Source organism: Physcomitrium patens, chromosome 6 (genome assembly GCF_059467195.1).
Source record: "Physcomitrium patens ecotype Gransden chromosome 6, ASM5946719v1, whole genome shotgun sequence".
Lineage (NCBI taxonomy): Eukaryota > Viridiplantae > Streptophyta > Bryopsida > Funariales > Funariaceae > Physcomitrium > Physcomitrium patens.
In genome coordinates, this window is record NC_143415.1 from 10529563 (window position 1) to 10601651 (window position 72089).

The 72089-nt window shown below is 30.2% G+C and overlaps 2 protein-coding genes across 2 annotated transcripts; one reads left to right on the forward strand and one right to left on the reverse strand.

Annotated features, from left to right (window-relative positions):
- Positions 1-29603: 29603 nt before the first annotated feature.
- On the reverse strand, positions 29604-31745 carry LOC112283297 (uncharacterized). The gene is made up of 3 exons (XM_024521833.3): positions 31384-31745; positions 30976-31205; positions 29604-30854 (listed from the first exon to the last, which is right to left on the reverse strand). The coding sequence occupies exons 1-3, from the start codon at positions 31707-31709 to the stop codon at positions 30169-30171; spliced, it is 1242 nt and encodes a 413-aa protein (XP_024377601.1). The 5' UTR covers positions 31710-31745; the 3' UTR covers positions 29604-30168.
- Positions 31746-33311: 1566 nt separating this feature from the next.
- Positions 33312-35683, forward strand: LOC112283330 (uncharacterized). Its single transcript, XM_024521897.3, has 3 exons — positions 33312-33672; positions 33851-34080; positions 34202-35683. The coding sequence occupies exons 1-3, from the start codon at positions 33347-33349 to the stop codon at positions 34885-34887; spliced, it is 1242 nt and encodes a 413-aa protein (XP_024377665.1). The 5' UTR covers positions 33312-33346; the 3' UTR covers positions 34888-35683.
- Positions 35684-72089: the final 36406 nt, after the last annotated feature.

Sequence of the window (72089 nt, forward strand, 5' to 3'; positions counted from 1 at the left end):
GAAAATTTTAGGCATTATAAACACCCTTGGAGGGACATACATACACAATCTCTCTCTCTTTTTTGTTTGAAATTCAAACATTTGATAGTTTGTATTATAAACATGGTGTGTTAGTTTTTCAAGTTTTATAAGCATTTTGGCTAGACAAAACTATGTATTATTTTTGCTTGAATAAAAAAATTTAAAAAATTAATTGTACTAAGATTAATGTAATTGCAAGTATTGTGGTGTTTGCGTTGTCGTGATGTAACACGATTAATAGGTGAAAGAGTGTTGAGATTATTATAATTTAAGAGATCTTAGTTCAAAGTATTAGAACAAATTGTCTTAGAAATATAGTTAATAGCCAAAGGGGTAGAAAAATTAAAAGGTATCAATGCTGCCTTTTAAAAAGGTGACTTCTACTTACTTTGTACTACCATAAGTAAGGCAAATCAAAGTAGATTGGGAAAATAAATGATATAGGAATCTTTAGAAGAAAGTTAAGAGTAAATTCTAAAAAAAAAAAATTACTTAGAAAAACTAGATATTGATACCCGGAAAGGGCCGGTTATGAACCAGGGTCGAAATCAGACCCTGAGGCTCAAAACCGAGTCTCGACGACGACTCCGAGACTCTTTGGCAGATCGGAGAGAGGGATTGGAGAGAAGGTTGGATAAGGTTTCTATGGACATTGATTTTGGGTGATTTGGAGTTGATATGAATTTTTAAGAGCTTTGCAAAGTTGAGTTTTTTTTTTAGATGACTTGGGTTTTATGAAATATAATAGGGTTTATGTTTTGAGTGATTTCGAGAGTTTTGTTGTAGATCTATAAGTGAATTATTTTGGGTTCATGGTTATAGTTGTGTTGAATACATGTTGTGAATTTTAGCTTGATCTAACGGTTGAACTGAGAGATATTGAGGTTTAAGTGAGTCAAGGTCTCAGAAAGTAGAACTTTAGGTCCAGTGAGAGTTTTTAAGATTTCATGCAATCTATTGGTTGGATTGGAGTAAAACTTATGTGAGAGGATATTAGACTTGTTTTCTTATGTCTATGAGAAATTTGAAATCAATCGAACGGCGCAAAGAAGAGAAATTGGCTCTGGAAGGTTGGCAACAAGATTGGAGAAGGAGGCCGGCTAACACCCAAACATATTTTTGAGGTTTTCGTCAATTTGGTAACTCCGATCCTTTTCAAAATTTTTTTTCTTGTTTTAAACTTGATTTTTAAGAAGTGTGCAAATTTTGAATTGAGATCAACGGTTTATTAATTAGATATTGAGGTTTAAATCTGTCATAGGAATTACTAGGATTTGGATTAGGGTTTGGCTAGGGTTCGGTTTAGGATTTGGATTAGGGTTTGGATTAGGGTTTGGATTAGGGTTTAGGGTTTGGATTAGGATTTAGGATTTGGTTAGGGTTTGATTTAGGATTTGGATCAGGATTTGGATTAGGATTTGGTTAGGGTTTGATTTAAGGTTTGGTTTAGGGTTTAGGATTTGGATTAGAGTTTAGGGTTGGATTAGGGTTTGAATTAGGGTTTTGATTAGGATTTAGGGTTTGGTTAGGATTTGATTTAGGATTTGGATTAGGATTTTGATTAGGATCTAGGGTTTGGTTAGAGTTTGATTTAGGGTTTGGATTAGAGTTTGGACTAGGATTTGGTTAGGATTTGATTTAAGGTTTGGTTTAGGGTTTAGGATTTGGATTAGAATTTAGGGTTGGATTAGGATTTGGATTAGGGTTTGGATTAGGATTTAGGGTTTGGTTAGGGTTGGATTTAGGATTTGGATTAGGATTTGGTTAGGATTTGATTTAAGATTTGATTTAGGATTTAGGGTTGATTTAGGGTTTGGTTTAGGGTTTGATTTAGGATTTGGTTTAGGATTTAGGGTTTGGAATAGGGTTTAATTTAAGATTTGTTTAGGATTTGACTTAGGATTTAGGAATTATTAGGATTTAAGATTTAATTAGGTTTGGTCTAAAGTTGAGTGAAATTCAATAGGGTTTTAACTAGAATTAAATTAAGGTTGAATTGACATATATTTGAGTAAAATTTGTGATCATTCTAATATTTCTTTAAGAATTTTATTATTTGTTTGAAATTTCTTTGAGTTGTTTTGAATTTGATTACGTTTGTTTACCATTATTATAGTCTAATTAGAGCATTGTTAGTATTCTATTTAGAATTTTGTTATCACAATTTCTATTCTTCTTTCTACAGCCAGGTGCCCGGAGCATTCTCAAGCAAGACTTGACACATTACGACAGCGTAGAAGTATTATATCAAAAGAAGTATATATGTCTTAGGTGTATCAATGTCTCACTTCTATTGTTCTATGATGCATTTTTAATTAACACCATCCATGGACAAATTAATTTACTACAATAGATACGATTGATATTAGGCATAGTTATTTGTATAGAAGTACAACTCACCAAATTACTAATACTACAAGGCATGGCTCTAAAAGAATACACTACTACTAGAAAAAGGTAATAAAGCTAAACTACGTCTTGAATATATATAAACATTAAAAAAAACTTAGAAAAAATAGAGGATTTTACTAAAAATCTCTTGAAATAGGTGAAGTATTGAGTTTTGGCCATGAACGCTAAAAAATATAGAAATAGATATAAAGATCTAAGAACTTGTAGTAAGATTATAAACTCAAAATATTATTACAATAAAAAAAACTTCCATGGTTATTATACCACCATCTTTAATGCAATTGACTTTATTAAAAACTCAAGTGCTAATAATTATATCAATTATTACATCAGTTATAGTAGAGACAATAACATTATTTAATAAGTTACAATATGCAGTTTCATATCTCATGTTTCAAAGAAATAACAATTCAAATTAACACATGGAACATTTCAAAAATGTCGCTAGGATCAATCAAGTCATTGACCTAATAGAATTTTATTTTTTATTTTTTATTTTTTATTTAACAACTATAGAAAGAATGGTAGGTGATTGGACCTATGATTTTGAAGAATAAAAACATGTCACATCTTGAAAAGAAATTTAAAAATAAAAAATATATATACAATGATTCAAAAAACTATTTCAATATTGACATATTTTGGAAAGAATGGTGTATTACAGATGAATTATAGTAAATAATGACATATGGTTTGTATAGAAAATAAAATATTCTTTTACAACTATTAAAAGAATTCAAATTGAAAAGAATCCATTAAGTAATTGTGAAACTATGATCAATTCAATTTAGAACTGTACTAAAATAATTTTTTGAATGTAATATCCAATTACATATCAGTATTTTGTAAGACCTCTTTTGGCCTTGATAACTGCTTCCAATCTCCTAGGCATATTTTCTATTAACTTTTGGCACAAAATTGCTTCAATATTATTTCATTTTACAGCTATTCTTTTCCATAATTTCAAATTCTTTTTGGTTTTATCTTTAAGGTATTGAGTTGGTGTTTGAGGTGCTCTCAAAGATATACAATAGGATTAAGATCAGGAAATTGAGTAGGCAAATCCATTATTTTAATTCAATAATGATTAAATCATTTCTATGCTAGTTTTGAATTATGCTTGAGGTCATTATCTTGCTAAAAAGTCACTTCTTCTTTAAAAATGCTAAATTCTTCAATGCTAAGGAATAGATTTTTTTTGAAAAATTTCCACAAATTTCTTGGCATCCATCCTTCCCTCAACCTTTGCCATCCCTTCAATTCCATTCTATGTCATACAATCCTATAGTATTATATTTTTATCTCCATGCTTAACTATTTTTTGGATCTTCTTGTTAAGCGAGGATTGACTCTTTTGTTTCCATACCCATTTTTTTCCATTTGATCCAAAATTTTTGATTTTTGTTTTATTTGATCAAAGAATCCTCTTCTAATCCTCTATAATTTATTTCTTGTAGTTTAGAGCAAAATCCAAGCATTATTTTGAAGGTAGATAGATAGTAGTGGCTTTTTCTCCTTCACCATAACTTTCATATTTTATTTTTTTTAGAACATTTATACTAATTTGAGTTGATACTGAATTATTGATAATATTGTTAAGATTTTTAGCAACCTCAATAGCATTTTTAGCCTTCTCAATATTAATTTGGCAAACAATTGCTCTTTCATCCATAATAGTGAGCTTCTTTGGTTTGCCTAATGTAAGGTTATTTCTATTGAAAGTAATCTTTTTTGCTAGCTTAGAGATAATAGCTTTACTATAGCCAAATTTAAGAGCAATTTGGCCATAAGTTTTTTGAGAATGAAGAAGAGCAGAGATGATGTTGTCTTAGAGAGAGAAGAGAATGGGTCTCATAGCTATTCAAGGAATTGTCAAAGATACAAGAATCTAACAAAGAAATATGTCAAGATTAAAGAAAAGAATGAGATTGATAGCAAAAGTGGTTCCAAAGACTTCTATTTATATTATAATGAAGATTACAAAAATCTATGGTACTTTCTATGAAAAATTTTAGAAGTCTAAAGAGGCTTTTAGAAGCCTATGGAACTTTCTAAAGGATTGTAGAAGATTCTATAAATATCTAAAAGGTTCTAAAAATTTATAGAAGATTCTAAAAGGTCCTAAAATATGGTAATTTGGAATATGTCCATGTCAAAAATTATGATTAAGAATAGTGCTTTTATAGTTGCTAATAAGAATTAATGATGTCATTAGATTAGTAATAATATTGTCATAGTAAATCTGATGATGATAGAATGCTATAATATTGAGTAATTGATAGAATCCAAAAATTAGACACCACACTCAAAAAATTATTTCAATACTAATTCAAATTAGATCGATCGTAGCTTTGCAATTATCTAATGGAATATTTTCAACCTAGACTCATTTGAAAGCTATAAAGAAGTACTTTATTTGCTATATAAATCATGCATGATTATTCACTACAATTCATCTATAATACATCATTCTTTCTAAAATATGTCAATACTAAAATAATTTTTTGAGTCACAGTATATATATTTTTAAAAGTAATAAGAAAGTATTATAAGTTTTAGATGTGATTAGATAATATACAAATAAATTAATAGATATCTTTAATGATTAATTCAAAAAAATAATAGATAAATAAGAAATATTAATTGATGATTTAGTAATGTGTAATTGATTCCACGAGAGTTCATATACGTTGTCGTATTACGTGCTTTCCTGCTCGAGAATGCACCGAGCGTCTGGCTGTAGAAGGTAATATGGAGATTTGCTAATATTCAAGCAATCTATCGATTTTTTGACTATTGGAATATAAACAACTATAAGAATATACCGTAAATCTATACGGATGTCCTTTGACTGCTCCCCGAAATCCTTTTTGTCCCAGCTGGTAGGTCTTTAGATGTTACAGAGAACCCTGAACAATCCAAACTGCTAATCTTTGATACCGCTTTATACTCACAATCTTGTATCTATTGACTGTCTCGTTAGATTAATCCAATAAATTTCATTCACTCCGCATACTCAATCCTATAGACACCCTTTTAATTCTTCATCATAGACGTAACTCGATTTCACAACATAGTCAAGAGTAATCACACCCACTTCATTAAAATCCTGATTCAGTAGTACAACACTGACTTCAGCAATGATTGCCTTAGTTTTCCCAAAATCCTATGAAGAAAAAAAAAACCCCAATTCAATGTCTTTTTTTCCCGCCCCAAAGCATGAAGCTAGCTCTCCGACCCTTCAAAAAAAAACTTCTCTCCCCTTCATTTCTTAACCTATCGTCCCCTCTAACCCTAATTCTCTCCTCTTTCAAACCCTAGCCTCTAAATTTCTTCAATCTTCTGTCTTGGATCTAGAATTGGCTCTGTCGTCAGAGCTTTCTCCTCCATTTTTACCTTTAAGAGATCCTTTTACCGAAAGGACGTTCTCGGAACGGCACAAAGGACGGGATAACCTGAAATGGAATCGGAACCCCTGTAATCGGGACCACATTGAGTCGCCCGACTAATTCAGGTCTCATATTGGCTAAAAGGCCCGTAGTAAGACCTGGATGTTCCTGTAATTGGACCGCATTGGGTTGCCCGACCAAGTCAGGTCTCATATTGGGTAAGAGGCCCGTAATAGGACTTGGATTGGATGTCTTGAAATTGGATCCAATTGGCTCTTTGAACCACGCTCACCCGTCGTTGAATTGGTCCTTTCCCTTCCTGCTGACTCCTGTCATTAGAATCGAATGGAGCATTTCAGTATGCCCCAGCTGACTGTAACGGGGTGACTGAACCTGGCCTCTCAATATTTGCACTGAAATTGGTCGTTGCTCCCAATATTCGAGGTAACTGAATATTAATAAAAGTCCCCTTTCTTTATATTTTCACGGTATACTTGTGTTACAACACGACAACGTCACTTCAACAAAGATCAATTTATATATAGATCACTATATTATGTGAAATAATAGATGTGGCTATACAAATTTTTAAAAGATCAAGTGATATTGATAGCTATAATATACTTTCATCAAGATTTGTACAATAATTACTTATATGCAATATATGTAATTATTAGCATCTATTACGTAATAGATGAAATCTTTAAAATCCAAAAAACCATCTTGTATGAAAAATATTAAACAAAATAACAATATTATATCTAGATAAAGTCCATTCTGATACATTTCAACCAATCAACATTTGGGCTAATCACATTTGTAAGTATCTCTATCTTTTAAAATTAGAAATAATATCATTTATACTTTGTATGGCAAATGATACACTAGAAATTGTATTAAAGATCTTCATTGACATACTAATCTTTATATATGATATAAATATATCAACTACTTTTGTAATTATTGAGATGCCATTTCATAAATATTTTCCTATTATATTAAAACACCAATTTATGCAATATGAGTGTCATTCATGATTGAAGTATGAATCACTTAATATTAATTAAAGGACATAGAAGTATAATAATCTAAATAATTAATTATATTATATGCAAAATATATATATATATATATATATATATATATCAGAATTTTAACTATAGTAGAATGAATATAGGAATTAATAACAGACTAAGAAGTATTTCTATTATATATTGATAAAAATTTAGTATTATTAATATAAATTTAATTAGTAGAATTATTAGCCCAAATCAAGACATGTTTAGATATTTAATTTTATTTTTAAATAAAATCCTTGGCACAATAATATTAAATGAAATCTTAGGCCACCTAGTATTATAAGATGTATCAGTTATAGAGTGGTCATACGGCTTCATTGAGCATGTCCAATTGATCAATTTAAAACCACCAAAGTATCAAAGAATATAAAAATGAATAAAAATTTCTTGGTCTTTTAAAAATCAATGAAATTTTTAACATACAACCATTGCAAGATTATAAAAGGATATAACAATTTTTTAGCATAGCCTACTTCAATTTCAACTACATCAAATATATTGGACATATTACCATATCTATTAATACTCTAGATTTCACAAATTATCACTATGCAACTCACAAGATTGTGGATGTGCAATAAGTTTTTGAAGCCATTAAAAAAGAAATATCAATATACCTATATTATTTTCTTTCAATTAGTCTTTATAATTTTGGATCCATACAAACATGTTTAATATAACAATTGGAGTTATAATTCCCTAGAATTCTACTTATAAGATTAATCAATTGGTAGCCTATACAATCTTATTATTGAATTATTTAATATGCAACTATTCAACTATTAAACAAGAAGCACTGTCATGGATATATTCATGTAAGCTAGTAATTATATATACAAATAGGTGGAAGTAGGGAAAAATAGGTAAAAGTAAGTTAATTCTATAGTATTTAATATAAAAACTTCCTAGAAGCTTCATAGATGCTGCTTTGACTTCATAGGTGTCTTTAATTGACTTTTTGGATTAGAAACGTGATCAACAAGTTGGCCATGTGCCACACATGTTGTTAGCTTGAAGATCAAGCTAACTATGTGGCCCACACGTAGAAAAACTTGTCTTGTAAGTCAAGGCATATGTCCTACAAAGTCAACACATATTAGAGGTCCTATAGAATATCGCCATGTAGCCCCTAGTTAGATTGTATACATAGAAATAATAATGAAGCCCTCTTCACTCTTGTCAACTCTTTTCTTGCTTCTAGTCTAGTTTCAAGGGTCTCAAATTTTCTTATCTTTTGGCAATAGTCATTCCAGTTTCTCTTTCAATATACATACTTGTTTATTTATATTTTGTTACCTTTCTGTGAATGTAGGCTCACTTGTCTGAATTTCTTTTTTATCGAGTTCTTGTCCTTGACAGATTGACAAGAGTACACCTACAATATCAAAGCTTTGTCTAATCTTGATTAAGAATGGATTACCCCTTTTTCTTGATAAGATATAAGCATATTAGAAGTTACGGATTACCCTCTTCTAAATTGATATTGTCTTTAGTATTTTCTTTATTCTCAAGTCCTCTCTTCTATTTGTCTTGAGTGATATTAGATATCTTCTCTTTTCTAAGTATTATCATGGCAGAACTTGTTGAAATGAAGAGTGCAATGGTACAAATATAAGAGCAATTGAGAGAGTTAATGCTTATGAAACATCAATTCAATTTACCACCATAAAGAGCAACAAGATTGGCAGGAAGTGAAGATATAGAAATGGTTGGAGTTGCTTCAATATTTGTACCAAATCATATCCTATCTCCTATGGTGGAACGCCCTTCTAATGTTAGAGAATCAAGAATTACCATACCCAAGAAGTTTGATGGTACCAGATCCAAGTTTCGAGGATTTATCAATCAAGTGTAACTTTTGATTGAACTTCAACTCCAAAGCTATTCAACTCTAGGATCGTAAGTTAGATTCATTGGTATGCTTCTTTCAGATTCAACACTATCGTGGTTTTCATCTTTTCTTGAATGACGAGATCCAATATTAGATAATCTAAAGGATTTTTTGGTGGAGTTTCAATGCATGTATGGAGAACATGATGCAATTCGTGTTACAACCAATAAAATCCGTATATTACGACAAGGCAATCGATCAGTAATATTGTATGCTTCACAATTTTGACAACTTACAATTGATATCAAGTGAAAAGATGGTGCACTTATTAGCCAATTTCTCTACGGATTACAATATGAGGTAAAAACAATTAATGCTCAACTTACCTGATCTTTAAACATTGAGTCAAGCAATTGACTTTGTTGTGAAGTGCAATAATCACCTTTTTGAATTCCGATCTGAGAACTGACCTTAATGTTACTATAATTCAATGGCAATACCAACACCTCTTCAACACATATATTCAGAAGTAGAAGATATGCAAATTGATGTAGTACGTTTCAAACCTCTTACTAAGCAAGAAAAGACTCGTTGTCGTCAAGAAGGATTATGTTTATATTGTGGAGAACCAAAGCACATTACTCAACATTGTCCAAAAAAATGACGCAATCACAAAATGAGGAGTATGGCTGTGAAAAAAGACAATATGTCAGAAAACGAGTTTGTCCAGCTACAATAAGAACTGTGCGGCTAAAACCTTGTACAATATCTAGTAAAGGTCCTATTCTCTCCTCAGAGCCCTCTCCTTGTTTTACATTAAATGTTATTTTAGGACCTAAATATTACAGAGCCTTTGCCTTATTAGATTCAGGAGCCTCATCGTGTTTCTTAGATGAAGAATTTACTAAAAGACATAACATAACTTTAGTAAAGAAAACTAAACCTATTCATGTACAAGTCATAGATGGTCGTCTATTATCTTTTGGAGATATTACTCATGAAATTCTTCCTATAGAAGTAATAATCAATGGTCATAATAGCTTTGTAGTATTTAATATCATTAGATCTCCCTCTAATCCAGTCATTTTAGATTTATCATGGTTAAAAAAATACAACCCTCAAATAGATTGGATTCTCCGAACTCTTACTTTCTCTAAAAGTATAACTAACAGTGTAGTTAATCAAGTAGAGAGTCATAAGTCTAGTTCAATTGAACTCATATTTATAGGTGCAAAAGATTTCTTGCATGCTGCTATGAAAGAATCACCATATATTATTTATGCCACACATATTTCTATTGGTGGAAAGACTTCAAGTGGCATTCCAAGTCAATATCAAGAATTTCAAGATGTATTCAAAAAAAAGAATACAGATATACTCCCGAAACATCATCCCTATGATTGCTCAATTGAACTTCAAGAAGGAGCACAACCGCCATTTGGACCAATCTACAGTTTATCACAAAATGAGTTGACTGAACTCAAGGAGTATATTGAAGAAAATCTAGCCAAGAATTTTATGCCTCATTCTAAATCTCCGGTAGGAGCTCCAATTCTATTTGTGAAGAAAAAAGATGGATCATTACGGATGTTTGTTGATTATCGAGGACTCAACAAGATTACTATCAAGAACAGATATCTACTACCTTTAATATTTAGACTTCTTGATCAACTGAATGAAGCTAAGATCTTTACAAAAGTAGATCTCCAAGGAGCATACAATCTAGTATGCATCAAAGAAGGAGATGAATGAAAAACTACGTTTTGAACTAGGTATGGATATTTTGAATACAACGTCATGCCTTTTGGACTTATAAATGCACCAGCAGCTTTTCAACATCTAATGAATGATGTTTTTCGAGAGTTTTTGGATGATTTTGTGGTCTGTTATCTAGACGATATCTTGATCTATTCTAAGAATCCAGAAGAACATGAACTTCATGTTCGTCATGTATTAAAAAAATTAAGAGATGCAGGACTCTATGCCAAGATAGAAAAGTATGTATTCCACACTACTCAAGTCGATTTCTTAGGTTACATCATTTCAAATGATGGACTTATGATGGATCCTAAGAAAATTCAAACTATTATAGATTGGAAGATCCCAAAAACGGTAAGAGATGTCCAATGTTTTTTAGGATTTACCAACTACTATCGAATCTTCATCAAGGACTTCTCTCGAGTTGCAGCTCCACTTACACGTTTGACTTGTAAAGAGAAACTCCAATGGAATCAAGAAGCAAAAGTTGCTTTTGAATCTTTGAAGACAACGTTTATTTTTGTACCAATCTTGTATCGTGTTGATTTTTCCAAAGCATTCTTTATGGAGACTGATGCATCAAACTTTGCTTTGGATGCGATTTTATCACAAATGGAAACAGATGATAAACTTCATCTAGTAGCCTTTCATTCATGAAAATTCTCAGCAACAGAAATCAATTATGAGATCCCCGACAAAGAACTTCTTGCAATTGTGGATTCTTTTCAAGAATGGCATAATTATCTAGAAGGCACTTCCAGTCCAATCATCATGTATACGGATCACAAGAACCTTGAGTATTTTATGTCAGCACATGTATTAAATCGTCGTCAAGCTGGTTGGAGTATGTCTTTATCAAGATTCGAGTTCAACATCACTTATCGGCTAGGAAAACAACAAGGTTTGTCTGATGCCTTGTCTACACGTTCTTATCTTGTACCAAAAGAAGGAGATGTACCAAAAGAATAGTTCTCTTGAAGCCGGAGTAATTTCATCTTCAAGCAATAAAATCAATATTGACTGTTGATTTAACTTTTTTTAAGCAAGTCCAGTTAAGTATGTCTTGAAACGTTCTTGTTCATGATATCAAGAATAATTCTTCTAAATCTCATGATCCCTCTAAATTCGAATTCAAGAACAACCTACTCTATTTCGAAGGATGCCTATATGTTTCAGAAGGAGAAGCATGTTTACGTATTCTTCAAGCTCGTCACGACTTTTCAACAGCAAGATATTTTGGATATAATAAGATTTTGGAGCTGATATCTAGGGATTTTTGGTGGCCTCAAATGTGGAAGGCAGTCAAAGATTTTTTACAATCATGTGATGTTTACTCAAGATCAAAAACTCCTTGTCATCGATCTTTTAGACTTCTTCAGCCATTATCCATTCCAAAACAACCATGGTCTTCTATTTCTATGGATTTCATCAAGGATCTTTTAATCTCAGGTTCTTATGACTCTATATTGGTGATAGTAGATAGTTTTACCAAGATGGCATATTTTGTACCATGTACAAAATCTATCACAGGTGAAGAAATAACTACGCTTTTTTTGACAATATCTATCGCTATCATGGATTACCCAAGGATATTATATCAGATAGGAAAATTCAATTTATATCAAGATTTTGGTGGACTCTTTTCAAGATTCTAAAAGTAGATATAAAACTATCTTCGACATTCCATCCTCAAACTGATGGACAAATGGAGCGTGTTAATCAAGTTTTGGAGCAATATTTAAGATGTACCATTAATTACCAACAAGATGATTGAACAACTCTTTTATCATTGGCAGAGTTTGCTTACAATAACATGATACATTCTTCTACAAAATAAACACCTTTCTTTGCTAATTATGGTTATCATCCATAACTTGATACTTTAGACATTTCAAAAGTTGATAATCTTGCTATGAAAGATTTGGCAATTCATTTATCAGAGCTACATGCAACGATGAAGGCACAATTAAAAGAGGCTCAAGAACAACAAAAGGTCAATGCGGATGTCTATCGAAAGGAACAACCACCATTCCTCTTGGGTGATAAGGTATGGCTACTTTATCGCAATATCAAGACCACTCGTCCTTGTGATAAGTTGGACTATCAAAGGCTGGGACCATTTTCTATTTCTGCACAAATCAATCCAGTTGCATATCGTTTACATCTACCAGAGTCAATGAAAATCCATCCAGTATTCCAAGTGTCTCTTCTTGAACCATATAAGACAGTGGACATACCAAGAAGACGATAAGCTCCACCTCCTCCTATAGAAGTGGACAATAATGAAGAGTTTGAAGTAGAAGAAGTCTTAGATTCAAGGTGGCACTGAAATAAATTGGAATATCTTGTTTATTGGCGTGGATATGATATTAAAAAATGTACATGGGAGCTAATAAAGAATCTTGGAAATTCAGCAAAGGCGGTGGAGGCTTTTCATCGACGACATCCATCAAAATCAAGATGAAAATCTTCTTTATAAAAGAAACAACATCTAGGTAAGATAACATTCTACTTTCAATCCTTGTTCATAGCTTCTTTATAGTTGTGACACTCAAGAGATGGAGAACCAACAACTGGCGGATTCGACTCAAGAGCCTTCATTTGCTGACTTGTCGGATGAGACATTACGATTGTTACAACTTTCAAGATGATACAATCAAGATGAAGATCTTCAAGAACGACATATTTTTCCTCGAATAGATGGCGAGATATAACGCATTTGGTATCACGATTTAGGAAGGGACTCCCAATGTTTGGTGATTTTGCTAGAGGTAGGAACAACTCCTGATGGTGTTCCAAATATTTTATTCGAAGGAAGTTATGAAGGCCTCAACAATGATCAAATAACTGGGTGGTCTTTCTACCCTGGTATGGGACACTACTGATGGTTGAGAGGCCCTATCAATCATCTATGAAGAGAACAAAGATCAGAGTATGTGGCGAATACAATTCGTCACATCATAGATTTCTTCAATATATGATGACCGCTCTTCATGGAACTTGTCTCTAGAAGGAGGGATAATGTCACGGATATACTCATGTAAGCTAGTAATTACATATACAAATAGGTGGAAGTGAATAAAAGTAGGTAAAAGTAAGTTAATTCTATAGTATTTAATATAAAAGCTTCTTAAAAGCTTCATAGATGTTGCTTTGACTTCATAGGTATCTTTAATTGACTTTTTGGATTAGATTCATGGTCAACAAGTTGGCCATGTGCCACATATGTTGTTAGCTTGAAGATCAAGCTAACTATGTAGTCTACATGTAGAAAAACTTGCCTTGTAAGTCAAGGCATATGTCCTACAAAGTCAACACATATTGGAGGTCTTATAGAACGTCACCATGTAGCCCCTAGTTAGATAGTATATATAGAGACAAGAGTGAAGCCCTCTTCACCCTTATCAACTCTTTTCTTCCTTCTAGTCTAGTTTCAAGGGTCTCTATTTTTTTTGTCTTTTGGCAATAGCCATTCCAGTTTCTCTTTCAATATACATACTTGTTTATTTATATTTTGTTACCTTTCTTTGAGTGAAGGCTGACTTGTCTGAATTTCTTTTTTATGGAGTTCTTGTCCTTGACAAGCACTCACTAAGATATATATAGTTAAAAATAAATTCTATTATTTATTAAAAAAACTTTAATTTATTATAAATTACTATAATTATTTATATTTAATAAATCAATTATTAATTACTAGCAGCAAGTCATGGTGGATCATGATTCTTTTGGAATTTGACTTTAAAGTAGTCCATCATTTTATCAAAAAGTATATAGTTATAGACTATTTATCAGAAGATAGAACCACCATTGAACTTACTTATATCAATCACACCTTCAATGACTTGTATTTTCAAAAAATAATTGTTTAATCTATGATAATAAAAAGTAATTAATATTTCTTATATATAATATATTTTTTAGCCAAATAGTCACTAAAAGGATTTATTTGTATATGTTGTACTAACTTTATTTCTTAAGCCTTACTTTATACTTATATGAATCAATGCCTTTACAAATGTGGTATAGATAACATGGTACTACTATGCATTTCTTTTGAACAATAGCAAGGTATTATCAAAAAACTACATAAAGATATAATAGGCTAGTATCAAGGACAAAAAATAACTATTCAAAAAAAAATTAGTAAGATATTGGTCGCCAATTCTTTATAATGATATACATTGCTAAGTCAAGCATTGCCATGCATATCTAATAATATAAAAAAATTAATAAATATTATTATTATACAAAAAAAATATTTTATTACATTCTTGCTTATTACTTAAATCATTTATGTATTAGAATCTAGATTTTATTTATTCTATTGAATTAACAATATACCAAAGATATAAATACATATTAGTAGCCATAAATTATATGATCAAATTCATAAAATCCAAGGCTTTATATACCAATTTTATTATTATCATTATAATTTTTTTATAAATAAATCATTACTTATTTTAGATACCCTCTAAAATTTTTATCCAATTAAGATACATACTTTGTCAACTAAGTCATCAACAACCTTATGCAAGAGCATATTATCAAATATTGAACTTCTATAATAAATTATCCAAAAAGTAACAAATTAATAAGATCTACAAATAAGACTTTATTAATAATGTTGAAAAAGTTCATTATTATAAATCAAGTTAATTAAGACATATGCTTATCAACAACCTTATGAACTTATCAAATTTCATATAAAGACACAATGAATATTAATTCTTTTGAATTGGTATATGCCACACAACTGCTACTTTTTATTAAGTACATTCCTTCAATGTTTTAATTACTTACTTCTATTACATAAGATATTCTCAATTCAATTAGCAGATATCTTTTACATCAATAAATTATAAAAAAAGGTATAATAAAGTATCACAAATAGACAAATAAAAATATTTGAAAGTTATCAATCCAACAAACTATAACATAACTTTTGAAAAAATTAATTAATTTTATGGTGCTTCTAAGATTTCAAAATTTAAATAAAAAAATTTGAATTAATATAATATGGTTTCTATTTTTTTTAGTCAATAATATTAAATAATTATCATCAATTAAGATTATTATAATTTATATGTGATTTTTATTAATACAACTAAATTAAAATACTATTATTCAAAGGAAGAAAATACTATTGCTATATTTGTATCATTATAATAAATATTTGAACTTATGGATAATTCACAAGGTACAAATGATTAAGATCTTAATTTCCAAATAAAAGCCATAACCAATATTTTTTCTATTTAGACATCATCCACCACTTTTTAATCCAAATTGCATTGATATTGCCTTATATGCACATCCGAAAGTCACAAGTGTAGAACTAATAGCACTTCCATCTACAATTTAATTTGGATGCATCTAAATCTACTTGTTGATATTGTTAGTTATAACATTTTTATTATTGTTATCCATATTACATCCATCTAGCCACATTCTGAAGAATTATTTTATCAAAGCTCCACATTGTCTTTATAATCCAAACTTCTTAAAACTAACTCATATTTGTTCCAACTTTCTTCTTTTTACAATCTTCTACTACTACACCATTGATTTATTCTATTTTTTTACTACTCAATCCATCAATGATGCAATTTATTCCAAATCTTCTTGTTTTCCTTCTTCTATTGCTTGTTCTATGAGAAGTGATTCTACAATAATGGTACAAATAATTTCAAAGGCACAACTTAGATTCTATATCTATAAGGTATTGATTCAATTAAAGTATTACGACCACCTTCAAAACAACATATGTATTAGTTGATGTAATGACTTTATCAAATCAATGAACCTCAATGAGGAATACTCTACCAATATTATTGAAAAAATTAAGATAAATCACACCTTAATACTTATATCTTTTCTTTGATTGAAAATTCAAAAGAATAGTTGCTTGGAATGAGGTTATTTGTAAACATCTTTATTCAAATATTAAAAACTTTATATAAAAGATGCAACAAGATAACTATGAATATTATATCTTTCAAATATAAAAAAAAGATTTGAAGCCAATGTTCATACGATTTTATGGCATATTGAATATTATATTCTTTAAAAATAATTATAATGAAATTTAAAAAGATTACTTAAAACTATACTTAATAGCATGTAATAGCAAAAATATTAATTAGGGCACAATTGTTAATAAATACCTTTGCATCAAATTTTGCTACCTCTATCGCAATCTAAATATCAACAATTCTATCAAACTATTTTTGATGTCATATATCTATTACTACTTAGCACACTATTGAAAATTTAATGCACCACCTTAACTAAGGTCTATAATTAAGATATGTAAAGAATTTTCTAGACTTGCAAATAATGCATGCAAAGCATAAAAACATCAAATCAATCCAAAGTGAAGAAATCAAATATTATCTAGATCACCATGGTCTATGTTAAACAATTGTCTAAACAATCATCCATAATGGCTTATCTTTTTCAAAAGAAAATTGACAAATATCTAATAGATTTATTTCAAATAAAAATTGATATTTTATTTTTTATTGAATATAGCAAAGATTGTGTAGCATGGCTAGTAGTGACAAATATGGTCTTAAATAAATATTTATAAAGTATAGTATATCTTATTATAGAAATTTTTATATTATATATTTAAATTAATGAGAAAAAATGTACTATAAATCAACACAAACATACCATCCATTAACTCCAAGAATCTTTAGATAGTACTAGAACTGCATTCAAAATAATCCAAGACATGATTGTGATTCACAAAGCCACCTTTTATATTACATACCAACAAGTTGCAAGATTAGAAATAGCCAATAAAATAGTTAAGGAGCACCATGACAAAAAATTTACTAAAAATACCTAATTTATTTAGAAAATATGTAAAGCCAAAGAATAAGGAGAAATGATTGCCAAAAAATTAAAACAATAAATCTAATGGCTGGAATAAGAATATCTTATTGCAAAAGTGGCCAAAAATAATTTTGAAGCAAAATGTATTGATTAAATTTAGAAGGTAGTATGCATTAATATTTTTAATGTGATCTACTTAACAAAAAGAAGTCTTAATAATCAATATAAAAAATAGAGGTATTTATAATACAATGTATTATAAATAAAATGAATACAATGGAATTATTAGACAAAGATAATAGATAGGAACTAAGCAACATAGAGATTAAGGAATAAAGTTGTAAGCACATCAAAGGAATAATTGAAGTACAAGATATATCCACATAAGAAATCTTAGAAGCTTCAAGATACAATTCAAAGTCCATAGCTTTAGCTCACTGACTACAAATTTTAATATAAAAAACTTAGACAAATACATGTGATGCAAAAATAGATATCATTTCTATAGTCTTATCTCTTAATTATAGGATAAAAAATATTAGCTATCACAAAAATAAACTACTAAAATTAAAAGAAGAATTTCAAAGAGACAACAATGATAAGAAAAGTCAGGCTAAAGATCAAGAAGTTGCAAACTAAGCAGTGTAGCATACTTTCAAAACAATCTAGACTATATAATATGATAGTATAAGTGAGCCAAATCCTCCTATTAGAACTCAAGTTGATAATTATGAAATTCTCGAAATTTTACATTTATAGACTAAAAGAATTTTAGGAAGTAATAAAGTTAGTAAAAGAGGTTGAGGCAATGTGATTAAGAAGAAACAATAAAGAGACTATTAAAGTAAGAAGAAAGCCAATTCAAGTGGAGTTGTAGATATGATAAGAACAAGGATAAAGAGCATGATCTTACTCAATAGCAATCTTGACTTAGAAGATATCATGAATATTCAAACAACTTTGTAACATATCAATAATCAATATTTGCAACTACTATCATTAAAGCAATGCATGACTAATATTATTGATGTAAGAAAGATTTCATTATGGAATGATAAGCAAATGAAAGCAACATTAAAAAAATATGAAGAGAATTGAAATATCAAAAAAAGAGCAATAAATCATAATATTTTATATACAACTTTCAAAAAGTGGTGTTATAAAATATAATTGTATTTTTAAAAAAGAAATTAAAATAATTATAATTATAGAAGAAGAAAGAAAGTTTACAAAACAAATTTTAGCCATGTGTGACAAGGACCAAAGTCTCTCATCCACAACTTTAAAAATGAAGGTTTTTGAAATAACTAGGACTCAAAGCATTTTATTCAAAAATGAGATTTTTAGTAACAGATGGTTGATGTGGTTTAAAAACCGTCACCTAGAGCTCATGGTAAAAGTAGCATAAGCTCTTGCATCTTTTAAATCAAAGACATTATGTAAAAAAAATGTATAGTCTTTCTATGATAATTTAAGTGATTAATATAAATTACTTGGATATTCTCTGAAAAGGATGTCGAATTGTAATGAATTTAATATATAAGTAGGAAGAAATGATAGTACATTTGCCATAACTTGAAGAAGTATTTATTAGATGCATCTTATTGTTCCAGATCAAAGAGAATGGCTATCAATGTTGCTTTGCATCAATATATAGAAGTTGGCATATTATCTTTTCATATTTTTAAAGGTAAATATTTTTAGCAAAACTATAAAAAATATTGTGAGTAAGATATAACCGTAGTGGTACAAGCCAAGGCTTAAATGATAAGTTATTTATTTTTTACATGGATTTTTTATTTTAATTAAAGCTTGAAATAACTTGATAGCATTTTTTTTATACAAAGGCATCTACTAATCTTTAATAGATACATAAGCTAAATTATTATTGAAGTGGCAAGACTAGCATAGAATATTGGATTAGACATTCTAATCCTATTATTTTACTTATTGCATGCTATGTAATTATTAGATACAAATCTATTTAGATCATTCAAGAAATATTTTAAAGAATATTAAAATTATTAAATTTTCAAGAACCTAAACCAACCTCTACAAAAAAAAATTCTTGTGCATTTGGTGTCGACATTAAAACTTGCTTTAATAGTCAATAATATCATTTAAGGTTTCAGCTTTACTAGTATCTTTATGCTTGACAAAATGACATTGTACAATTACATGGATCCAAGCCAAACATACATACGATTTGTAAAAGAAGTTGGACAAGGAAAAAACAATGCACTTGTGAATTCTTCAAAGAATAAAGTCAATAGCATGGAGTCAGTTGGTAAAGACTTATTTGCCTTATTTGTTAACAATATTGCAATATACTTAGAAATGACTCTAAATTCTATTACTTAATATTTTTTTTGTTAATGTTGATGTATTAGATTTCAAATTAGTAGAAGAAGCTAGCAAATTAGATCTTATATGCATCAAATTCAAAATCTATAATTTTTTTCCAAATATTGCTTATTATTATAGATATTCATAATCTATGAACATAAAATGTAAATTCTATAATGGATTTTTTTAAATCATTAATAATAACCTCAGAGGCATTTATGAATATTATGCATCAACTACAAGATCAAAATCTTGAATTAAAAAGGAAGAGAGAAAGAATATAAATTTGACATTAAGAGTCAAAACACAAAAGATTAGTAGATCTGAAAGAATAGAGGATTTTAAGAGAAGCTCACTTCATTGCAATGGCATAAGAATATGCCTATGATGCAACAAAATGAGAGGTTATCATATAAGAGTATGCTTATAAGGTGCTTAAGCAAGAATCCTTATACTTAACTATACAAAAAGTGGCTGCATGTTGTTGTATTGTATACATTTTTTTCTTAAGAATGCATTGGGCATTTAATTGTGGAAGGTAAACAGAAATGCAACAACAATCCTAAAAATTCTAATAAAATATTAAATAAAATTTAATTAATCATTAATAATTATTATTAAACTTGAATCAATTTAAAGTAAATTTATGAAGAAGTTATAAAAGAAATACAAAGAAGTTATAAATTTAGCTCAAAAAAATATAATAAAAAAATCCTAAAAAAAATATAAAAATAAAACCTTAAAGAAATAAATAAAATAATAAAATAATAAATAAAAATATTTTTAAAAAATAATAAATTATTTTAAAATACTAAAAATAATAAATAATAAATAAATATTAAATAAATCCTAATAAAACTTAGTTTATTCCTAAATGAAATCCTAATAAATCTTTATCGAAATTTAGGTCAAAATTTAATTAAATCTTAATAAAAATCCTAATTAAAATCTTAATGAATCTTAATCAAATACTTGGTCAAAACTTAATTAATCCTAATTGAAACTTAAATTGAAATCTTAATGAACCTTAACCAAATCTTAAATCAAATCCTAATGAAATTCTAAATCTTGAAAAAATCTTTATTAAATCTTAGATTTTAAACCAACCTTAATCAATTCTTAATCAAATCTTAAATCTCAAATAAATTCTTAAAAAATCCTACAACAAATTAAAAATTTAATAACTAATAATTTAATTGTTGATTTCAATTCAAAATTTGTAAACTTTGCAAAAAATAAGTTAGCAATAAGTACAAGAAAATTAAAGAAGATTGCGTATACAAAATAAACAATAATTTTAAAATTCTACTTAGATATTGGCCAATCAACCTCTCTAATATTGATGTTGATATTTTTGAGTCACAATCTCTTAATTTCACTATTTAATTAGTTCTAAACTTTGTATAATTATTAAAAGTCAAGCTAGCTATCTTTTTTTTTAGCAAAATTATATTTCAATCCAAGTAGCAGATTGACAGATATCTTAGAAATCCTCATAGGTCATCTAAATTCCAATTTTTAAGAATATAATCTACAAAACTCTCATACTCTTTATCCTAAATGCTCAATTTATCTTAAATTGTTTATAAAAATTTACAACAAGCATAAAAACAAATTATAAAATTTTTATTTATAAATATACTATAAAACTCATAAAATCTTTAAATTTATAAATTTATTTTTATTTTACAAAGTAAATTATTAGTTTTTAAAATCCTTCAAAACCTCAATATTAATTCAAATAAGATGAAACTAACATTCAAAAATCTCTTCACAAGTCTCTTTTCTAATCTTACTCTTTGATTTGTAAAAAACCTTAAAGTTGCCATAGGTGTGTGGTTTTTTTACCTCAAGGTCTGATTTTGATTTAGGTTCATAATTGATCCTCTCCAAGTATCAATTTTTGATAATTTGAGGTAATTTTTATTTAAATCTATTTTTAACTCTCTTCTAAAGATGATTATATTATTTACTATTCTCATTTATTTTGATATGAGGTATTTATATTCTTACAAAATAAATAAATATTTCTTCTATAAAAAATAACATTAAGATTAAATTTTTTACTACCTTTTTGTCATTTATTTTTTATTAGGCTCTTCCATAATAACATTCATATTTTTTTAACTTTTTAATTATATAGTTGTGCTACTATATAATAATGCATAAAAGAGATACAATGCCAAAATGTATAAGAGTAACGAGAGTCGATGCACCAGACTTATTTAGCCTTCCAAGTTAAGTCTCACACACTGAAAATGATAAGAGAATTAATGAAACCATTGAAACAATTTTGCAACCTTATTTTTTTATGGAATGAAAAAACATGTCCAAATAAACTCAATGCTATGAATAAATTTTTAAATAATATTTTTGATGCTATAGGGAGATTTTTTGTCAAAATAAGGCTATGATAAATACTAGAAGAGAGGAGAGGGAAAGAAAGGTGGTGTCATGGACATATATATTTATTTTAAGCCTATGCCTATGGAAAAAGTTTAAAGTCTACATCAAGAAGTTGTACAATTGAAAGAAGAAAGTAAATCAATTTCATAACTAAATCTAGGAAGTTTTGCTTCTATAAAAATAACACAGATAAGGATTATTATGCCTAAAAAGTTTGATGGAATAAGGCCAAAATTTTGAAGATTTTTAGAGCAAATCAAGTTCTATCTAAAATTGCATTTCTTCTTATATCTTGATGGATTTACTTTAGTTAGATTCATAGGTGTATATCTATTTAAAAGTACTCTCTTTTGGTTTGCACTTTTGATGGAAAAAGATTCACAACTCCTTTATGATTTGAATTTATTCCTAGAAATATTTATGGATATATTTGAAGATAGTGATTAAAAAAGAGTAGCTCAGACCAAGCTCTTATCTTTCCACAAAGATCATGGTCAGCTACTATATATGTTACAAAATTCTAAAACCTCACTTACAACATAGACTAGAATGATAAAGTCCTTATAAATCAATTTTGATATGAATTGAAGGATAATGTCAAAGATTTTTTTATTCACAATGTTAAAAGTAAAATCTTTAGAATAATTTATTGCTCAAGTCATTAGATGTGACAATTAATAATTTGAAAGGCATCAAAAATAAAGACTTCACTAGAGAAGAATAAGCCAAGAAATGATGGTAGCTCCCAAGTTTCTAGAAACTTATTTATCAAGATCAAAACCAATGCATATTCATATGGTATATTTTAAATTTATCACTGAGCAAGAAAAAATTCAATGTTGTCAAGAAAGATTATATTTATATTATGGAAAAACTAAGCACATTGTTCAATATTATCCAAAGAAGCAATGTAATTATAAAATAAAGAGTATGATTGCTAAAGAAGTTAGTATATCAAAAAACGAGTTTTTTCAGCTATAATAGAGATCATATAGCTGGAATCATATACAGTATCTAATAAAGGTCTTATTTTCTCGTCAAATCCCTCATCTTATTTTTACAATAGATGTAAGTTTAGGATCTAAAAATCACAAAGTCTTTATATTATTAGATTCAAAAGCCTTAGCTTCTTTTATAAATGAAGACTTTGTCAAGACATAAGAATTATCTTTAATCAAAAAAACTAAATTTGTACATATAGAAATCATAGATGGTTGTTCGTTGTCTTTTGGAGATATTGCTTATGAAATTATTTTTTTAGATTTAGCAATTAAAATTAATACTAGTATGATAAAATCTAATGTAATAAGATCTTTTTTCAATCTAGTTATTTTAAAATCATTTTAGTTAAAAAAATATAATCCTCAGATAGATTAGATTTTATATAATTTTAACTTTTTTTATAATTTAATCTAAAATTTTGATAGTAAAGTAGAAATAGATAAGCCTAATACATTCAAATTCTTATTGATAGATATAAGAGCTTTTATGCATGCAATAAAAAAAATGATCATCTTTTGTTATATATGCCATATTTTTTTTTGATGGTAGAAAGAAATCAAGTAGTATTTCTAGTAAGTATTAATATTTCTAAGATATTTTTGAAAAGAAGTATGCCGATATTCTTCCATAGTATTGATCCTATGATTATTCAATTGATCTAAAAGAAGAAACTCAATGACCATTTAGGCCAATTTATAGCTTATTGTAAAATAAATTAGCTACATTAAAGTAATATATTGACAAAAATTTGATTAAGAACTTCATACATCATTAAAAATTTCTAGCAAGAGCTCCTATCTTATTTGTAAAAAAAAAGATGGATCTTTGTGGATATGTGTAGACTATCTAAGACTTAATAAGATCACCATTAAGAATAGATATCTCATATCTATGATTTCTTTTAAATATCTTTTAAAGTCATAGAGATAGTATTTATTTTTGCACTAATTTTTTATTGTATCAGTTCTTCCAAGGTATTTTTTTATGGAAACAAATACATTAGACTTTGCTATAGATGTTGTTTTATCACAAATGATAACAGATGATAAGTTCTCCCTCGTTGCTTTTCATTCTAAGAAATTTTTAACATCTAAAATTAACTATAAGATCTACAACAAAGAGATTTTACAATTATGGATTCATTTTAAGAATAACATCATTATCTAGAAGGCGCTTCTAATCTAGTTATTGTATATATGGGTCATAAGAATCTTGGGTACTTTATGTTAGCACTTGTTTTGAATTGTTGCCAAGTCCGTTGGAGTATGTTTTTATCAAGATTTGATTTGAAGATCACCTACAAACTTGGTATTGTATTACAGTTTAGCCATCATATAAAAATAATGCATATATACATATATATATATATATATATATATATATATATAATTTACTATATAATATAGTATAAGTCATATTATGAAATTTTAGTTGTTTATAAAATGTGATTAGATTACTATTTTTAAATAATTAGTTTTAAAATAATAATATTGAAGTTAATTTTATATTGATAATTATTTTGTATATTTAGAACTACCTTTATAAGATATTGGTGACTCTTAAAATCTTATTTTATTTCTTTTATTTGGTAATTAAGACATACATTATATAAAAATTATTAGAAAAAGGATTAGAAAAGGATTCTAATGTAAAAAAAATAATTAAGTTAATTATATGGATGAATGGAGATGGATGATAAAAATCTCCAATCTTATTGATCAAAATTCATGCCCAATGGATTTCAAGGAGGCTACTCGAGGCCTTGTTAGGAATTAGGGTTATTCTTTCAATGCCATTCAAACTTGAGAGGCTAGGATCACAAAGTTTAGGATTTTAGCTATGATTTTGGTACAAATTTTGAATAATTTGGAGTTCTTATGAAAGAAATATAGGCATTTAAAGTTAAGGTGTTGATTTTGTATCTATTATTATTCTTTTGGACATAACATAGATGATCAAAAAATAATGATGGATCAGCAATTGAGATTTGAGAGAATACTTTTTTGGCTATACTTTTCACATAATGCTTGATGAATTCTAAGCTGAGATGAAGGTGGTGTAGAAAGTTGAAATCAGTGCTTGCAATTTAAGGACATTTAAGGATAAGGTCTACAACATCTATAAATTTGAAAAAAAATGAATAGTTGGATCAAGAGATATGAATTTTTAAAATTTGGAGAGAAAAATCTTTTATGGAAAAAAATATTTTGAAAAGTTTTTGCTACAATTTGAGCATTTTATGCAACATAAAGAGAGTTTTAGAAGCTAAGACTTTATGTACATATTAAAGATGGAGATATGGGACTATGACAAAATTATAATATAAAGATGGATTCTTCTAAGAAAAATAGGAATTTTCTTTGAATTTATTAAAAATCAAGCTAATTGGCTAATGATTTAGTTATCACTTGGTATAATAAAGGATATTAGGATATTTTTAGATGCTTTAAAAAGTCTTATATATAAAAATTCTTAAATATAAAAGATTTTTTTAAAAGAATATTTTTTGATAATATTATATTTATTTGGCTTCTATAATAAGAATACATCACTAATTGGAATTTATCCAATATGTTAAGGCTAAACATTCTACAGTAAGATTCTTAATATATTCTAAGATAGAAAACCATGCCATATAATACTAAAAAAAATATAAAGATTATTAATTGCTCTTTTTAGATATTCTTATTTTATACCAAAAGAATGAGATGTAACTTTTGACAAACAAAAAATAATTCTCTTAAAGCCAAAGTATTTTCAACTTTGAGCAATAAAATCAATATTGATTGTTGATTCAACCTTTGTCAAGAAAATTTAATCAAATATGTCTTTTGATCTTTTTGTTCATGATATCAAGAATAATTCTTTTAAGTTTAATACTTCCAAATTCAAGTTCAAGAATAATCTATTCTACTTTGAAGAATGATTATACATTCCAAAAAATAAAGTAAAATTATATGTTTTTAAAGCCTATCATAACTTTCTAGCGACCAGATATTTTAGATACAATAAGACTTTGGAGCTAATATCTAGAGATTTTTGGTGGCTTCAAATATGAAAGGAAATTAAAGACTTTATACAATCATATAATATTTATTGAAAATCCTAAACTCCTTGTTATTAATCTTACAGACTTCTTCAGCCATTATCTATATTAGAACAACCATGGTCTTTTGTTCCTATGGATTTTATCACAGATCTTCCAATTTCAAATTTGTATGATTTTATATTTGTGATATTAGATTATTTTACTAAGGTGGAACATTTTATACCATATAAAAAATTTATTATAAGTCAAGAAGTAGCTAAGTTTTTTCTTGATAACATTTATCACTATTATAGATTATCAAAGGATATTATATTAGATAGGAGGATTCAATTTATATCAAGATTTTAGAGAATATTTTTTAAGATATTAAAGATAGATATAAAAATTTCTTTGGCTTTTAATTTCTAAAATAATGGGCAAAAAAAAATAATTAAATTAGATTTTTGAGCAGTATTTGAGATGTACCATCAATTATCATCAAGATGATTAGACAACTCTTTTTCCATTGGCACACTTTATATAGAATAATTTGATATATTTTTCTATTCAAATAATACCTTTTTTTACTAATTATGATTATCACCTATTACTTAATATTTTTAACTTTTTAAAAGTTGATAATCCTATAATAAAAAAATTGACAAATTATTTATCAAAATTACATACAATAATAAATGCACAATTAAAAGAAACTCAAGAACAACAAAAAATCAATGCAGATGCCTATTGCAAGGAACAACCACAATTCAATATGGATAATAAGATATGATTACTTTCTTGCAATATCAAGACTACTTGTCCTTATGACAAGTTGGACTATTATAGGCTTGGACCTTATTCTATTAGTGAATAAGTCAATTTTGTTGCTTATTAATTAAATCTATTAGAGTTTATGAAGAGCTATTTCATATTCTATGTATTTCTTTTTGAGCCATATAAGACAATGAATATTTCAAAAAAAAGACAAATGTCACGTCTTCTTATGGAAGAGATAATAATCAAGAATAAAAGGTAGAAGAAGTTTTAGATTTAAGGTGGCACCAAAATAGATTAAAATATCTTGTTCATTAGTACAGATATGCTATTAATGAATGCACATAGGAACCAACAAAAAATCTTATAAATACAACAAAGAAGGTTGAAATTTTTCATCAATGACATCCATCAAAACTAAGATGAAGAATACCAAATCTTTACTATAAAAGAAATAAAATCTAAAAAAGATAGCATTCTACCTTTTATTCTTATTTATAACTTTTGTACATTTGTAATGCTAAGGAAATAGAGAACCAATAATAAGCAGATTCAATTAAAGAGCTAATACTTGCTAACTTATCAAACAAGACATTGTAATTATCAGAACCTTCAAGACGACATAATTGAAATGTAGATCTTTAAGAACAACATGTTTTTTTGTGATAAGATGGTGAGATATAACATATTTGGTATCATGACCTTAGAAGAGACTTTTGATGTTTAGTGATTATATTAGAAGTAGAAATGACTATTGATAGTATTACAAATATTTTATTTGAAGGAAGTTATGAAGGCCTCAACAATGATCAAATAAAAGGGTGGTGTTTCCACTTAGGTATGAAAAACTATTAATAGTTGAGAGAACCTATTAACCATCTTTGAAAAGAACAAAAATCAAAGTATGTAGAAAATATAATTTTTTAGATTTTGGATTTTTTCAATACATGATGATTGCTTCTTGTAGACCTCATCTCTAAAAGAAGAAGTAATGTCATGGACATACATATTTATTCTAATATCTATCTATATGATTAAATAGAAATAGATAAAAGTAGATATATTTCATAATAAGTTTTAGAGAAGCTTCTTAGAAGCTTCATAGACGTTGCTTTGACTTTATATATATTTGAAGTTGATTGGTAGGTCAAAAACTTTGGTCAAAAAATTAACCATGTATTGATAAATTGTAGAACAAGCTAACTATGTGGTGTATATATAGAAAACTTACTTTGTAAATTAAAATATATGTCTTACAAAGTCAACACGTTTTGGAGGTCCTATAAAACATTGCTACATAGTTTTTAGGTAAGAATATATATGGAGGTAAGATTGAAGCCTTCTTCACTCTTGTCAATGCCTTATTAGTCCTTAGTCTTGTTTCAAGACTTTTTAGTCTTCTTGTTTTTGGCAATAGTTATTCTAGTTTAATACTATACTATCTTTGAGTGACTTTTTGTTCTTTTGAATGACATAAAAGTGTACTGAGAATTTTTTTTCTTTGAACTTTATGTCCTTAACAGGAAGACACTTTCAAATTTGATGCTATAAGATAGTCTTATGCTAAAAGCTAGGCTCTAATTGGCATAGCACAAAGGAGGGTATCTTGCCAAATTTGATGCACCAAGTTGATTATTAACTCAAGATAGCTCAACAAAGTAGTTGTCGGCTTAAATTAATGCATAGAAATACTTGTCAACTTTGGTCCACACAAAGATGTGGTGAGTGTGGCAATGTAGTTGCTAGCCCTGGTCAACTTGAAATGACAACTATAATATGGTAGTTGTTGATTTTAATTGGAGTTGTAAAAAGTTCTGCCTATTTTGACACCATAAAAGTGTTATAGAGGAAGTATTTTGGAAGAAGGGGAGGAGTGGGGGTTTTCAATTAAATTTTGAATTAAATTTAGAAGATGGAAGATATGAGATATTATTTGGAGATGACCAAAAATAAAAAAGAATGGAAACAAAAATCTAACTCAAATTTGGTGGATTAGATACAATTGGATGTTTGAATTTTTATGGTCTTATCAATATACTTACATCTATAGGTAGCAAAGAATTAAATAAAGTTTGGTAGAATTAAGAAGTGCCAAATATCATAGTTTTGTAAGAATTAGATTCTTGATGTTGTAAGCTAGCACTAATTGGAATTAGATATGTCTATGTATTCAAAAAAGGTGAAGACAATCTTCAACTAAAACATTTATATAAATTTTGTTTTTTGGCCAAATTCTATAAAAAGAATTGGAATCCTCCTCATTTTTACTTTTATACATGGAGGTATTTGTTTTCCATTTTTCCACCTACTCAATACATGCTGAAATGCACAACATAACTGAAATCGGTCGTCTAGCTTAACGTGGCTAAAAGATTTCCTCCAACGACAACCACTATCGTTTTATTTGCTTACATGTCACATAATTGTGAGATCAAATTTGTTAGAATATATGGTAAAAAAATCAGTCCCTGACGCTTACACAGAAAACGGCTGAAACATATTAACTATTGCCAAAACCCTACTTCGTAACACTAAGACACGTGGAAAAAGCTCTTAAATTTATTTCAGGTGGTTATGACTAAATATCAAAAATAACAAATTATTGATTCCTAGATTTCAAAATGTACCAACAAGCCAACAAAACGCAGTGCAGTTTGTTCGCAGACATACAAAATCACAAACCATGGATTTGCGACCAACAACAATCTGTATCCATCTCCAGAATAGTCAATTTTTAGAAGGTGTTATTCCAACAAACAAATGCTGAACAAAACTGCCTGTGCAAGCTATAGCCTCCCCCATTGCGCACTGGACCACCCCTCCTCGTCGAACTAGCAATGGATTGCCGATTTATGTGCAGTGAAAGCCACCCCTCTTCGTCGAACTAGCAATGGATTGCCGATTTATGTGCAGTGAAAGCCAGCGATCACTCAAAGCTTTTCCACCGTCAACACTGAATTGGGTACATTGCCAACTCTGCAACACTTGAGAAAAAATTATGCGAAACTGTGCCGCATCATCCCCTGAAACAGCTTATTTGAGGACCATCAGGCTTGACTCGTGCTGCCATTGTTCCCTGGTTCGGTACTACAGCTCCATGCCCGCGGCCATCCAGCTCCATCAGGCACCGGAGGATCACCTCGCACCGTTGGAAGCAATTTTTCCTGCTCCTACATATCATATGCCACTGCTATGGCGGCATCACACTGGGTTCCTGTCGACCGCCGAATCCGCACCCCACAACTACCCTCACACAACCAGACTTCGTGCTCCAGCTTAAGCTACATACAGATAACACTGCGCCGTGAAGGGAGAGCTCCATGTCATTCCACTGGCTCTCGGTGCAAGCCTCGGCGCCAGACCTCCTAGCGTCCCGCCCACCAACGCGTACGTGTATTTCCCCATCGGGCTCTCGGCGCCTCCGGATGTGGTGATCTTCAGCAGTTGCCACGGTAACCCTTCAACATCCATGCGTACGGGCCTGGTGCACATTTGTCCCGACAGCCAGTATCCGCTAGGCCCCTTGAACTGCCACATCGTCTTGCTGCCGTATCGGTCTGGTCTCGTGGCAGTGCCAAACTTGCCCAAAGCGTTTCCGCCCGCGACCTCGGCAATGGTGGCAAAAATGCCCTGGTACACCCATTTCCCGCCGGTGAACTTGTACGTCACCTTTCCTTCCAGAAACACGACTTGAACGAAGGTTGCTTTGGGGGTGATAGAGGCTGGCATGCGAGGAGGTTCACGGTCTTGGTTGTAAAACTTGAAAGTTCCCCCAAACGGGACGCCGGATGTGGCACCGTTGGACGCGCACAGAGCTTTGCGCGGAGGCAGACCACCCTTGGTCCTCGTGAGCGAAACAAACGCAACCTGCGAAGCGTCCCCTGAACCGCGATGGACCTTCACGATGGCGAGGTACTCAGGGATTGCGGACGAAGAAACCCTCACGGACTTCACAAGCGTAGCTGCATTGCCAGAATACACATGTAAGCACACTTTTACAAGAACCAGCAGCGAAGACGGAATCCTACTCCGCAGATTGTTTATCTGCAACACAACTAGGAAAAATGTACTCTGCATGGTTACCTTGCAGACCGCTGATAGATTGGCCAGATTCGTAATAGCCCCCTGCAGAGTTGATGATGTTCCAGTAATACGTCACCACCCGCGTCTTCGCATTGTAGACGGACCGGTACGTCCCAAGCTTTGAACCATCCTGTGCGTACAGATTAGAAGAAGAGCCCGTCCTCGTCCAAGACCCGCGGTTGCAGACATATGTCTGAGAACCCTTCGCAATGGTTCCCGTGAATCCCACGCTGCAAAATACACCCCGTTCGCTTAGAAGGACGCATGCACGGAGCTTGTAAAACACAAGCTTGCGGAAATCAAATAATCAGAGTTGCTGGAACATGATCATCCATCAGATTCACAACCCTTGACTCGTGAAGTTGTGAGAACGTAGGCTTGCAAGCACAAAGTGCAGTGGTTGTATACCTGTATCCTCTGGGAGGAACTAGGCCAATTGCAGAAGCAACACTCCACAACTGCCATTGCAGAAGTACGGCGAAGAGACAGAGAATGGTGCTCTTATACGACATGTTGAGAGCGTTGGATAAGCGGCACACTGGGTACAATGCGGTGGGTGTAAACTCGGAACTCAACAAAACCGCATGATTGTGGGACACGGAATGAGAGGTGTCCAAATCGGCGCCACAAGACCACTGCGATACAATCAACACAGGAAAGCTAATTGACCATGAGAGGCTAGGGAGTGGAGGGAACTTATAGGCAGGATCTTGTGGAAAGCAGGAAGCAGGCATGTTCGAATTCTGACTCTCTGGCTGCCAATCGCTTGGTGTCGCCGTGGCTTCCGTCGTCTAAATCAGCGCTTGTTGATGTGGGCTATTAATATACCAGGACTTCCAATCATCCAGCCGGTCCGCTGTGGCGCATGCTCCGGATATGTAGCTGAAAGCCTTGACTTCTGTCGACTGATCCTTCTTGCCATGGCACCTCTTCAGTACTTCGCACCGGGATTGGGTATCCGAGCGTCCTTGGGACTGTTCGTGTCGTCTCCAACATTTTGTTGGCAGTCTCCTCAGTTTAGAGACTTGATTGTCTTCCTGACCACCATCTACGGATTGGCGCTTGCCTGCTGCTGACACTCTGGTTAATTTGCGCATTCCTTCCTTCCGAAACACCACTTCTGTCCTTGTTTTAATCAACCATCACTCAAAATTCCCAATTCAGCGTTTACGCTGCTTAGCACATGATGCTTGGTGATGTCCTGGATTAGATCGCACCTTGTTTCAGCTGAACCCCGCCCCTAACACGCCCTAGCTTCTAACTCCTGGGAGTTGCTCAGCGCCTCTGGGAGATTGCAAAAACTCACTGGCGTTAGTTCACCCAGATGGTAATCAAGGGTGGAGTTAACTCAACGCAGGCACAATGCGACTGCACACTCCACCGTTATATCTAGGGTTTCTTCTATATTATTTTTTTGTTTAAACCTCATACTTGTGATAACGAATGAAAGATCTAAAAGTTTGTCAGTATTCGTTGTTTTCCCTTTGGAGTGGCTCAATCATATGAGTCGTTTTATTGTGAGGAGACGACATGTAAATTCTTGTATCTGAAAATTGTGGTAGAACCGTGTGATAGAAATGGATTTTACAAAAACTTTATAAACTTTGTTAGGATTGTTAAAAAGTGGTTGTTGAATATAAAAGCACCAAATTTTTTATGTTTATTGCATTTATTATAATGAAAAATGTGTGCGCAAAAATATTTGCACTAAAAATAAATTTGTGATCTATTTTATGACCTCTTCAAATGGCAAAGTTTTAAAAGGATAATTTTTCTTCTTCAGGTTGAAAAGCTTTCTAATTTTGTTGTATTATTTCTCAGAATCTATTTGTAGGTTTAAAGTCTTCTATAACTAGATGCAATTGTCATTTAAGAATCCAATCTTGTTAACAATCATATCAATATTGCCAAAACTTACTTAGATATTTTTCCTATCATCACAACTAGGAACAAATTATTACATCAACATGTGCACCTCTAATACTAACCAATCTGTAGACGATCATTTAGACATTTGAAAATAGTTTTAATCTAACACAACATAATTTGACAATTAGACAGTTCTAACACAATCACAAAAAAATAAATGCAATCCACCACATCTAAATGTGACAACACCAATGCAAATATAATCAGGTGACGTCTATGACTTGAAAAACTGTCTATCCAAAAAAAAAAAAAAAAAAACCACGAGAAAAAAATAACACAAACACCCAAAAACACAACATTATGAGCACCTCATTATGCACAAACCACAAATAACGAATACTTAAAATATCAGACTGCATATCAACATTTGGCTTCTAAAAAGAAAATTCTAAAATCAAACAAAACGTTCTACGACGGATTCTTTAGCTGTCAGATTTGGGACATGCCTGCTTCCTGCTTTCCACAAGATCCTGCCTATAAGTTCCCTCCACTCCCTAGCCTCTCATGGTCAATTAGCTTTCCTGTGTTGATTGTATCGCAGTGGTCTTGTGGCGCCGATTTGGACACCTCTCATTCCGTGTCCCACAATCATGCGGTTTTGTTGAGTTCCGAGTTTACACCCACCGCATTGTACCCAGTGTGCCGCTTATCCAACGCTCTCAACATGTCGTATAAGAGCACCATTCTCTGTCTCTTCGCCGTACTTCTGCAATGGCAGTTGTGGAGTGTTGCTTCTGCAATTGGCCTAGTTCCTCCCAGAGGATATAGGTATACAACCACTGCACTTTGTGCTTGCAAGCCTACGTTCTCACAACTTCACGAGTCAAGGGTTGTGAATCTGATGGATGATCATGTTCCAGCAACTCTGATTATTTGATTTCCGCAAGCTTGTGTTTTACAAGCTCCGTGCATGCGTCCTTCTAAGCGAACGGGGTGTATTTTGCAGCGTGGGATTCACGGGAACCATTGCGAAGGGTTCTCAGACATATGTCTGCAACCGCGGGTCTTGGACGAGGACGGGCTCTTCTTCTAATCTGTACGCACAGGATGGTTCAAAGCTTGGGACGTACCGGTCCGTCTACAATGCGAAGACGCGGGTGGTGACGTATTACTGGAACATCATCAACTCTGCAGGGGGCTATTACGAATCTGGCCAATCTATCAGCGGTCTGCAAGGTAACCATGCAGAGTACATTTTTCCTAGTTGTGTTGCAGATAAACAATCTGCGGAGTAGGATTCCGTCTTCGCTGCTGGTTCTTGTAAAAGTGTGCTTACATGTGTATTCTGGCAATGCAGCTACGCTTGTGAAGTCCGTGAGGGTTTCTTCGTCCGCAATCCCTGAGTACCTCGCCATCGTGAAGGTCCATCGCGGTTCAGGGGACGCTTCGCAGGTTGCGTTTGTTTCGCTCACGAGGACCAAGGGTGGTCTGCCTCCGCGCAAAGCTCTGTGCGCGTCCAACGGTGCCACATCCGGCGTCCCGTTTGGGGGAACTTTCAAGTTTTACAACCAAGACCGTGAACCTCCTCGCATGCCAGCCTCTATCACCCCCAAAGCAACCTTCGTTCAAGTCGTGTTTCTGGAAGGAAAGGTGACGTACAAGTTCACCGGCGGGAAATGGGTGTACCAGGGCATTTTTGCCACCATTGCCGAGGTCGCGGGCGGAAACGCTTTGGGCAAGTTTGGCACTGCCACGAGACCAGACCGATACGGCAGCAAGACGATGTGGCAGTTCAAGGGGCCTAGCGGATACTGGCTGTCGGGACAAATGTGCACCAGGCCCGTACGCATGGATGTTGAAGGGTTACCGTGGCAACTGCTGAAGATCACCACATCCGGAGGCGCCGAGAGCCCGATGGGGAAATACACGTACGCGTTGGTGGGCGGGACGCTAGGAGGTCTGGCGCCGAGGCTTGCACCGAGAGCCAGTGGAATGACATGGAGCTCTCCCTTCACGGCGCAGTGTTATCTGTATGTAGCTTAAGCTGGAGCACGAAGTCTGGTTGTGTGAGGGTAGTTGTGGGGTGCGGATTCGGCGGTCGACAGGAACCCAGTGTGATGCCGCCATAGCAGTGGCATATGATATGTAGGAGCAGGAAAAATTGCTTCCAACGGTGCGAGGTGATCCTCCGGTGCCTGATGGAGCTGGATGGCCGCGGGCATGGAGCTGTAGTACCGAACCAGGGAACAATGGCAGCACGAGTCAAGCCTGATGGTCCTCAAATAAGCTGTTTCAGGGGATGATGCGGCACAGTTTCGCATAATTTTTTCTCAAGTGTTGCAGAGTTGGCAATGTACCCAATTCAGTGTTGACGGTGGAAAAGCTTTGAGTGATCGCTGGCTTTCACTGCACATAAATCGGCAATCCATTGCTAGTTCGACGAAGAGGGGTGGCTTTCACTGCACATAAATCGGCAATCCATTGCTAGTTCGACGAAGAGGGGTGGCTTTCACTGCACATAAATCGGCAATCCATTGCTAGTTCGACGAAGAGGGGTGGTCCAGTGCGCAATGGGGGAGGCTATAGCTTGCACAGGAAGTTTTGTTCAGCATTTGTTTGTTGGAATAACACCTTCTAAAAATTGACTATTCTGGAGATGGATACAGATTGTTGTTGGTAGCAAATCTATGGTTTGTGATTTTGTTTTCTTCACAAATGGTTAATAGGTCTTTACAGCTATTGATAGTTTTTCATACCTAGGTAGAAGACTACCCTGTTATTTGATAATTGTTCAAGCTTTCATAACTTCCTTCAAATAAAATATTTGCAACACTATCAATAGTCGTTTTTACTTCTAATATAATTATTAAACATTAGAAGTCTCTTTCAAGGTCGGGATACCAAAAACATTATATTTTACTATCTTATTAAAGAAAGACATGTTGTTCTTGAAGATCTTTATGTCAATTATATCATCTTGAAAGTAGTGACAAACACAATGTTTTATTTGATAAGTTAACAAGTGTCAAAGACATGAATCTGGAGGAAAGAAAAACCTCAATATACTATTGTATCATTGAAGAAAACTAGAAAGTTATTCAAAAGATGATGTAATATTAACTAGAATGGTTATTGCCAAAAACAAAAAGAATAAAAAGTCTTGAAAAAAGACTAAATATTAGAAAGACATTGACAAGAGTGAAGAAGGCTTCACTCTTGCCTTCATATATACTCTTAATTAGGAACTATATTGTGATGTTTTATAGGACCTCTAAAATGTATTCACTTTGCTAGCCACATGTGTTAACTTGCAAGGCAAGTTATCTATATATGCACCACATAGTTAGCTTGTTGCACAAGCGACTACATAGAGTAAACTTGTTTCACAAGCTACCAACATGTGGTTAACTTGTTGGCCAAGTTTCTATCTTATAAATACATCTAAAGTCAAAATTGTGTCTATAAAGCTTATAAGAAGTTTCTCTAGAAAAATTTATAAAATTAATCTATATTTACCTACTTCTATTTAATCATATAAGTAACTATTAGAATAAATGTATATGTCCATGATATTAACTCCAATCTTTGCTCTCTTTGAAGATGGTTGATTTGCCCTTTCAGCCATCAATAGTGTCTTATATCAAGGATAGAAGACCAACCCATTAATTGGTCATTGTTGAGGCATTTGTAACTTCTTTCAAATAAATCATTTGGACCACCGTTTGGAGTTGTTCTTACCTCTGATAAAATCACCAAACATTGAAAGTCTCTTCCAAGGTTATAATACCAAACACGTTGTATCTCACCATCTATTCGAAGAAAGACATATTATTCTTGAGGATCTTCATTTTGATTTTATTATCTTGAAGGCTGTGACAATCATAATATCTCATCCAGTAAGTCCGCAAATGAAAGCTCTTGAGTTGAATCTAGTGGTTATTGGTTCTCTATCTCTTTATTGGTTCTCTATCTCTTCAGTTTTTAAATACATAGAAGCTACAAAGAAAGATAGAAGGTAGAATGTTATCTTCTTTTGATCTTATTTCTTTCATAACAAAGATTTTCTATTCTTTATCTTGATTTTTATGGATTTTATTGATGAAAGGCATCAACTCTCTTTACAACATTTGTAAGATTCTTTGATGGCTCCCATGTACATTCACTAACATCATATCCGTATTAATAAATAAGATATTTCAATCTATTTTGGCTCCACTTTGTAACTAAGTCTTCTTCTACTTTAAACTCTTCATTATTATTCACTTCTATAAGAGGAAGTAGCATTTATCTTCTTCTCAAGATATTTACTTTCTTATACGAGTCAAAGAAGATCATGTGAAATAGAGGGTGGATCTTCATAGACTTTGATAGATATAATTGATAAGCAACATGAATGATTTATTTACAAATAAGAAAAAATCCCAACCTATGATAGCCCAACTTATCACAAGAATGAATAGTCTTGATGTTGTGACAAAGTAACGATACCTTGTCACCTATGTTGAATTGTAGTTGCTCCTTATGATAGGCATCCACGTTGGATTTTTTTCGTTATTGAGCTTCTTTTAATTATATCTTCATTGTTGCACATAGATCTGACAAATGATTTACTAAATCTTCTGCTATAGGATTATCAACTTTTAAAAAGTGAAAAATATCAATTCATGAATAATAACCATAATTGGCAAAGAAAGGTGTTTGTTGAATAGAAAAATATATCAAATTATTGTATGTAAATTCTACCAATGGTAAAAGAGTTGTCCAATCATCTTAATGATAGTTGATGGTACATCTCAAATACTGCTATGGATTTGATTCACCTGATCTGTTTGTCCATCAATTTGAGGATAAAAAATAAATGAAAGATTTATATCTACCTTTAAAATCTTAAATAGGATTTCTCAAAATCTAGATATAAATTAAGTCCCCTTATCTAATATAATATCCTTTGGTAATCCATGATAGTAATAAATATTCTCAAAAAAAAACTTAGCTATTTCTTCACCTAAAATAGATTTTGTGTATAGTACAAAATGTGCCATTTTGGTGAAGCAATCTATGATTATGAATATAAAATCATATGAACCTATGACTGAAAGATTCGTAATAAAATCCATTGAAACAAAAGACTATGGCTGTTTTTGAATTAGTAATGGTTGAAGAAGTCCATAAGGTCGATGATGAGGAGTTTTGGATCTTGAACTAGTATTGCATGATTGTACAAAGTCTTTGGCTGCCTTCCATATTTGAAGCCATGAAAAATCTCTTGATTTTAGCTGCAAAGTCTTAATGTATCTAAAATGTCTAGTTATTGGAAAATTATGACGAGCTTGAAGGATATGTAATCATGCCATGCCTCTTGGAATATATAATCCATCTTTAAAATATAACAAGTTATTCTTGAATTCAAACTTTGAAGTGTTATAGGACTTATAAGAAGCATCCTTGATATCATGAACAAGAAAATTAGAAGATATACTTGATTGAATTTGCTTGATAAAGGTTAAATTAATAACTAATGTTGATTTTATTACTCAAAGATGAAAATGCTAGAGTTTCAAGAGAATCGTTCTTTATTGATCAAAAGATATATCTCTTTCTTTTGATACAAGACAAATATATCTAGAAAGAGTGTTTAATAGATATTATTTTTTACATTGATAAATAATCTTGAAATTGAATGTAGATAAAGACATGCTCCAACAAGCTTGATGATGATTCAAAACACATGATAATATAAAGTACTTGAAGTTCTTATGATCTGTATACACAGTGAATGGACTTGAGGTACTTTCTAGATAATGATGCCATTTTAAAAATGAACCCATGATTGCAAGGAGCTCTTTGCCATAGATCTCATAATTAATCTTAGCTACTAAAAAATTTTTAGAATAGAAAGCTATTAAGTGAAGGTTTTTATTTATTCCTATTTGTGATAATATGCCACTTATAGCAAAGTTTGACGCATCTATTTCCACAAAAAATACCTTAGAGAAGTTGATACAATACAAGATTGGTACAAAAATAAATTCCTTCTTTAAAGCATCAAATGATGTCTTTACTTCTTTATTCCACTTAAGTTTGTCTTAACAAGTCAATTGTGTAAGTAGAGTTGCAACTTGAAAAAACTTCTTGATGAAGATTTGGTAGTAATTAGCAAAGTCCAAAAAATATTACACATCTTGTATTGTTCTTGGTATCTTCCAATCTATAATAGTTTGGACCTTTTCAAGATCCATCATAAGGCCTTTGTTGGAAATGATGTATCTTAAAAAGTCAACTTGAGTAGTGTGGAATATACACTTTTTTAACTTGGCATATAATTCTGCATCTTTAGGTTTTTGTAATATTTGTCAAATATGAAATTAATGGCCTTTTGTGTTCTTAGAGTAGATTAAAATGTCGTCTAAATAGAAAATGAAAAAATCATCTTGAAATTCATGAAAACCATCATTCATAAGATGTTGAAAAATAGCTAATGCATTCATGAATCCAAAAGGTATGACATTATATTCAAAATATCCATATCTAATTCAAAAAATAATCTTCTATTCATTTCATTTTTTGATACAAACTAAGTTGTATGCTCATTATAGATCTATTTTGATATAGATCTTTGTTTGATTGAGTTGGTCAAAAAGTCTTGAAATCAAAAACAAATGATACCTATTTTTGATGGTGATCTTATTAAGTCCTTGATAATCCACACACATCCACAGAGATCCATCTTTTTTCTTTATAAATAAGATAGGAGCCTTGGTTGGAGTTTTAGAATGGCATATGAAATTCTTTATCAAGTTTCTATCAATATACTTGTTGAATGCAGCCAATTCATTCTACAATAAGCCATAGATTGATCCGAATGGTGGTTGAGCTCTTTCTTATAGATCAATTTAACAATCATAAGGTGAATGCTCTAAAAGAGTATCTGCATTCTTCTTTTAAAAAACATCTTGAAATTCTTGATATTTTTTTTATCATTAGAAATGGGTGTAGCATATATAGCAAAAGATGATTCTTTTTTTGCAACAAGCATGAAAGCTTTCATACCTACCAGCAAAGGTTTGGATATATTAGACTTATATACTTCTACTTCACTAATCCGATCTTAGATTATACTATTACAAAAGTTAAAGTTACAAAAAATCCAATCTATTTGATGATTATATTTTTCTAGCTACAATAATTTTAAAATAACTAGATTGGAAGGAGATCTTATTACATTAAATAATATTACACTGTTATGATCTTTAATTGCTACATCTAAAAGAACAGCCTCATGAATAATATTTCCAAAAGAAAATAAATGACCATCTATGACTTCTATATGTATGGATTTAGTTTTCTTGACTAAAGGTATTTTTTGATTTTTGATAAAATCTTTGTTTATAAAGCATGCTGAGGCTCTTGAATCTAATAAGGCACAAATTTTTTGATTTTTAGGTCCTAAGTACACATCTATTGTAAAACAAGATGAAGGGTCTGAGAAAAAAATAGGACCTTTATTAGATGTTGCATATGATTCCAATTGCATGATCCCTATTGTAGTTGGAGAAACTCATTTTTTGCCACATTATCTTCTTTGGTAATCGAGTTCCTCATTTTGTAGTTGCATTGTTTCTATGGACAATATTGAATATTGTATTTAGTTTCTCCATTATATAAATATAAATTCTCTTTGCAACATTGATTATTTTCTTGCTTTGTGAGAGGTTTAAAACATATCGTATTAATTTGCATTGGTTCCAGCCTTAATGAATATGTTTAAAAAAACTTAAGAACTGTTGCCATTACTTGACTTGTTCTTCTCCAGCCAAGTCTTTGTTCTTCATGCCTTTCAAATAATCAATTATTGTATGTAATGGTTTGAGTAATAAATTGTTCTAAAGATTCTAGTTTTGGAATTGTTAATAATAAATCTTTCATGCTATCCTTCAACACATATCAAAATTAATTGATAAGTGCTTTGTCATTCTAGTCCACATTGTAAGCGAGGTTTTGGAATTCAGTAGCATATATAGTGGCTGATTGTGATTCTTTTTGTAAAGTTAAGAGTTTGGTCTTTACTACTCATTTTCAATCACTTTTTCCAAATGTAGTCGTAAATACTTCCAAGAATGAATTTAAATCATAAAGAAGTCATAAATTCTTTTCCATCAAAGGTGCAAATCAAAAAAAAGTACTTCTAGATAGAAATGCACCTATGAAGCTAACTTCAATAAATCCATCCACATACTAGAAAGGGTGTAACCTTAAGTAGAGCTTAATTTATTGTAAAAACCCTAAATTTTTTAATCTTATTCCATCAAAATTCTTAGGCATATTAATTCTTGCTTTTCTTGAGCTTGTAGAGGCAAGACCCCCTAAATTTGGTCGTGAGGTTGATCAACTTGTTTCCTTCAACTGTAAAACTTCTTCTCGTAGACTCTAGACTTCTTTCATAGATATAGAAATAGTGCTCCCATGATTGACATTGGTGATGTATGAAATTTCCGTCCTAAGAGTGTTGACAAACTCATAAAGATCTAAAATAGTTAAAAATATATTCTCACTTTTGCTATTAGATGATTTACATAGATTAGGTTCAAATTACTAAGAAAAGACATTACTTCTCTTGTAGTAATTAACATCTTTCTATTTTATTATTCTTCTTCCATTTTTACTTCTTTTCTTTTAATCCAAAATCACTTTGATAAAGGAGGAAGGCTGGTTGAATTAATTTATTATTTATAGGTTAGAATTTATTCTAAGAAGAGAGGACATGGTTATTTTTATTTTCAACTTTTTAACTTCTAATTATTCTTCTATAGTGCTCCAAATTGACATTACTTGAAGAAGAAGGATGAGTTCTAATATTTTAATTTATAATATTAATAAATAGATATTAGAGTAGAGAGGATTTGATATCGGATTCTATATTATGATTTTATTATTTTTAAGAACCTTATTCTTCAAATTTCTATTGACCATGTGCCATTAGATAAGATACTACCTTTGTTTGTAAGAGACTCAAGGGTCCATTCTATTCGCATGGCAAATAGCCCACAGATGGTGCGCCACATGTTAGCTCTCAATTATACTCTAAAATTTAAATTTTTGTTATTTTCCTATTTTACGATAATTAAACATGTTAGATTAGGATTTATATAAGTAGAATTTAGTTTTATAGAATTTTTAGGATTACAACCCCTCATGGTATAAATCATAGCCTAATTCCTTGAATTAGGTTAATTAGGACTAAAGTGATAAGAGTTATAAAATTAGAATAGCAACTTAGTTAGTTTAATAATTTAGAGGTTGTTAGTCATTACTATAAGGGTTGACTAAAAGCCAATGAGTACATCTATAATCATTCACATGATTTAGGGGTTGGAATTATAATTCTCAAAAAGATTTAGGAAAGTAAGCAATGGTAATTTTGGATTTTTCCTCCAAATTTGGTAAATTTAAGCGGCATGGTGGTTCTTCTACTTAATAGGTGTTTCTTTAATGCAATGGTGGCACTGGATTCACCTCGTGGAGTGAAGAAAATAAGATCAGAAATTTCTCCTTCAAAATACAAGAGAAGCAATGAAATTCTCATTTTGAAGAATTTCACAAAAAAATTACCAAGATCTTTGTAAGTAAAAACTTCCATAGAAATTATAATTGAGCATGGATTGGAGCATGTGAGTAGTCGATCTTAGCTTAAAAAGGTGTTTTGAACACAATAGTGAAGTTAGATTTATAAAAAAAATGCCTTCTTGACCACTTACAAGGGCCATCAGCCTTGATAACGAGATTGGCTCTTGGATGAATGAAGGCCGTAGATCTAGATTAGGGATCTAAAAAATCAAGGGTAGAAATGTAGTCACCCTTCTACGAGCCTCCTCTCAATTGTTTAAGAGAGGCTTGGTTTTTCAAGCCCTCTCTCTCTCCTCTTTTGGTGAAGGGCGAAGCCATGCTAAAATTTGGCCAAAATCCCTAATTTTAATTTCATTTAGATTTTAAATCTCATTTTGAATTTTTTCGGTGGGTGTGCATGGATTTCGATTTGTGAATGATAGACATTGGGTCTTAAAACACGTTTCATTGTGGTGAATAGCTCCTTTGGCCTCTCAATTACTCCAAGGGTTTCAAGAGCCTCAGATTTTCCTCCATCAGTCATCCAATTGTTCTAGTTCCAATGTGATTTTTTTTTAGTTATAAATTTTGTTGTTAAATTTCCAATAAGGTAAGGTTCGCTCCATTTAGAGTTGAACTGAATTTTTGGTGAAATTTTGAGTGTGAGGGGGTCGACTGCCTTTGTAGTTTAGATTAATCGAGTTTGGGAAGGCATTTCTCAGTGTCTGATAATTGGATTCGTTTGAAATTTTGGAACCATCAAGATTTGTAAGCTAAGCTTTGAAGGGCACAAGTTTCGCTGGATTTGAAGAAAATTTGAATTTTTAACGAATTTCTAAGTGAAGGGGGTTGGTCGCCGCGGCAGTTTGGATCACTCAACTTCAAAGGAGCAATTCTCACGAATGGATCACTAGATTGTAATGAGATTTGTTGGAGCAGGAGCGCCTTTAAGTTAACCTTGCAAAAACTTGATAGTCATTCAATTTGGAGCTAATTAAAATTTTTGGCGAATTTTGGAGTAGAAGGGGGTTGCTGCCTTCAATCCTTAGTGTTGTCAAGGTATCTTTGCTTTTACCCCTCTTATTTTATTTTTACTTTTATCTTCACAGTAACTCGTAATCTCCACATTTCAACTTTTGACTAATAAATTTTAACTTTTAACTTTTAACCTTTAATATTTTCACTTAAAATTTTAAACTTTGAACTTTAACTTTTAAATTTGATATTTAACTTTAATTTTTAACTTTAACTTTAACTTTTAACTTTAACTTTTAATGTTAACTTTTAACTTTTAATTTAAACTTAAGTTTTTATTCTTATTATAAATTAATAAGAAAAACTTAATTAATTACTTTTATCCTTTTTTTGTGTGGTGAATTTCATCTGATATTTTAATTTAATATCGGTAATCATTGCTTGGAAGGCGTTAATTTTAATTGAATTATAAACACCTACATTTTAATTAACCTAATAATTTCTCAATTGGGAGTTCTTCCATTCTACCTCTTGAGCTCATTGTGTAGTACTAAATCCATAGAGTGGTGGATTTTAGGCTCACACTAGCCACATGTCTTAACTTGTAAGGTAAGTTATCTATATATGTGCTACATAGTTAGCTTATTTCATAAGCTACTACACAGAATAAACTTGTTCTATAAGCTACCAACATGTGGTTAACTTGTTGGCCAAGTTTCTATCTTATAAATACATCTAAAGTCAAAATTGTATCTATAAAGCTTTCTAAGAAGCTTTTCCAAGAAGACTTTATGAAATTAATCTATATTTACCTACTTCTATCTAATCATATAAGTAACTATTGGAATAAATGTATATGTCTATGATACCAAATATTAATTCTTTAATTAAATCTTCTTATTGTTGGTTCTCCAATTTTTTAGCATCATAAATATATAAAAGTTACAAACAAGAATAGAAGATAAAATGCTATCTTTCTTGGATCTTATTTCTATTTTAATAAAAATTTGGTATTCTTCTGCTTAGTTTTGATGGATGTCATCGATGAAAAATTTTAACTTTTTTTGTTGCATTTATAAGATTTTTGTTAGTTCCTATGTGCATTCATTAATATCATATTTGTACCAATGAATAAGATATTTTAATCTTTTTTGGTGCCTCCTTAAATCTAAAGCTTCTTCCACCTTATATTCTTGATTATTATCCACTTCCATAGGAAGATGTGGCATTTTTCTTTTTTTTTGAAATATTCATTGTCTTATATGGCTCAAAAAGAAATACATAGAATATAAGATAGATCTTCATAAATTCCAATAGATTTAATCAATAAGAAATAAAATTGACTTATTCACTAATAGAATAAGATCTAAGTCCATAATAGTCCAACTTGTAACAATGATAAGTAGTCTTGATATTGCAACAAAATAATCATATCTTATCATCCATCTTGAATTGTGGTTGTTCTTTATAATAGGCATCCACATTGATCTTTTGTTGTTCTTAAGCTTCTTTTAATTGTGCCTTTATTATTGCATGTAAATCTGACAAATAATTTGTCAATTTTTTTACTGTAGGATTATCAACTTTTAAAAAGTCAAAAATATCAAGTAATAAGTGATAAGCATAATTAGCACAAAAAGATATTTGTTGAATAAACAAATATATCAAATTATTCTATATAAACTCTGCTAATGGTAAAAGAATGATAATTCTTTTACCATTAGCAGATGATAATTGATGGTATTCCTCAAATATTGCTCTAAAACTTGATTCACCTATTTTTTTTGTCCATCAATTTAAGGATGAAAAGTCAAAGAAATATTTTTATTTATTTATAATATCTTAAAAAAGATTCTCTAAAATCTTGATATAAATTGAATCATCTTATCTAATATAATATCCTTGAATAATCCATTATAGTAATAAATTTTATCAAAAAAAAACTTAGCAATTTCTTGACCTATAATAAATTTTTTATATAATATAAAATATGTCATCTTGATAAAAAAATCTATTATCTTGAATATAAAATCATAAAAACTTGAGATTGAAAGACTTGTGATAAAATATATAAAAATAAAAGACATTGATTGTTTTGAAATATGTAATGAAGCTTTGTCTTTTAAAATGTATGATTATTTTTTAAAGTACAGTAGATTATTCTTGAACTTAAACTTAGAAGTATTATGAGACTTAGAAGAATTATTCTTAACATAATGAATAAGAGGATCAAAATACATACTTGATTGAATTTTCTTAATAAAGATTGAATCAACAATTGATGTTTATTTTATTGCATAAAGATGAAAATGCTCCAACTTCAAGCAAATCATTTTTTATTGATCAAAAGCTATATTTTTTCTTTTGGTACAAATATCTAAAAAAACATCTAATAAATTTTGTTTTTTTTAAGTCTATATGTAATCTTGAAATTATATTTTAATAAAAACATATTCAAACGGACTTGGCAACAATTCAAAACATGTATCAATATAAAATACTCAAGATTCTTGTGATTTATATAAATAGTAACTTAACTAAAAGTATCTTCTAGATAATGATGCCATTCTTAAAATGAATCCATAATTACAAAAAGTTCTTTGTCTTAAATCTTGTAATTAATATTAGTTTCTAAAAATTTTCTAGAATAAAAAACTACTATATAGAGCTTATCATTTGCTCTTATTTGTGATAAAAGATCACTTATAGAAAAATTTGATGCATTTATTTCTATGAAAAATGCATTAGAAAATTTGATGTCATATAAAATTGGTACAAAAATAAATCATATCTACAAGGTTTTAAAAGATATTTCAGCTTCTTTGCTCCATTCAAGTTAGTCTTTACATATTAGATATATAAGAGGAGTTACTACTTAAAAAAGTTCTTGATGAAGATTTGATAATAATTAGCAAATCTCAAAAAATATTGTACATCTCTGATTATTTTTGAGACCTTCCAATCCATGATAGTTTGATTTTTTTTAGGATCCATCATTAATCTTTTGTTAGAAATGGTGTATATTAAGAAATCAACTTGATTAACATAGAATACATGATTTTTTATTTTTGCATATAATCCTATATCTCTAAGTTTTTGTAACAAATGAAGAATATGAAATTCATATGCTTCTATATTTTTAGAGTAGATTTGAATATCATCTAATTAAAAAATAATAAAATCATCAAGAAACTTATAAAAGACATCATTCATGAGATGTTGAAAAATAGCTAATGCATTTATGAGTCTAAAAGGCTTGACATTATATTCAAAATGTCCATACCTAGTTCAAAAAATACTCTTTTATTGATCTCCTTCTTTGATATAGATCATATTGTATGCTCCTTATAGATTTATTTTTATGTAGATTTTTACTTAATTGAATTAGTAAAGAAGTCTTGAAATCAAAGATAGGAGATACCTATTTTTGATGGTAATCTTGTTAAGTCCTTGATAGCATATGTATATCTCCAAAGATCCATCTTTTTCCTTTACAAATAAGTTAGGAGCTTTTGTTGGAGATTTCAAGTGGCATATGAAGTTTTTAGCCAAGTTCTTGTTAATATACTCCTTTAGTCCAACCAATTTATTTTGCAATATGCTATACATTGGTCCAAATAGTAGTTGAGCTCCTACTTATAGATGACTTAAACAATCATAGGATTAATACTCTAAAAGAATATCTATATTTTTTTTAAAAGAATATCATAGAAAACTTAATATTGGCTAGGATTACTACTTAATATCTTCCTACCATTAGAAATAGGTATGTTATATATAATAAAAGATGATCCTTCTTTTGTCACATGCATGAAATTTTTTACACCTATTAGTAAGGATTTAGATATACTAAGCTTATCTATTTTTACTTTACTATTGAAATTTTGGATTAAATTACAAAAAAAAAATAGAATTATAAAAAATCCAATCTATTTAAGGATTATATTTTTTTAACCACAATGATCCTAAAATAATTAGATTGAAAAGAGATCTTATTACATTAAATATTATAATACTATTATGATCTTTAATTGCTACATCTAAAATAATTATCTCATAAGTAATATCTTCAAAAGATAACAAACAACCATCTATGACTTCTACATGTATGGATTTAGTTTTCTTGACTAAAAGTATTTTTTATTTCTTGACGAAGTTTTTATCTATAAAACATGTTGAAATTCTTGAATCTAATAATATAAAGACTTTGTGATTTTTAGATCTTAAATACACATCTATTGTAAAACAAGATAATAGATGTGAAAAGAGAATAAGATCTTTGTTAGGTATCATACATGATTTTAGCTGCATAGTTCCTATTGTAGGTTGAAAAACTTATTTGATGACATATTGACTTCTTTAGCAATCATGCTCTTCATTTTATGATTGCATTATTTTTTTTGAACAATATTGAGCAGTGTGTTTAGCTTCTCTATAATATAAGCACAAATCTTTTCTTATTTAGTGAAGACTTTGAAATGTATTGTATCAATTTGTATTAGTTTTGGCTTTAATAAATAAGTTTCTAAAAACTTAAAAGATATTATCATTATTTGGCTTGTTCTTCTTCAGCCAAGTCTTTATTCTTGATGCCTTTTAAATAGTTGATTGTTGCATGTAATGACTTAAGTAATAAATTATTTCAAAGATTTTATTTTTAGCATTGTCAATAATAAGTTTTTGACATTATTATTCAATTCATATCAAAATTGATTAATAAGAGCTTTGTCATTATAGTCTATATTGCAAACAAGGTTTTGAAATTATGGAATATATATGGTAGCTAATCAAGATCTTTGTAGTGAAGATAAGAGCTTAATTTTTACTATTATTTTTTAATCATTATCTCTAAATATAGCCATAAATACTTCTACAAATGAATTCAAATCATAAAAGAATCATGAATCTATTTCCACTAATAATACAAATTAAAAAAGAATACTTTTAAATAAAAATATACCTATAAATCTAACTTGAATAAATCCATTAGCATATCAAAAGAAATATGACCTTAGATAAAGCTTGTCTTCTTGTACAAATCCTCACAATTTTGATTTTGCTCCATCAAATTTATTGGGCATACTAATCCATATCTTTGTTGTACTTATAGAAGCAAAATTTTTTAGATTTGGTTGTGAAGTTGATTTACTTACTTCTTGCAATTGTACAATTTTTTGCCATAGATTTTAAACTTTTTCTATAGGTATAGGATTAGTATTTCTATTATTGATACTGGTGATGTATGAAATTTCTACTCTAAGAGTATTGACAAGTTTGTGAAGATCTACAATAGTTACAAATCTATTCTCAATTCCACAAAGTATAACATTGATGATTTTTCTTTCCATTTCAAACAACTTAACAATTTCACAAGTCAAATTGAAGGAGGATAATCTACAATCTCTAATATCAAATAAAAATTTCTACAAAGATGGATAATCTATTTTTTTTAAAGAAAAAAATTGGTATTAGACAACTAAACAATATATTTAAAGATAGATAATCCACTTTCAAAATATAACAATAGAAGTGAGATAATCCATTCACTTTTAAAACAAAATAAAAATAGTAAGTTGGCATTCTTATCAAATTGTCAAAGATATGAGTATCAAATAATTAAAATATCAATATACTCTTATATTACTCAAAAAGATTAGAAAATTACTGAATGATGGTACTATATTGAATTAGAATGGCTATTACCAAAGACAAAAATACTAAAAAGACTTGAGATGAGAATAAGGATTAGAAAGGTTTTGACAAGAGTGAAGAAGGCTTTACTCTTGCTTCTATATATAATCTTAACTAGGAGCTATGTGGCAATGTCCTATAGGACCTCTGAAACATGTTGACTTTATAAGACATGTATCTTAATTTACAAGACATGTATCTTAATTTACAAGACATGTTTTATATATATATATATATATATATATATGCTTCATAGTTAGCTTATTTTATAAGTTACCAACATATAGTTAATTTGTTGATCAAGTTTCTAACCTACCAATCAACTATAAACACATATAAAGTCAAACCAATATCTATGAAGCTTCTAAAAAGCATCTCTAGAAAATAAATTTACTTTTATTTACTTTTATTTAATCATATGGATAAATATTAGAATAAATATGGATGTCTATGATAATAATTTATTTACTTTTACTTATATATACTTAATTATTATTATTTAAATAATTATAACTATCAAATATAACCATGACAATACTCCCTCTTCCAAGCACAAGTTCCATAAAGAGCGGTGATAAAAACTTGAAGAAATTCAAGATGCAACAAATTGCATTTGTTATATATTTTGATCTTTTTTTCCTTTGAAGGTAGATAATATGTCCTTCCAACCATCAATAATGTCCAATACAAAAAAAAATCACCCTATTATTTGATCATTGTTAACTTTTTTATAACTTCTTTTAAAAAAAATATAAAATACCATAAAGGATAATTTTCACCTCCAATAATATCATCAAATGTTGAGAGTCTCTTTTGAGGTCATGATACCAAATATGATGTATCTTGCTATCTATTTAAGAAATAACTTGTCATATTTAATAATTTTTATTTTTCTTTGGTTATTTTAAAGATATTGATAATTTCAATAACTTATTTGAAAAATCAATAAATGATAGCTTTTGAGTTTCATCTATTGGTTGTTGATTCTTTAATTTTTTGATACTACAAATATATATAAAAATATAAATAATAAAAGGTAAAATAAAATCTTTATTGAATCTTGTTTTTTTTTTTTTTTTTAATAATTTTTTTTTTAAAAAATTATATTGATTTTGATAGATGTTATATCAAAGATATGAGTCACAAAGAACCAAAAGATTAATACACTCTTCTATCACTTAAAAGAGTAAATAATCATTCAAAGATAATATGATATCAAATTAAAATATCTATTATCAAATTCAAGAAAATATGATGCTCTTGAAATAAGATTAAGGACAAAAAAGGTATTGATAAGAATAAAAAAGAATTTACTTTTGTTTCTATATACACTATTTAACTAAGGGCTAAGTATCAATGTTCTATAAGACATCTAATACATGACCAATTTGTAAAATATTTTTTATACATGTATATCATATGGCCAACTTATTGATTAAGTTTTTAACCTATAAATTAATTATAAATATGTATTAAGACAAATTCATGTCTATAAAACTTTTAAAAAGCTTTTCTATAATATATTATTAAAATTAGCTATATTTATCTTCTATCTATTACTTTTTATTAAAATATTTACATATGCCTGTGATATTATCTTTCTTTCTAGAAATAAGTTTCATAAGAAGTGATGATTATATGTTGAAAAAATTAAAAATATAATGAATTATATTTGTCACACATTCTAATATTTGTTTATTTTAAAGATAGTTAATAGGTCTTTTCAACCATCAATAGTATTCCATATTAGTGTATAAAAATCACCTTATAATTTAATCTTTGTTTAGACTTTTATAGCTTTCTTCAATTAAAATATTTAGAGACTATTAAGAATGGTTTCTATCTCCAATAATATTACCTAATATTGAGAGTTTCTTTTAAGGTCATGATATCAAATATGTTATATCTCACCATCTATTCAACAAAGAATTTTTTGTTCTTTACAATCTTCTTATCTATTACATCATCTTGAAGGTTATGATAATTTCAATGCATTATCCTACTACTCAAAAAATAATAGATTATGAGTTGAATTTGCTAGTTGTTGATTTTTCATCTCTTTAGTACCACAAATATATAAAAGAAATAAACAAAGATAGAAGGTAGAATGCAATCTATATTAAACTTTCATTTCTTTGTTACAAAAATTGCTTGATTTTTTATCTAATGTCACGAACAAACATATTTATTTCAATAATTACTTGTATGATTAAATAGAAGTAAGTAAAAATCGATTAATTTCATAATATCTTTTAGAAAAGCTTCCTAAAAGCTTTATAAATGCTTCTTTGAATTTATATGTATTTGAAATTAACTGGTAGGTTAAAAACTTGGTCAATAAATTAATCACGTGTCATATATATATTTGTAGTTTATAGAATAAGCTAACTATGTGGTGTACATATATCAATAACTTATCTTGCAAATTAAGATATGTACTTAATAAAATCAATACATGTTGGAGGTTTTATAGAATATTGTCACATAACTCTTAGTTAGAAAATATGTATGGAGCCTAAAATAAAGCCTTTTTCACTCTTATTAATGCCTTTCTAAAATTTAGTCTTATTTCAAGACTTTCTAGTCTTCTTACCTTTGGCAAAAATCATTCTCATTCAATATGTTACCATCATTGAGTAATTATCTTATCTTTTTGAATGACATAAGAATATATTGAGGATTTTTTTTTTTTGAGATTAATATCCTTAACACCTTGACAAAAGTATTGACTTATTAATCTTATCTTATTTTAAAAGTGAGTGGATTATTTTACTTCTATTATTGTATTTTGAAGGATGTCAACTATCTACTTTTAAACAAATAATTTAGTTTTTTAACATTGATTTTTTTTTTAAAAAGAATGAATTATTCTTCTTTGTAGAATTTTTATTTAATAATAGAGGTTGAAGATTATCTTCTTTTAATTTAATTATTTGAATTTGTTTGAATTATCTATAAAAAAAAAGATTATGGATGCTACTTTCAAAAAAAAAAAGAATAGATTTGTAATTATTATTCACCTTTATAACTTATTAATATTCTAAAAATAGAAATATCATGTATTTCTAACATGAATCATGGAGGTACTATTCCTATAGATATGAAAAAAGTCTAAAGTCTATGGCAAGAAGTTGTGCAATTAAAGGAAGAAAGTAAATCAATTTCACAATCAAATTCAAGAAGTCTTGCTTCTACAAGCACAAGAGGCAAGAATTAATATACTCAAAATTTTTGATGGAATAAGATCAAAATTTTAAGGATTTCTACAATAAATTAAGCTCTATTTAAGGTTGCACTCTTTCCAATATTCCAAAGGTTTTATCCAAGTTGAATTCACAGGCACACTTTTATCTAAAAGTACTCTCTATTAGTTTGTACCTTTGATGAAAATAGATTCATGACTACTTTCTAATTTTAATTTATTCTTGGAAGTATTTATAGTTGTATTTGAAAAAAATAATAGAAAAAGGTAGTAAAAACAAAGCTCATATTGCTATTAAAAGAATCACATTGAACCACTACATATGCAATTGAATTCTAAAATCTTGCTTATGACATAGATTGAAATGAAAAAATCCTTATTAATCAATTTTTATATAGATTAAAAGATAATTTCAAATATTTATTATTGACAATACTTAAAATAAATTCATTAGAGTAATTTATTATTTAGGCCATTGCATGCCTCAATCAATTCTTTAAAAAATGCTAAGAAAAAATATTTGTTTGAAGAAGTATAAGTCAAGCTATAGCAATATCTTTTCAATATTTATAAGCTTATTTATTTAAGCCAAAGTCCATATAAATTGACATAATAGATTTAAAAATTCTTATTAAGTAAGAAAAGATTTATTATTGGTAAGAAAGTTTATATCTATATTATAGAAAATTCAAGTACACTACTTAATATTATCTATAAAAGTAATAAAATTACAAATTAATAAGTATAGTTGTCAAAAAAGATAATATGTGAAAAAATCAATTTCTCTAGCTACAATAGAAACCATGTGGTTGAAATCTTATATAATTCCTAGTAAAGATCTTATTTTTTTTCTAAAATCCTTCACCTTATTTTATAATAGAAGTTTTTTTAGAACCAAAAAATTATAAAGTCTTATCCTTATTAGATTCAAGAGCCTTAGCATGTTTTATAAATAAAGACTTTGTCAAAAAATAAGATATATTCTTATTTAAGAAAACCAAACATGTTTATATAGAAGTAATAGATGGTTGTTTATTTTCTTTTAGAGATGTTATATATGAAACTATTCTTTTAGAAGTAGCAAATAGTGGTCATTATAGTTTAGTAATATTTGATATAATTAGATCTCTTTCTAATTCAATTAATTTAGGATTATTATGGCTAAAAAAATATAATCCTAAAATAGATTGAATTTCTTATAACTTTGATTTTTTTCATACTTTAGTGCAAGATTTTGATAAGTAAATAGAAATCTATAAGATAGATACATCCAAACCATTAGTAGTAGGTGAAAGAAATTTCATGCATGTTTCAAAAAGATGTCAATTTTTGTTATATATGCCACACCTAATGTCGATAGAGAAAAGATTCTAAATGATATTCTAAGTTTATACCAAGCTTATTAAGTTATTTTGGAAAAAAAGAATTCTAAGCTAATACCAAGATTGTCTTTATGATTATTCCATTGATCTTCAAAAAAGAGCTCAACCATTATTTGGACCAATCTATAGATTATCATAGAATAAATTGGCTATACTCATGGAAAATATTGATAAAAATTTGGCAAATAATTTCATATGCCATTCTAAATTTCTAATTAGGACTCCTATCTTATTTATGAAGAAAAAAGATGGATCTTTATGAATGTGTATGGACTATCAAAGATTCATTAAGATCACAATCAAGTATAGATATCCTATATCTTTAACTTTAAGAATTCTAGTTTAATTGAATCAAGCAAAGATCTATATAAAAATATATCTACAAGGAGTATACAATTTGATATGCACTAAAGAGCAAAATGAATGAAAAATTATCTTTTGAATGAAGTATGGATATTTTGAATATAATCTTATATTTTTTAGACTCATGAATGCACCAATTTCTTTTCAATATCTAATGAATGATGTCTTTTATGAATTTTTAGATGATTTTGTCATCTGTTATTTAAATGACATCTTAATTTTCTCTAAGAATATAAAAGAGCATAAATTTTTTATTTGTCATGTATTATAAAAACTAAGAGATACTAAATTATATGCCAAGATAAAAAAGTATATATTTTATACTACTTAAGTTGACTTTTTAGCATACATCATTTCAAACAATAGTCTTATTATGGATTTTATGAAAGTTTGGACTTTCAAGGATTGAAAGTTCTCAAAAACAGTGACAAATGAATAATATTTTTTGAGATTTATCAATTATTGGAGGATCTTCATCAAGAATTTTTTTTAAGTTGCAACTTCTATTATACATTTGAAATATAAAGACAAACTTGAGTGGATCAATGAAACTGAAGTATCTTTTGAAGCCTTCAAGACAACATTTATTTCTACATCAATTTTGTATCATGTGGATTTTTTTAAGGTATTCTTTAGAGAAATTGTAATATGATATAGATAAGATATTTGTATTATTGACATATAGAGATAAATAGTTAGAACCATGTTTGAAAAGTTATAGAAGTTTTTAGAATTGAAGTTAGATTAGGAGATCAAATGAGATCCACTAAGGAAACATTTTGAAAAGAGCTTAGGGAATTATCTAGGTAGAATCCACCAAAGAACCTTCTAGAAAGAATTTAAGACAGTTAGCTAAGTAGGATCTATCATCCAAAAATATTTTAAAAAGTTTAAGGTTATAAAAAAAAGTATAAATAGGATTGCCTAGGGCCTTTTGAGGCATCTAGTCAGATTTGGCTTTGGACCTTCTTTCTTATTAAATTTTAGTTTTGTAACCTCATATTTAGTTCTATTTTATTTTATTTCTATTTATATAGTTTTGTCTTTTATATCTTATTTTATTTACTTCTATTTAGTTTTATTTTAGTTCATTTTGTCATACTTTATAATGAAATTTCATGTTGTAGATTAGAAGAGTTTTAGACTCTCAAAATAGACTGATTGTATTTTATTAGTATTAAAAAAAGTCTTAGACTATTCTTTAATAGTGTATCAATAATCATTATCTAGTTCAAAAATCAATTTTTGTAATTATACTAAATACTATATTGAAGCTATTACAAGCTACTTTAAAAAAATCAACCAAGAGGTAAAAAAGGCATTATAATAGTGGAGTTTGGCAAAGAAGTTATAGCATGGAAGATATGGTAGAGCAATCTCAAATGGAGGCTCAAATACAAAACTTCTTAGGTTAGATAGTTACTTTGTAAGGGCAAAGAGAAGCCTTGAGGACAAAAAAGACAATATCTGCTAGGATGAAATTGAATAAGCTTGATATATACTTTGAAACTTCAAGATAAGAAGATGTATGTCAATGGTTCTTCAACATAGAAGAATACCTCCAGTTATTTGGAATAAATATCAATGAAAGAATTATACATGCAACCAGCTATTTGAAAGATGCAATAGCTATTTGGTAGCCACATTGAGTTCAAAGCTATAGAGATTAAGGTAGATTTTGTAATAGGGAGGAGTTTGAGATTTTGGCCCATCAATTTGAAAAAGATACTATGTAATCAATTGATAAATCTTATATTATCTAAGTAGATGCAAGATTATGTTTCTTGATTCAAGTCTATATGTCTCCAAATTGGTAATATTTTGGAGGTAGAGATGATAGATAAATTTCTGTGAGGTTTGAAACTTAGAGTTTAGCAAGAGGTGGAACTAAAGGATTGACAAATGTTTAAAGAGGCAATTTAGATTATAGAGAGGGTGAATATTATAGATTTCAAAAATTGTGGAGTATGAGTTATAGTACAAAGTCCTATGTTGCTATCTAATACTACGATATAACAAGAGAATGTATTAATGACACATGTGAAGAAGAAACTTTGAGATTGACTGACACATATGTCTTAAGAGAGAGGTTCAAGGTGACAAAGATAAGATATGATATTATCTTTGATATTCAATTGCTAGAGGTAGAAAATAACAAAGTTGATTGGGTAGCAAAGACAATCTCTTTTAAAGATGGTAGACGCAAGGTGATTCTTTACACCTCTGCATCAAATGAAAAAAAAAGATAATTTGTAACTAAAAACTTATGTATAAGAACAAACGTTATGAAGAAGCATATATAGCATAAGCAATCAATATATATGGTGGTTCCAAATCTTGCATCAATGATAGGAAAGCCAACTGAAGGAGTAAAATAGGTAGATCAATTTATATAGGAATATCAGGACATCTTTTTAATTGACATATTTAGAAGTGTGCTTTCTAATCATGGTGCCTTCTTTTAAAGAAAACTATTATTTAGAACCAAACTGAAAAGTCGATTAATTTATTGCCTAATACCAAAAGAATTTAAAAAGCTATAGAAGACATTAGACAAACTCTTAGAAAAAGTCTACATTTTAGAAAATACATCACCATCAAGAATACTTGTACTCCTTGTATCCAAGAAAGATGGTGGACTTTGCCTTTGCATTGTCTATTGAGGCTTCAATAAGTAGACTATTAAGAATACATATTCACTTCCATGCGTGGATGATCTTCTTCACAAACTTATAGGTACAACCATCTTTAGTAAATTGGATCTTTGGAGGAGTGTTGTATCATAATATGACTATATGGTGAAAGAAGATAATATGGATCTTATTATAGAAGAGCCAAGTTAAAATATAAAATAGAAAAATATGGATAAAAGATAGGAAGGTAGTAAAACTTTTAGAAGTAATACTATTTTTTTAAAAAAGTGACTTCTAGTTACTTTGTTGGACCATAAATGAGGCAAAATAGAGTAGATTAGAAAAATAAAGAATATAAGTATTTATAAAAGGAAGTAAGGAGTTGATTTTAACCAAAATTAACTCAAAAAGACAAAATTTGATACTCAAGAAGGGCCGGTTATCAACCTAGGTCGAAATCAGACCCTGAGGCACAAAATTGAGCACCTATGGCAACTCGGGGGTTCTTTTGTGAATCAAAAAGTGGAATTTGATAGCAGACTAGATAGGATTTCTATGAACATTAATTTTGTATGATTTGGATTTGTAATAACTTTTTAAGAGCTTTACAAAGTAAAGTTTGTTTTCAGATGACTTAGATTTTGTGAAATAAAATAGGGTTGACGTTTTAGACAATTTCAAGAGTTTTGTAATAGATCTTCAAGAAATTTTTTGTGGATTAATAGTTACAATTGTGCTTATTATGTATTATGAATTTTAGCTTCATCTAATGGTTGAATTGAGGATTATTGAGGTTGAAGTGGGTTAAGGTCTTAGAAAGTAGAATTTTAGGTCTAGTGAGGATTTTTAAGATTTCTTGCAATCTGCTAGTTGGATTGGAGTGAAATTTATAGATAAAGATAGTAGACTTGTTTTTCTATGTGTATGAGAATTTTAAGATTAATCGAATGGTGAAAAAAAGAAATATTAATTCTGTAAGATTGGCATCAAGGTTGGAGAAGGAGGTCGGCCAATATCCAAGCATATTTTTGAAGTTATCGTCTATTTGATAGTTTTGATCCTTTTCAAATTTTTTGTACTTGTTTTCAACTTAATTTTTAAAAAGTATAAAAATTTTGAGTTAAGATCAATAGTTCATTTATTAGTTATTGAGATTTAAATCTATTATTGGAATTACTAGGATTTGGTTTAGGGTTTAGGATTTAGTTAGGATTTGATTTAGAATTTAGGATTTTATTAGGATTTGTTTAGGATTTAAGATTCAGTTAGTTTTTGGCCTAAAGTTTGAATGAAGACCAATAGGATTCTAATTAGGATTAAATTAAGATTGAATTAAGATGTATTTGAGATATATTTGTCATCATTCAAATATTTCTTTAAGAATTCTTATTATTTCTTTGTAATTCTTTTGATATTTTTTTAAATTTGATTAAATCTTGCTTAACATTATTATGATTTAATTAGAATTTAATTAGTATTCTATTAGAGTTAAGATTTTATTATTATAATTTTTATACTATCTTCTACAACCAAGTATCATAGACATACTCATGTAAGCTAGTATCTACATATACAAATAGGTGGAAGTAAGTAAAAATAGATAAAAGTAAGTTAATTCTATAGTGTTTAATATGGAAGCTTCCTAGAAGCTTCATAGATGCTGCTTTGACTTCATAGGTGTCTTTAATTGATTTTTTGGATTAGAAACGTGGTCAACAAGTTGGCCATGTGCCATACATGTTATTAGCTTGAAGATCAAGCTAACTATGTGGTCCACACGTAGAAAAACTTGCCTTGTAAGTAAAGGCATGTGTCCTACAAACTCAACACATATTGGAGGTCTTATAGAACGTCGCCACATAGTCCCTAATTAGATTGTATATATAGAGACAAGAGTGAAGCCTTCTTCACTCTTGTCAACTCTTTTCTTGCTTCTAGTTTAGTTTCAAGGATCTCTAGTTTTCTTGTCTTTTAGTAATAGCCATTCCAGTTTCTCTTTCAATATACATACTTGTTTATTTATATTTTGCTATCTTTCTTTGATTGAAGGCTTACTTATCTGAATTGCTTTTTCATTGAATTCTTGTCCTTGACAGATTGACAAGAGTATACCTATAATATTAGAGCTTTGTCTAATCTTGATTAAGAGTGGATTATCCCTTTTTCTTGATAAGATATAAGCATCTTAGAAGTTATGGATTACCCTCTTCTAAACTGATATTGTCCTTAGTATTTTTTTTGTTCTCAAGTCCTCTCTACTATTTGTCTTAAGTGATATTAGACATCTTCTCTTTTCTAAATGATATCATGGCAGAACTTATTGAAATGAAGAGTGCAATGGCACAAATGCAAGAGCAATTGAGGGAATTAATGATTGCGATACATCAACTCAATTTACCACCACAAGGAGCAATAAGATTGGCAGGAAGTGAAGATATAGAAATGGTTGGAGCTGCTTCAACATCTACACCAAATCATGTCTTTTTTCCTATGGTAGAACGTCCTTCCAGTGTTAGAGAACCAAGAATTTTCCTATCCGAGAAGTTTGATGGCATCAGATCTAAGTTTCGAGGATTTATCAATCAAGTACAACTTGTGATTGAACTTCAATTCCAAAGCTATCCAACTCTAGGATCGCAAGTTAGATTCATTGTTACGCTTCTTTCAAGTTCAACACTATCGTGGTTTTCATCTTTTCTTGAACGACAAGATCCAATATTGGATAATTTAGAGGCTTTTCTAGCGGAGTTTCGATCCATGTATGGAGAACATGATGCAATTCGTGTTGCAACCAATAAGATCCATATTTTACGATAAGGCAATCGATGAATAACATTGTATGCTTCATAATTTTGACAACTTGTAACTGATATCAAGTGGGATGATGCTTCACTTATTAGCCAATTTCTCTACGGATTACAATATGAAGTAAAAACAATTAATGCTCAACTTACCTGATCCTCAAACATTGAGTCAAGTAATTGACTTTGCTGTGAAGTGCGACAATCACCTTTTTGAATTTCGATCTGAGAACCATACAAGTGGACCTCAATGTTACTATAATTCAATTGCAACACCAACACCTCTTCAACACATACATGTGGAAGTAGAGGATATGCAAATTAATGCAGTATGTTTCAAACCTCTTACTGAGTAAGAAAAGACTCGTCATCATCAAGAAGAATTATGTTTATATTGTGGAGAACCAAAGCACATTGCTCAACATTGTCCAAAAAAATGACGCAATCATAAAATGAGGAGTATGGCTGTGAAAAAAGACAATATGTCAGAAAACGAGTTTGTCCAGCTACAATAAGAACTATGCGGCTAAAACCTTGTATAATATCTAGTAAAGGTCCTATTCTCTCCTCAGAGCCCTCTCCTTGTTTTACATTAAATGTTATTTTAGGACCTAAATATTACAGAGCCTCTGCCTTATTAGATTCAGGAGCCTCAACGTATTTCTTAGATGAAGAATTTACTAAAAGACATAGCATATCTTTAGTAAAGAAAACTAAACCTGTTCATGTAGAAGTCATAGATGGTCGTCCATTGTCTTCTGGAGATATTACTCATGAAATCCTTCCTATAGAAGTAATAATCAATGGTCATAATAGCTTTGTAGTATTTAATATCATTAGATCTCCCTCTAATCTAGTCATTTTAGGTTTATCGTGATTAAAAAAATACAACCCTCAAATAGATTGGATTTTCCAAACTCTTACTTTGTCTAAAAGTATAACTAACAGTGTAGTTAATCAAGTAGAGAGTCATAAGTCTAGTTCAATTGAACTCATATTTATAGGTACAAAAGATTTCTTACATGCTGCTATGAAAGAATCACCATATATTATTTATGCCACACATGTTTCTATTGGTGGAAAGACTTCAAGTGGCATTCCAAGTCAATATCAAGAATTTCAAGATGTATTCAAAAAAAAGAATATAGATATACTCCCGAAACATCATCCCTATGATTGCTCAATTGAACTTCAAGAAGGAGCACAACCGCCATTTGGACCAATCTACAGTTTATCACAAAATGAGTTGACTGAACTCAAGGAGTATATTGAAGAAAATCTAGCCAAGAATTTTATGCCCTATTCTAAATCTCCGGCAGGAGCTCCAATTCTATTTGTGAAGAAAAAAGATGGATCATTACGGATGTTTGTTGATTATCGAGGACTCAACAAGATTACTATCAAGAAGAGGTATCTACTACCTTTAATATTTGGACTTCTTGATCAGCTGAATCAAGCTAAGATCTTTATAAAAGTAGATCTCCAAGGAGCATACAATCTAGTATGCATCAAAGAAGGAGATGAATGGAAAACTACGTTTTGAACTAGGTATGGACATTTTGAATACAACGTCATGCCTTTTGGACTTATAAATGCACCAGCAGCTTTTCAACATCTAATGAATGATATTTTTCGAGAGTTTTTAGATGATTTTGTGGTCTGTTATCTAGACGATATCTTGATCTATTCTAAGAATCCAGAAGAACATGAACTTCATGTTCGTCATGTATTAAAAAAATTCAGAGATGCAGGACTCTATGCCAAGATAGAAAAGTATGTATTCCACACTACTCAAGTCGATTTCTTAGATTACATCATTTCAAATGATGGACTTATGATAGATCCTAAGAAAGTTCAAACTATTATAGATTGGAAGATCCCAAAAACGGTAAGAGATATCCAATGTTTTTTGAGATTTACCAACTACTATCAGATCTTCATCAAAGACTTCTCTCGAGTTGCAGCTCCACTTACACGTTTGACTTGTAAAGAGAAATTTTGATGGAATCAAGAAGCGGAAGTTGCTTTTGAATCTTTGAAGACAACGTTTATTTCTGCACCAATCTTGTATCGTGTTGATTTTTCCAAAGTATTTTTTATGAAATCAGATGCATCAGACTTTGCTTTGGGTGTGGTTTTATCACAAATGGGAATAGATGACAAACTTTATCTAGTAGTCTTTCATTCAAGAAAATTCTCAGCAACAGAAATCAATTATGAGATCCATGACAAAGAACTTCTTGTAATTGTGGATTCTTTTCAAGAATGGCATAATTATCTAGAAGGCACTTCCAGTCCAATTACCATATATACGGATCACAAGAACCTTGAGTATTTCATATCAACACGTGTATTAAATCATCGTCAAGCTTGTTGGAGCATGTCTTTATCAAGATTCGAGTTCAACATCACTTATCGGCCAGAAAAAAAATAAGGTTTGTCCGATGCCTTGTCTAGACGTTCTTATCTTATACCAAAAGAAAGAGATGCAGCTTTTGAGTAATAAAGAACGGTTCTCTTGAAGCCGGAGTAATTTCATCTTCGAGCAATAAAATCAACATTGATTGTTGATTTAACTTTTTTATAAATAAGTCCAGTTAAGTATGTCTTCAGATCCTCTTGTTCATGATATTAAGAATAATTCTTTTAAATCTCATGATCTCCCTAAATTCGAATTCAAGAACAACCTACTATATTTCGAAAGATGCCTATATGTTCCAGAAGGAGAAGCACATTTACATATTCTTCAAGCTCATCAAGACTTCCTAGTAGCAAGACATTTTGGATATAATAAGATTTTGGAGCTGATATCTAGGGATTTTTGGTGGCCTCAAATGTGGAAGGCAGTCAAAGATTTTTTACAATCATGAGATGTTTGCTCAAGATCAAAAACTCTTTGTCATCGATCTTTTGGACTTCTTCAGCTATTATCCATTCTAGAACAACCATGGTCTCAAAAAAAAAAAAAAAAATCAAAGTGAGGATTCGGCTTTATTCTCAAGACAAGGCAAAGGTAGCTATTCTCACTAACATGATAGTTTAAAGAGAAGAATGAAAAATTACTATATTTATAGAAAACTAAGTCTCTTTACTAGAAATTACTATAAAGCCAAGAAAAAAAATAGAGAGAATACAAACAATACTTGTGATAACTTTGGTGAAGATAACTATGCTTTTATGACAAGTGAAATAGCTTCTATGGCCGCAATGTCTAAGTGGATTATAGATTCAAGTGCTACTAAGCAGATGACACCATATAAGTATTTATTTGACACTTATGAAGAAATTTCAACAATCAAAATTTGGTTGGAAGACAATGGCATAGTACAAGCTATTGGAATTGGCTCAATTATTGTGGAGATTGTTGTGAAGGACCAAATCAAGAGGATCAGATTGAAGGGAGTCTTCCATAAGCCAAAGATGAAAAAAAACCTCTTTTCGATAAATAAACTTGTATCACATGGTTGTAAGGTTCAATTTGACATGAATAGATGCTTTGTGAAGACAATGGGTGGACAATATGTTGCCAAAGGCCTTAGATGGAAATCTCTACTTTATCAATTGTAAGAAGATCAATAGAAATGAAATGACTGTATTTGATGATTTTCCACAAGACCAAGATAAGTTTGGAATCTGGCATCAATAACTTGGTCATTTAAATGCCAAATACATGAAGGAGCTTCAATCCATAGTAAGTGGCTTGAATCTTGGTCATTTCAGCCACAATGCCATGACACTTACTTGTGAAGGTTGTATACAAGACAAACAACAAAGGAGTTCATTTCCAAATAGAGCTGCAACATGTGCAACCAAATTATTGGAGATTGTGCATTCTAATGTTTGTGGATCAATAAAGACACCATCAATTGGAGGAGCAAGGTACTTTGTCACATTCATTGATGATTTTTCAAGAAAAGTATAGATTTACATCATTAACACTAAGAGTGAGTACTTTTTAAGGTTTAAGGAGTTTAAAGCTCTTATAGAGAAACAATGTGAGTATAAGATCAAAATATTACACATAGACAATGGAAGTGAATACATGTCAAAGTATTTTGATGAATTCTTGAAGATTCAAGGTATTGCAAGATAAACCTCTACTCTTCACACTCTACAACAAAATGGAGTTGCTGAAAGAGCAAATTATACTATTGTAGAGATGAAAAGGAGTATGCTTCATGCACAATACCTTGGGCATGAATATTGGGCTGAAGCCATGGTTACTTCAATGTACACAAGAAATATGTGCCTTACAAGTGTACTCACATCAACGACTTTACAAGAAGCTTGGAGTGGCAAAAAACCTTGTATTTCACACATGAGGATCTTCGAATGCATTACTTATGCAAAAGTATTTGATTGCATGAGGTCTAAATTTGATGCAAAGAGTACAAAATGTGTATTTGTTGGATATTGTGAAGGTACAAAGATATACAAGCTAATGTGTTTAGAAACCAAGAAGATCATTAAAAGTCATGATGTTGAGTTTTTGGAACATAAGAGTACTTTTAAGGACTTGGAAATGTGTTCAAGTGGGAGTAATGGTGTGATTGTGGACACATCATCAATTTCAGCAAAGAAAGAAGAAAAAGATGATGGTGACAATGAAGATGGAAGAAATGCAAATCACGGTGAAGTGCTAAAGAAGATAGACCATAGTATGCCTTCAATTGTTAGAACCAGCAATGAATACAATGAAAATATCGGTCATAATGATGATAAGGAGTATCAACTTTTAAGTGAAAAAAGACAAGCTTTAAGGAAAAAGAAGCTTGGAAGATAGCATGAAGTGCAAGCAAATGAAGCCTCTCAAAATGAAAGAAGATATCCTTTGAGAGAAAGAAAACCACATGGTGAATGATGGAAGGACCATATTTTTCCTCAAGTAAGTGAAGAATATGTCAATGTTGCTCTTCTTACTGATCCATTGAATTTATGTGATGCAATGAAGTCCACGGATGCTATGAAGTCAGAGAATGCTATAGAAAAAGAATTCAAATCACTCATGGACAATGGAACATGGAAATTGATTCAACTTCCATCAAATCAATCTTCAATTGGTTGTAAGTAGGTATTTAGAATCAAAAGAGATGCAATGGGTAATATTGTGAGATATAAGGCTAGATTGGTTGCCAAAGGATATTCACAAGTTGTTGGAGTTGATTTCAATGAAATATTTGTTATTGTGGCCAAATTCACTATAATTAGAACCATTATGGCAATTGAGGCAATAATGGACTTAGGGATGCATCAAATGGATGTGAAGACGGCATTTTTGAATAGAAGCTTGAAAGAAGACATCTACATGGATCAACCTCAAGGATTTGTACAAGAAAAAAATCAACATCTTGTTTGTAAATTGGTGAAATCTTTGCATGGACTAAAGCAATCTCCAAGGGCATGGTACCAATGCATTGATACATTCTTTGTAATTGAAGGATTTCTAAGGAATGAGGCTAATTATTCCTTGTATGTAATATAATCAACTGAGTTCATATTCATTGTCATCTTATATGTTGATGATCTAATTATCTTAACCAATACTATGAAGATGATAGATTAGTTGAAGACAAATTTAGAAAGAGAATATGAGATGAGTGATTTGGGAGAGCTTCACTATTGTTTAGAAGTGGAGTTTGTAAGAGATCGTGTTAAAAAGACCATTACAATGAGCTAAAATAAATACATTGAAGAAGTCTTGAAACAATTCAATATAGGATAATGTAAGCCTATTGAAACACCTTTGCAGGCCAATTTGAAGTTGATGAAGGTTATGGATGAAGAATTTGCTGAAATTGAAGGTTAAATGTAAGGAATTCTATATAAGGCTGGAGTGGTTTCACTAATGTATGCAATGGTTGGTACAAGGATGGATCTTGCATATGCGGTGAGTATTGTGAGCCAACACATGTCAAAGGCTAGATCAATCCATTAGGTAACCATCAAAAAGATCATGAGATATTTAAAAAATACTTTGAACTTCAAATTGTGCCTTAGAGGTGATAACATTACTTTGCATGGTTATTAAGATGCGGATTGGGATAGAGGTGTAAATGATAGAAGATCAACAATAAGGTATGTGTTCTTTGTTGGAGTGGGAGCTATATCATGGAATTGCAAGAGACAACTAACAATTATAAGGTCAATAATGGAAGCAGAGTACATGACAGCAAGCCATGGTGCAATGGAGGCAATATGGCTAAGACAACTTTTGATAGACATTGAAGATGTGCAAATGGCAGCAACTCCAATGGAGTGTGACAATCAAAGATGTCTTACATTTACAAAGAATCCCAAGCATCATTCAATGAAATAACATATTGATATTCAACATCACTTCGTAAGAGAGAAGATTGAAATGTGAGTGATTGATATGAATTATTGTACAATGAAAGATATGCTTGCTGATTTTTTGATAAAGGCATTAGTAAAAAATAAACCTCTCATGTTGACAAAGGCATTAGGATTGAAATCTCTTTGACCAATAGTAAAGTGGGAGTGTTAAAGTAAGTCACTTAGTAAAAGATATTACCTCATATAAGTTACTAGTAGTCAAAAGATACAAAGAATATAAGGAAGTTATTATTGTAGCTTCTAGGATTTGTAGGTGGTAATGTCGTATTGTGGTTTGGCTACTATATGAAAATAATGTAATTATATATTTAATATATAATTTACTAGGTAACATGGTGAAAGCCATATTAGTAGATTCTAGTTGGTTGTAGAATATAATTTGATTATTACCATGAAAAGAAGTTATTTAAAAAGATTACTATAGAATATATATAACTTTAATTTCTTTTGATAGTCATTTTTAAGATTGATTTTGATTGATAATAACTTCTAAATATTTAGAGTCACCTTTGTTAGACATTGGTGACCTTTGAAAACTTATTTTGGTTCTTTTATTTGGTATTTAGAGCATAAATTATATAAATCATATAAGAAAAAGGATTGAAGAAGGATTTAAGTAGCAAAGAGAGTTTAGAGCATCCATATAAATGAATGGAGATGGATGATGAAAATCTCCATTCCTATTGGTCAAAAATCATGACCAATAGGCTTTAAGGAGGTTGCCTCAGGCCATATTAGAGATTAGGGTTAGTTTTTCGGCCCCATTTGAGTTTTGAAGTCTAGGGCCAGCAAGTTTAGATTTTTGGCTATGGTTTTGGTACAAATCTTGTATGATTTGGAGTTTATATGAAAGAGATATAGGCATTCAAAATTAAGGTGTTGATTTGGAAGCTACTATCACTCTTTTCAACATAACACACGTCTACAAAGGGCAATTGAGGATCGGCAATTGCAACTAGAGAGAAAACTTTTACAGCTATACTTTTTGTAAACTACTTATTGGATTTAAAGTTTAAATAAAGAAGTTATTGGATTTTAAAGTCAGCACATACAATCTAAAGATAGTAAGTAATCTAATTTACTAGTAGTTGTATCTTGAGCTATATCTTGAGCAATTTGACAAGGTTTTGGCTCAAAATTTTTGGAATTGTGTAAATTCATGTTAATAAACTTTCTATATAAGTTTGATGATATTTGAGTATTGGCTTCTTGAGATATTAAGAAAATAGTGCTCGGATGCTTGTAAATTAGGATTTAGAGCATCTGCTAGGATTTCTTAGATATTAGAAGATTGGAAGTGAATTTGCGGTTGGTTTTTTTTGTGGTAAAATTTCAGGATTAATTCTACCTACTTTATAAATTTGAAACGAATTGAATGGTTAGATCAAGAGTTATAAATTTCTAAAGCTCTAAAAGAAAAAAACTTTTGCAGGAAAAATATGTTTTGCAGGATTTTTGTTATATTTTGAGTTTTATGCAAATAAAAGGAGTTTTTGGAAGCTAAAACAAGATTTATATGAAGGTTTAAGCTTAACTCTCTATAACTAGATACCTAGTGTATTCTAAGATCACAAATCACACTATATGACAGTGGCTAGGATTTGTAGGAGGTAGCTATGTTAAGAAAGAACCTAAGGTTTAGTTGAATGAAGAGGCAATGGATGTAATGTCGATGGAAGTTACCTTGTTGATTGGCAACCACCACCTATAAGTAACAAGTGTATGAAATAAGAGTTATCTTACTCCATACTCCTTTTTATGTGCAACCTTATTGATGATAAGTTTTGTGACTTCAAAGTGCTTGTTCTTTAATATTTATTAGTAGATACCTATTATAAGAGAGGATGTAAAAAAGATTGTATTGTGTACCTATTGTGGGCATTTTAAATGGTTGATTTTACCTTTAGGCTTAACCAATGATGTAGCGTCTTTCATCGATTACATAAATAGATTATTTTAAGACCTTTTGGATAAGTATGTAATTGTTTTCATTGCTAATATCCTCGTATATAATAAAATCTTTGAAGAGCATGAGTATTATCTATGAGAAGTGCTATAGTAGCTACAAGATAGTCACGTCTATTGCAAGCAATCAAAATATGAACTTTGGAAGTTGGAAGTTATTTTTTTGAGGCATGTGGTGTCTTTCAAAGGTGTGCACATAAAGCAAGATAAGATGAAAGCAATAGAGGATTGGCCAATCTTCAAAGATGGTTCTAAAGTTTGCTCATTTTTAGGCTTTTTTAGATATTATTGACATTTTATTTGGCGATTTGTACACATTGCTATTTCATTAATAAACTTATTAGAGAAGGGTGCCTCATTTGAATGAAAACTAGTGCAGCAAAGTCCCTTTAATAAATTGAAGGAAGCACTCATTATTACTTCAATATTATAACCATATGATCCCAACTTTTTATGTATGTTTAACATTGATGCTTCCAACTAGAATAGTCTTTCAACAAGACTTTAGTAGGGACCTTCAAATTGTGGCGTATGAATCATATAAGCTGAGAAGAGAAGATGGCAATTACTCTACACATGATTGAGAGCAATTAGCAATTGTATACACTAGTAAGATGTGGCCATACTATCTATTGGCAAAGCTAGTAGTTGTTTGAACTGATAATCAATCCTTGCTACATGCCTTACAATTGAAAAATATGAAATTACAACATCATTATTTAAAAGAACAGTTGTAGCTTTTTGATATCTAGCTTGAGTACAAATAAGGGAAACAACATACTATGCTAGATAGCTTATTACAGAGAATAGACTTGAAAGACAAATTGAGAGAGTGGGCAAAAGTTGCTACTATTAGTTATATCATTTTAAATCTAACCAAAGAGGTAGAATAGAAAGAAGCTATACATTGGGATGCTTATTTCAAAATGGTTAGCAATTGGCTGAACATATATAATATATGATATTAAATTTATATTCTTAATAATGGCTTGCTCTATTTTAAAAAGTTAATTTATAAACGTGACAATGCTATACTTTAGATGTATATATTTTAAAGACATGGTATTCCAATATTTGGACATCTACGGTGAGAAAAGACTTTGGAATGGATCTCAAATATATGATTTTTGAAAGGTTTGGATCATGATGTTTGAACTTTTGTATGCTCTTGTGAGTCATATCAATGTAATAAAACATACAATGTAATATTTCTTATATTATTGCAGCCAATTCTACTATCTACGACACACTTGGAATAGGTGACTATGGATCTTTGTAGAATAGATATTCGTTCGTTTTTGTAAGATATTAGTAGAATAGATTAATAGTCCATAGAATAGTCAGTTTAGGAGGACGGATGATTGATTCAGTTATTAAAAGCGGTTATTATAGGATCATGGTCAGAATCTGGAAATCAATAGCAATTATATAGGAGTTGTAGAAGTTTGTCGGGGGGCTAGACTGTGATAGTCGTGAGCCGAGGTTAAGCTTGGTGCTTCCTCTTTGTTTCTTTTGTTTTCTTTGTTGTTGAAGAGTAATGGATAGTTTTTGAATACTGAGAAGTGAGTCTATGGAATAAATCAGAGATTGATTTATGAGTTATTGATTATGTAATTGGAGTACTGAGTGATTGAATTATATAAGCAGTTATTGGAAGATTGATTATGGATGGAAGATTATGATTGTTGTTTATTGAGAGTTATGTGTATGTATTTCGATAGAAGAAGTTTGTGAATTCAGATTGCTTGGAGTGAAGTTTGTTATTCTTAGTGTTGGATGAATTTTGAGTGGTCTTTTGAGAGTGCAGGGTTGCACATTGTGGTTATCAATTGATGAAGGAGTATTGTTATTGGGAAGAAGCATTGTAGTATTTTTTAATATTTTAGTAGTTCAGAATACTGTTAATTGTGTGATCCTAACAAGTGAAACTCATGCGCTTAGTCTTTCCTTGTGTTCAAATTTTCCTATACAAGTTTATTCTTGAAGGAATTATAGAATAAGTAAAATCACAATCACATTTTTGGCACCGCTGCCGGGGATTGATAATAGCATTGAGTGTTAGGAATTAACTACTGGATGAGTAGATGGAAAATAGGGAGCAAATTCAGTTGTATATAATGAAAGATTATGGTTATTAAGAATTAGAACATTGTAGTAAAAAATCACGTCATTCAAAAAAAAGATAAGAGAGAGCACCAGCAAGAGAATTATTGTGAAACGAGCAAGAATACAACTTAAAAAGGAAGCATTGAAAAAGTTGGATTAAGCCATGATTGCATGCTTGTCGACATATCCGAGTATACCCAGAAGCTAATCGACATCAAATATTTCATTAATATATACCGTTAAGAAAATTACCAATTAGCACTCGCAAAAAATTTTATCAACAGCCCAGCGTATCTCTTGAGATCATTAACTGTAAGTAGAGGAAGCACAGAAGAATTGGATATTCTATTGGATACCTTCCCAACAGCAAAAACTGCCAATTTTGTAAAAATTGATTCCGTTGTCGTATTACGTGTTGTCTTGTTCGGGAATACATTGGGTATCTGGCTGTGGAAGGTATAGTTGTTTTTGCAAATAACAAAGAAACCCTAATATATTTTATCCATGTATGAAGAATATAATTGAAATATCAATTTCCAAGTATTTAAAAACACTCCTCATAGTCATTTTAACCATACAATATTCCAATTGCTTTATTTCTTTTATAATTAAGTTGTTTTTGTTTTTCTTAACAAGCCCTAACCCTAGCCAGTGAGCTTTGACAAGCTGTAACTTTTGATCCAACCGTCCACTTAGTGTGAAATTTTGCACCCAAATACCAGTATAAGCCTTCTATATGCTTCAAAAATTTCAGCCCAATCCAACTTACAGATTGCAAGAAAACGCCCAAAAACCGCACTGATGACACTCAGCTGCAACCTTGAAATTTGATGTAGAAACTCCAGAAGTGATTTCTCCTTTGTCAACCGTTAACTCCTGTTCAAAATTGAATAGCCGCTTGATCTCCAAATCTTCTATTATCAAGCCAAAAATTACAACGATCCAACTAGTAGAACTTTAGATATCACAGAAACCCTATCCAACCCTAGACTGCCAACTTCCTACAACCCTTTGTACTAAAACCCAGATATCTCTTGATTGCATCGTTAGATTAATACAAATTTTTGTATACACTTAGCACACCCAACTATCCAAACAATACCAAATTTTGACCCATAGATGCTACACGACTTGCTCAAACCAATTGAGAATGCAAACCATCAATGTTTTATATAAAATCCAAAACACCAAAATAAACACTGACTTTGAGCAGCGATTGCTCTCCCCTCACAAACCCTAATGAAACCAAACTAGTGACCTTGAAAAGAGCTTGAAGCTAGCTCTTCGATCCAAAAACCCGATCTGAAAAAACCTCCGTATTTTTCCCTAGGCGGCCGTTTTAGTGGCTGGAGGTCGGATTTCGACCCTGTCTCATATCCGGCCGACCCCCGGATATCAATCTAATCTATCCTAGTGGTTTTATAGCCCGATCCTACCCTCAACTTAACCCTAGTATCAACCATGCTAATAAATTATCCTTTTTATCCTTTTTTTACCATTTTATGGCCTTTCTAAGGCAATAAAAAAATTACTACAGCCTAGAAGGTAAAATTTCTAATTAGTTTTTATCTACTAGCTATTAAGTGAAGAAAATAGGATTAGAGGCTTTTATAAAAGCCTCATAAAATATATTGAATGCTTGTTGAACCATGATAATAGAATATTTATTAAAATATCATTTTTTTGTCATATTTTCACCATATAGTCAGGTCACAACACGACACCGTAGAATGTCATAAATTGCTTGCCAATAAGGCCCAATTCAGCGTATTTCAAAATCCATCGTTTTCACCTCCAATTCAACCAAAAAAAATTTTCAAGGATAATAATAGTAAACTAAGGAGGTTAAAAAGTTTAAAAAAGATAATTGAGAAAGGTAGTGGTAATTTTTTTAAGAGATTAGGTCGCACATTGTCTACTTCAATGGCGACAGGTGGTCCACCGATTCCAATAGTAGTATAAATGGGTGACGTGAGCAATCGCACAACCAGCGTAGCTCCATTACTTACTTTTAGGAGATTCCTAGTGTGGACCTCGATCAATATTTGTCTCAGTTTTTGATAGCATGTGTAGCCAATAATGGAAGAATCGAAGATATTTGGTTACGATGGTTGCTAGCAACCTTAAAGGTCACGGCATTTGAATAGTACAATTGCCAATCAATGGGTCG

Excerpts from the sequence above, each read along its gene's own strand:
- LOC112283297 (XM_024521833.3), bottom strand. The coding sequence starts at position 31,709 with ATGCCTGCTTCCTGCTTTCCACAAGATCCTGCCTATAAGTTCCCTCCA. Across the intron at positions 31,206-31,383 it reads GTTCCTCCCAGAGGATACAG|CGTGGGATTCACGGGAACCA; the intron begins GTATACAACCAC and ends TGTATTTTGCAG. Across the intron at positions 30,855-30,975 it reads ATCTATCAGCGGTCTGCAAG|CTACGCTTGTGAAGTCCGTG; the intron begins GTAACCATGCAG and ends CTGGCAATGCAG.
- LOC112283330 (XM_024521897.3), top strand. The coding sequence starts at position 33,347 with ATGCCTGCTTCCTGCTTTCCACAAGATCCTGCCTATAAGTTCCCTCCA. Across the intron at positions 33,673-33,850 it reads GTTCCTCCCAGAGGATATAG|CGTGGGATTCACGGGAACCA; the intron begins GTATACAACCAC and ends TGTATTTTGCAG. Across the intron at positions 34,081-34,201 it reads ATCTATCAGCGGTCTGCAAG|CTACGCTTGTGAAGTCCGTG; the intron begins GTAACCATGCAG and ends CTGGCAATGCAG.